The sequence below is a fragment of the Rhododendron vialii genome, chromosome 6a (assembly GCF_030253575.1).
Source record: "Rhododendron vialii isolate Sample 1 chromosome 6a, ASM3025357v1".
Lineage (NCBI taxonomy): Eukaryota > Viridiplantae > Streptophyta > Magnoliopsida > Ericales > Ericaceae > Rhododendron > Rhododendron vialii.
The window spans coordinates 16,909,751-16,981,839 of record NC_080562.1 but is presented as its reverse complement, the minus strand read 5'-3'; positions in this window follow the sequence as shown (position 1 = coordinate 16,981,839).

The following is a 72,089-nucleotide window of genomic DNA, read 5'->3' as shown; positions in this document are numbered from 1 at the left end:
TTACCGTATGGATGTACTCGTACGGTATTGTACCGTTGTGGTGTGGTTTAGTACCGTAACGAAGTACTCGTACGGTATTGCACCGTTTTTGTGTGGTTTGGTACCGTACGGATGTACTCGTACAGTTTTACACTGTTTTGGTGTTGTTTGGTTTTTGTATGGATGTACTCGTACAGTATTGCACCGTTTTGGTGTGGTTTGGTTCGGTACCGTTTGGATGTACTCGCACGGTATTGCACCGTTTTCGTGTGCTTTAGTGCCGTATGGATGTACTCGTACGGTATTGCACCGTTTTGGTGTGGTTTGGTACCATATGGATGTACTCGTACGGTATTGTACCGTTTTGGTGTGGTTTGGTACCGTATGGATGTACTCGTACGGTATTGCACTGTTTTGGTGTGATTTGGTACCGTAACGAAGTACTCGTACGGTATTGTACCGTTTTGGTGTGGTTTGGTACCGTAGGGAAGTACTCGTACGATATTGCACCGTTTTTGTGTTGTTTGGTACCGTAAGGATGTACTCGTACGGTATTGCATTGTTTTGGTGTGGTTTTGTACCGTACGGATGTACCCGTACGGTTTTGCACCGTTTTGGTGTGGTTTGGTACTGTATGGATGTACTCGTACGGTATTGCATCGTTTTGATGTGGTTTGGTTTGGTACCGTTTGGATGTACTCGTACGGTATTGCACCGTTTTGGTGTGGTTTAGTACCGTATGGATGTACTCGTACGGTATTGCATCGTTTTGGTGTGGTTTGGTACCGTATGGATGTACTCGTACGGTGTTGCATTGTTTTGGTGTGGTTTTGTTTGGTACCGTATGGATGTACTCGTAAGGTATTGTACCGTTGTGGTGTGGTTTGGTACCGTAACGAAGTACTCGTACGGTATTGTACCCTTTTGGTGTGGTTTGGTACCGTAACGAAGTACTCGTACGGTATTGCACCGTTTTGGTGTGGTTTGGTACCGTATGGATGTACTCGTACGGTATTGCACCGTTTTGGTGTGGTTTGGTACCGTAACGAAGTACTCGTATGGTATTGCACCGTTTTGGTGTGGTTTGGTACCGTATGGATGTACTCGTACGGTTTTGCACCGTTTTGGTGTGGTTTGGTACCGTATGGATGTACTCGTACGGTTTTGCACCGTTTTAGAGTGGTTTGGTACCGTATGGATATACTCGTACGGTATTGGACCGTTTTTGTGTGATTTGGTACCGTATGGATGTACTCGTACGGTATTGCACCATTTTTGTTTGGTTTGGTACCGTAACGAAGTACTCGTACGGTATTGTACCCTTTTGGTGTGGTTTGGTACCATAACGAAGTACTCGTACAGTATTGTACGGTTTTGTTGTGGTTTGGTACGGTATGGATGTACTCGTACGGTATTGCACCGTTTTGGTGTGGTTTGGTACCGTATGGATGTACTCGTACGGTTTTGCACCGTTTTGGTGTGGTTTGGTACCGTTTGGATATACTCGTACGGTTTTGCACCGTTTTGGTGTGGTTTGGTACCGTATGGATGTACTCGTACGGTATTGGACCGTTTTTGTGTGATTTGGTACCGTATGGATGTACTCGTACGGTATTGCACCGTTTTGGTTTGGTTCGGTACCGTAACGAAGTACTCGTACGGTATTGTACCCTTTTGTTGTGGTTTGGTACCGTAACGAAGTACCCGTACGGTATTGTACCGTTTTGTTGTGGTTTGGTACTGTATGGATGTACTCGTACGGTATTGCACCATTTTGGTGTTGTTTGGTACCGTATGGATGTACTCGTACGGTATTGTACCGTTTTGGTGTGGTTTCGTACCGTAACGAAGTACTCGTACGGTGTTGCACCGTTTTGGTGTGGTTTGGTACCGTATGGATGTACTCGTAAGGTATTGTACCATTGTGCTGTGGTTTGGTACCGTAACGAAGTACTCGTACGGTTTTGTACCCTTTTGGTATGGTTTGGTACCGTAACGAAGTACTCGTACGGTATTGTACCGTTTTGGTGTGGTTTGGTACCGTAGGGATGTACTCGTACGGTATAGCACCGTTTTGCTGTGGTTCGGTACCGTAACGAAGTACTCGTACGGTATTGTACCCTTTTGTTGTGGTTTGGTACCGTAACGAGGTACTCGTACGGTATTGTACCGTTTTGTTGTGGTTTGGTACTGTATGGATGTACTCGTACGGTATTGCACCATTTTGGTGTGGTTTGGTACCGTATGGATGTACTCGTACGGTATTGTACCGTTTTGGTGTGGTTTCGTACCGTAACGAAGTACTCGTACGGTGTTGCACCGTTTTGGTGTGGTTTGGTACCGTATGGATGTACTCGTAAGGTATTGTACCATTGTGCTGTGGTTTGGTACCGTAACGAAGTACTCGTACGGTTTTGTACCCTTTTGGTATGGTTTGGTACCGTAACGAAGTACTCGTACGGTATTGCACCGTTTTGGTGTGGTTTGGTACCGTAACGAAGTACTTGTACGGTATTGCACCGTTTTGGTGTGGTTTGGTACCGTATGGATGTACTCGTACGGTATTTCACCGTTTTGGTGTGGTTTGGTACCATAACGAAGTACTCGTACGGTATTGCACCGTTTTCGTGTGGTTTGGTACCGTATGGATGTACTCGTACGGTATTGCACTTTTTGGTGTAGTTTCGTACCGTAACGAATTACACGTACGGTATTGTACCGTTTTGGTGTGGTTTGGTACCGTATGGATGTACTCGTACGGTATTGCACCGTTTTTGTGTGGTTTGGTACCGTAAGGATGTACTCGTACGGTATTGCACCATTTTGGTGTGGTTTTGTACCACACGGATGTACTTGTACGGTTTTGCACCGTTTTGGTGTGGTTTGGTACTGTATGGATGTACTCGTACGGTATTGCACCATTTTGGTGTGCTTTGGTTTGGTACCGTTTGGATGTACTCGTACGGTATTGCACCGTTTTGGTGTGGTTTGGTACCATATGGATGTACTCGTACGGTATTGTACCGTTTTGGTGTGGTTTGGTACCGTATGGATGTACTCGTACGGTATTGCACTGTTTTGGTGTGATTTGGTACCGTAACGAAGTACTCGTACGGTATTGTACCGTTTTGGTGTGGTTTGGTACCGTAGGGAAGTACTCGTACGGTATTGCACCGTTTTTGTGTTGTTTGGTACCGTAAGGATGTACTCGTACGGTATTGCATTGTTTTGGTGTGGTTTTGTACCGTACGGATGTACCCGTACGGTTTTGCACCGTTTTGGTGTGGTTTGGTACTGTATGGATGTACTCGTACGGTATTGCATCGTTTTGATGTGGTTTGGTTTGGTACCGTTTGGATGTACTCGTACGGTATTGCACCGTTTTGGTGTGGTTTAGTACCTTATGGATGTACTCGTACGGTATTGCATCGTTTTGGTGTGGTTTGGTACCGTATGGATGTACTCGTACGGTGTTGCATTGTTTTGGTGTGGTTTTGTTTGGTACCGTATGGATGTACTCGTAAGGTATTGTACCGTTGTGGTGTGGTTTGGTACCGTAACGAAGTACTCGTACGGTATTGTACCCTTTTGGTGTGGTTTGGTACCGTAACGAAGTACTCGTACGGTATTGCACCGTTTTGGTGTGGTTTGGTACCGTATGGATGTACTCATACGGTATTGCACCGTTTTGGTGTGGTTTGGTACCGTAACGAAGTACTCGTATGGTATTGCACCGTTTTGGTGTGGTTTGGTACCGTATGGATGTACTCGTACGGTTTTGCACCGTTTTGGTGTGGTTTGGTACCGTATGGATGTACTCGTACGGTTTTGCACCGTTTTAGTGTGGTTTGGTACCGTATGGATGTACTCGTACGGTATTGGACCGTTTTTGTGTGATTTGGTACCGTATGGATGTACTCGTACGGTATTGCACCATTTTTGTTTGGTTTGGTACCGTAACGAAGTACTCGTACGGTATTGTACCCTTTTGGTGTGGTTTGGTACCATAACGAAGTACTCGTACAGTATTGTACGGTTTTGTTGTGGTTTGGTACGGTATGGATGTACTCGTACGGTATTGCACCGTTTTGGTGTGGTTTGGTACCGTATGGATGTACTCGTACGGTTTTGCACCGTTTTGGTGTGGTTTGGTACCGTATGGATATACTCGTACGGTTTTGCACCGTTTTGGTGTGGTTTGGTACCGTATGGATGTACTCGTACGGTATTGGACCGTTTTTGTGTGATTTGGTACCGTATGGATGTACTCGTACGGTATTGCACCGTTTTGGTTTGGTTCGGTACCGTAACGAAGTACTCGTTCGGTATTGTACCCTTTTGTTGTGGTTTGGTACCGTAACGAAGTACTCGTACGGTATTGTACCGTTTTGTTGTGGTTTGGTACTGTATGGATGTACTCGTACGGTATTGCACCATTTTGGTGTGGTTTGGTACCGTATGGATGTACTCGTACGGTATTGTACCGTTTTGGTGTGGTTTCGTACCGTAACGAAGTACTCGTACGGTGTTGCACCGTTTTGGTGTGGTTTGGTACCGTATGGATGTACTCGTAAGGTATTGTACCATTGTGCTGTGGTTTGGTACCGTAACGAAGTACTCGTACGGTTTTGTACCCTTTTGGTATGGTTTGGTACCGTAACGAAGTACTCGTACGGTATTGTACCGTTTTGGTGTGGTTTGGTACCGTAGGGATGTACTCGTACGGTATAGCACCGTTTTGCTGTGGTTTGGTACCGTACGGATGTACTCGTACGGTTTTACACCGTTTTGGTGTGGTTTGGAACTGTATGGATGTACTCGTACGGTATTGCACCGTTTTGGTTTGGTTTGGTACCGTAACGAAGTACTCGTACGGTATTGTTCCCTTTTGTTGTGGTTTGGTAACGTAACGAAGTACTCGTTCGGTATTGCACCGTTTTGTTGTGGTTTGGTACTGTATGGATGTACTCGTACGGTATTGCACCATTTTTCTGTGGTTTTGTACCGTAACGAAGTACTCGTACGGTATTGCACCGTTTTATTGTGCTTTGGTACCGTATGGATGTACTCGTACGGTTTTGCACCGTTTTAGTGTGGTTTGGTACCGTATGGATGTACTCGTACGGTTTTGCACCGTTTTTGTGTGGTTTGGTACCGTATGGATGTACACGTACGGTATTGCACCGTTTTTGTGTGGTTTGGTACCGTATGGATGTACTCGTACGGTATTGCACCGTTTTCGTGTGGTTTGGTACCGTATGGATGTACTCATACGGTATTGCACCGTTTTTTTGTGGTTTGGTACCGTATGGATGTACTCGTACGGTATTGCACCGTTTTGGTTTGGTTTGGTACCGTAACGAAGTACTCGTACGGTATTGTACCCTTTTGGTGTGGTTTGGTACCGTAACGAAGTACTCGTACGGTATTGTACCATTTTGGTGTGGTTTGGTACTGTATGGATGTACTAGTACGAAATTACACTGTTTTGGTGTTGTTTGGTACCGTATGGATGTACTCGTACGGTTTTCCACCGTTTCGGTGTGGTTTGGTACCGTATGGATGTACTCGTACGGTTTTGCACCGTTTTGGTGTGGTTTGGTACCGTATGGATGAACTCGTACGGTATTGGACCGTTTTTGTGTGATTTGGTACCGTATGGATGTACTCGTACGGTATTGCACCGTTTTGGTTTGGTTTGGAACCGTAACGAAGTACTCGTACGGTATTGTACCCTTTTGGTATGGTTCCCTTTTTGTATGGTTTGGTACCGTAACGAAGTACTCGTACGGTATTGTACCGTTTTGGTGTGGTTTGGTACCGTAGGGATGTACTCGTACGGTATTGCACCGTTTTGGTGTGGTTTGGTACCGTACGGATGTACTCGTACGGTTTTACACCGTTTTGGTGTGGTTTGGTACTGTATGGATGTACTCGTACGGTATTGCACCGTTTTGGTTTGGTTTGGTTTTGTACCGTTTTGATATAATCGTACGGTATTGCACCGTTTTAGTGTGGTTTAGTACCGTATGGATGTACTCGTACGGTATTGCACCGTTTTGGTGTAGTTTGGTACCGTATGGATGTACTCGTACGGTATTGCACCGTTTCGGTGTGGTTTGGTACCGTAACGAAGTACTCGTACGGTATTGCACCGTTTTGGTGTGGTTTGGTACCGTATGGATGTACTCGTACGGTATTGCACCGTTTTGGTGTGGTTTGGTACCGTATGGATGTACTCGTACGGTTTTGCACCGTTTTGGTATGGTTTGGTACCGTGTGGATGTACTCGTACGGTATTGCACCGTTTTGGTGTGGTTTGGGTTCTTATGGATGTACTCGTACGGTATTGCACCGTTTTGGTGTGGTTTGGTACCGTATGGATGTACTCGTACGGTATTGCACTGTTTTGGTGTGGTTTGGTACCGTATGGATGTACTCTTATGGTATTGTACCGTTTTGGTGTGGTTTGGTACCGTAACGAAGTACTCGTACGGTATTTCACCGTTTTGGTGTGGTTTCGTAGGGTATTGCACCGTTTTGGTGTGTTTTGGTACCGTAACGAAGTACTCGTACGGTATTGCACCGTTTTGGTGAGGTTTGGTACCGTAACGAAGTACTCAGACGGTATTGCACCATTTTAGTGTGGTTTGGTACGGTATTGATGTACTCGTACGGTATTGCCCCGTTTTGGTGTGGTTTGGTAGCGTAACGAAGAACTCGTACGGTATTGTACCATTTTGGTGTGGTTTGGTACCGTAACGAAGTACTCGTACGGTTTTGCACCGTTTTGGTGTGGTTTGGTACCGTATGGATGTACTCGTACGGTATTGCACCGTTTTGGTGTTGCACCGTTTTTGTGTGGTTTGGTACCGTTTGGATGTACTCGTACGGTATTGCACCATTTTGGTGTTGTTTGGTACCGTAACGATGTACTCGTACTGTATTGCACCGTTTTGGTGTGGTTTCGTACGGTATTGCACCAATTTGGTGTGGTTTGGATTGGTACCGTTTGGATGTACTCGTACGGTATTGCACCGTTTTGGTGTGCTTTAGTACCGTATGGATGTACTCGTACGGTATTGCTCTTTGTTTGGTGTGGTTTGGTACCGTATGGATGTACTCGTACGGTATTGTACCGTTTTGGTGTGGTTTGGAACCGTAACGAAGTACTCGTACGGTATTGTACCCATTTGGTGTGGTTTGGTTCCGTATGGATATACTCGTACGGTATTGCACCGTTTGGGTTTGGTTTGGTACCGTAACGAAGTACTCATACGGTATTGCAACGTTTTGGTGTGGTTTCGTACGGTAATGCACCGTTTTGGTGTGGTTTGGTAGCGTAACGAAGTACTCGTACGGTATTGCACCGTTTTGGTGAGGTTTCGTCCCGTAACGAAGTACTCGTACGGTATTGCACCGTTTTAGTGTGGATTGGTACCGTATGGATGTACTCGTACGGTATTGCACCGTTTTGGTGTGGTTTGGTACCGTAACGAAGTACTCGTACGGTATTGCGCCGTTTTGGTGTGGTTTGGTACTGTATGGATGTACTCGAACGGTATTGCACCGTTTTTGTGTGGTTTGGTACCATATGGATGTACTCGTACGGTATTGCACCGTTTTGGTGTGGTTTGGTACCGTAACGAAGTACTCGTACGGTATTGCGCCGTTTTGGTGTGGTTTGGTACTGTATGGATGTACTCGAACGGTATTGCACCGTTTTGGTGTGGTTTGGTACCATATGGATGTACTCGTACGGTATTGTACCGTTTTGGTGTGGTTTGGTATCGTAACGAAGTACTCGTACGGTATTGCACCGTTTTGGTGTGGTTTGGAACAATAACGATGTACTCGTACGGTATTGCACCGTTTTGGTGTGGTTTCTTACGGTATTGCACCAATTTGGTGTGGTTGTGTTTGGTACCGTTTGGATGTACTCGTACGGTAGTGCACCGTTTTGGTGTTGTTTAGTACCGTATGGATGTACTCGTACGGTATTGCACCGTGTTTGGTGTGGTTTGGTACTGTATGGATGTACTCGTACGGTAATTTACCGTTTTGGTGTGGTTTGGAACCGTAACGAAGTACTCGTACGGTATCGTACCCGTTTGGTGTGGTTTGGTACCGTAACGAAGTACTCGTACGGTATTGCACCAATTTGTTGTGGTTTGGTACCGTATGGATGTACTCGTACGGTATTGCACCGTTTTGGTTTGGTTTGGTAGCGTAACGCAGTACTCGTACGGTATTGTACCGTTTTGGTGTGGTTTGGCACCGCAACGATGTACTCGTACGGTATTGCACCATTTTGGTGTGGTTTGGTACCGTACGGATGTACTCGTACGGTTTTGCACCGTTTTGGTGTGGTTTGGTACCGTGTGGAAGTACTCGTACGGTATTGCACCGTTTTGGTGTGGTTTCGTACGGTATTGCACCAATTTGTTGTGGTTTGGTTTGGTACCGTTTGGATGTACTCGTACGGTATTGCACCGAGTTTGGTGTGGTTTGGTACCGTATGGATGTACTCGTACGCTATTGTACCGTTTTGGTGTGGTTTGGAACCGTAACGAAGTACTCGTACGGTATTGTACCCTTTTGGTGTGGTTTGGTACCGTAACGAAGTACTCGTATGGTATTGCACCATTTTGGTGTGGTTTGGTACCGTATGGATGTACTCGTACGGTATTGCTCCGTTTTGGTTTGGTTTGGTAGCGTAAAAAAGTACTCGTACGGTATTGTACTGTTTTGGTGTGGTTTGGTACCGTAACGAAGTACTCGTACGGTATTGCACCATTTTGGTGTGGTTTGTTACCGTATAGATGTACTCGTACGGTATTGCACCGTTTTGGTGTGGTTTGTTACCGTATGGATACACTCATACGGTTTTGCACCGTTTTGGTGTGGTTTCGTACCGTGTGGATGTACTCGTACGGTATTGTACCGTTTTGGTGCGGTTTGGAACCGTAACGAAGTACTCGTACGGTATTGTACCCTTTTGGTGTGGTTTGGTACCGTAACGAAGTACTCGTATGGTATTGCACCAATTTGGTGTGGTTTGGTACCGTATGGATGTACTCGTACGGTATTGCTCCGTTTTGGTTTGGTTTGGTAGCGTAACAAAGTACTCGTACGGTATTGTACCGTTTTGTTTTGGTTTGGTACCGTAACGAAGTACTCGTACGGTATTGCACCGTTTTGGTGTGGTTTGTTACCGTATGGATGTACTCGTACTGTATTGCACCATTTTGGTGTGGTTTGTTACCGTATGAATGCACTCGTACGGTTTTGCACCGTTTTGGTGTGGTTTGGTACCGTGTGGATGTACTCGTACGGTATTGCACCGTTTTGGTGTGGTTTGGGTTCGTATGGATGAACTCGTACGGTATTGCACCAATTTGGTGTGGTTTGGTACCGTATGGATGTACTCGTACGGTATTGGACCGTTTTTGTGTGATTTGGTACCGTATGGATGTACTCGTACGGTATTGCACCGTTTTGGTTTGGTTTGATACCGTAACGAAGTACTCGTACGGTATTGTACCCTTTTGGTGTGGTTTGGTACCGCAACGAAATACTCGTACGGTATTGTACCGTTTTGTTGTGGTTTGGTACTGTATGGATGTACTCGTACGGTATTGCACCATTTTGGTGTGGTTTCGTACCGTAACGAAGTACTCGTACGGTATTGCACCGTTTTATTGTGCTTTGGTACCGTATGGATGTACTCGTACGGTTTTGCACCGTTTTTGTGTGGTTTGGTACCGTATGGATGTACTCGTACGGTTTTGCACCGTTTTGGTGTGGTTTGGTACCGTATGGATGTACACGTACGGTATTGCACCGTTTTTGTGTGGTTTGGTGCCGTATGGATGTACTCGTACGGTATCGCACCGTTTTCGTGTGGTTTGGTACCGTATGGATGTACTCGTACGGTATTGGACCGTTTTTGTGTGATTTGGTACCGTATGGATGTACTCGTACGGTATTGCACCGTTTTGGTTTGGTTTGGTGCCGTAACGAAGTACTCGTACGGTATTGTACCCTTTTGGTGTGGTTTGGTACCGTAACGAAGTACTCGTACGGTATTGTACCGTTTTCTTGTGGTTTGGTACTGTATGGATGTACTCGTACGGTATTGCACCATTTTGGTGTGGTTTGGTACCGTAACGAAGTACTCGTACGGTATTGCACCGTTTTATTGTGCTTTGGTACCGTATGGATGTACTCGTACGGTTTTGCACCGTTTTAGTGTGGTTTGGTACCGTATGGATGTACACGTACGGTATTGCACCGTTTTTGTGTGGTTTGGTGCCGTATGGATGTACTCGTACGGTATCGCACCGTTTTCGTGTGGTTTCGTACCGTATGGATGTACTCGTACGGTATTGGACCATTTTTGTGTGATTTGGTACCGTATGGATGTACTCATACGGTATTGCACCGTTTTGTTTGGTTTGGTACCGTAACGAAGTACTCGTACGGTATTGTACCCTTTTGGTGTGGTTTGGTACCGTAACGAAGTACTCGTACGGTATTGTACCATTTTGGTGTGGTTTGGTACCGTATGGATGTACTCGTACGGTATTGCACCGTTTTGGTGTGGTTTGGTACCGTACGGATGTACTCGTACGGTTTTTCACCGTTTTGGTGTTGTTTGGTACTGTATGGATGTACTCGTACGGTATTGCACCGTTTTGGTTTGGCTTGGTTTTGTACCGTTTTGATATAATCGTACGGTATTGCACCGTTTTGGTGTGGTTTAGTACCGTATGGATGTACTCGTACGGTATTGCACCGTTTTTGTGTGGTTTGGTACCGTATGGATGTACTCGTACGGTTTTGCACCGTTTTGGTGTGGTTTGGTACCGTAGGATGTACTCGTACGGTATTGGACCGTTTTTGTGTGATTTGGTACCGTATGGATATACTCGTACGCTATTGCATCATTTTGGTTTGGTTTGGTACCGTAACGAAGTACTCGTACGGTATTGCACCGTTTCATTGTGCTTTGGTACCGTATGGATGTACTCGTACGGTTTTGCACCGTTTTAGTGTGGTTTGGTACCGTATGGATGTGATCGTACGGTTTTGCACCGTTTTGGTGTGGTTATGTACCGTATGGATGTACACGTACGGTATTGCACCGTTTTTGTGTGGTTTGGTGCCGTATGGATGTACTCGTACGGTATCCCACCGTTTTCGTGTGGTTTAGTACCGTATGGATGTACTCGTACGGTGTTGGACCGTTTTTGTGTGATTTGGTACCGTATGGATGTACTCGTACGGTATTGCACCGTTTTGGTTTGGTTTGGTATCGTAACGAAGTACTCGTACGGTATTGTACCCTTTTGGTGTGGTTTGGTACCGTAACGAAGTACTCGTACGGTATTGTACCGTTTTGGTGTGGTTTGGTACCGTATGGATGTACTCGTACGGTATTGCACCGTTTTGTTGTGGTTTGGTACCGTACGGATGTACTCGTACGGTTTTTCACCGTTTTGGTGTTGTTTGGTACTGTATGGATGTACTCGTACGGTATTGCACCGTTTTGGTTTGGTTTGGTTTTGTACCGTTTTGATGTAATCGTACGGTATTGCACCGTTTTTGTGTGGTTTAGTACCGTATGGATGTACTCGTACGGTATTGCACCGTTTTGGTGTGGTTTGGTACCGTATGGATGTACTCGTACGGTTTTGCACCGTTTTGGTGTGGTTTGGTACCGTATGGATGTACTCGTACGGTATTGTACCGTTCTGGTGCGGTTTGGTACCGTAACGAAGTACTCGTATGGTATTGTACCCTTTTGGTGCGGTTTGGTACCGTAAAGAAGTACTCGTACGGTATTGTACCCTTTTGGTGTGGTTTGAGACCGTAACGAAGTACTCGTACGGTATTTTACCGTTTTGGTGTGGTTTGGTACTGTATGTATGTACTCGTACGGTATTGCACCGTTTCGGTGTGGTTTGGTACCGTATGGATGTACTCGTACGGTTTTGCACCGTTTTTGTACCGTATGGATGTACTCGTACGGTATTATTCCGTTTTGGTGTGGTTTGGTACCGTAACGAAGTACTCGTACGGTATTGCACCGTTTTGGTGCGGTTTGTTACCGTATGGATGTACTCGTACGGTATTGGACCGTTGTGGTGTGGTTTGGTACCGTAACGAAGTACTCGTATGTTATTGTACCCTGTTGGTGTGGTTTGGTTTCGTAACGAAGTACTCGTACGGTATTGAACCGTTTTGGTGTGGTTTGGTGCCCTATGGATGTACTCGTACGGTTTTGCACCGTTTTGTTGTGGTTTGGTACCGTATGGATATACTCGTACGGTTTTGCACCGTTTTGGTGTGGTTTGGTACCGTATGGATGTACTCGTACGGTATTGGACCGTTTTTGTGTGATTTGGTACCGTATGGATGTACTCATACGGTATTGCACTGTTTTGGTTTGGTTAGGTTTGGTACCGTAACGAAGTACTCGTACGGTATTGTACCCTTTTGGTGTGGTTTGGTACCGTAACGAAGTACTCGTACGGTATTGTACCATTTTGGTGTGGTTTGGTACCGTATGGATGTACTCGTACGGTATTGCACCGTTTTGGTGTGGTTTGGTACCGTACGGATGTACTCGTACGGTTTTTCACCGTTTTGGTGTTTTTTGGTACTGTATGGATGTACTCGTACGGTATTGCACCGTTTTGGTTTGGTTTGGTTTTGTACCGTTTTGATATAATCGTACGGTATTGCACCGTTTTGGTGTGGTTTAGTACCGTATGGATGTACTCGTACGGTATTGCACCGTTTTGGTGTGGTTTGGTACCGTATGGATGTACTCGTACGGTTTTGCACCGTTTTGGTGTGGTTTGGTACCGTAGGATGTACTCGTACGGTATTGGACCGTTTTTGTGTGATTTGGTACCGTATGGATATACTCGTACGCTATTGCATCATTTTGGTTTGGTTTGGTACCGTAACGAAGTACTCGTACGGTATTGCACCGTTTCATTGTGCTTTGGTACCGTATGGATGTACTCGTACGGTTTTGCACCGTTTTAGTGTGGTTTGGTACCGTATGGATGTGATCGTACGGTTTTTCACCGTTTTGGTGTGGTTATGTACCGTATGGATGTACACGTACGGTATTGCACCGTTTTTGTGTGGTTTGGTGCCGTATGGATGTACTCGTACGGTATCCCACCGTTTTCGTGTGGTTTGGTACCGTATGGATGTACTCGTACGGTGTTGGACCGTTTTTGTGTGATTTGGTACCGTATGGATGTACTCGTACGGTATTGCACCGTTTTGGTTTGGTTTGGTATCGTAACGAAGTACTCGTACGGTATTGTACCCTTTTGGTGTGGTTTGGTACCGTAACGAAGTACTCGTACGGTATTGTACCGTTTTGGTGTGGTTTGGTACCGTATGGATGTACTCGTACGGTATTGCACCGTTTTGGTGTGGTTTGGTACCGTACGGATGTACTCGTACGGTTTTTCACCGTTTTGGTGTTGTTTGGTACTGTATGGATGTACTCGTACGGTATTGCACCGTTTTGGTTTGGTTTGGTTTTGTACCGTTTTGATGTAATCGTACGGTATTGCACCGTTTTGGTGTGGTTTAGTACCGTATGGATGTACTCGTACGGTATTGCACCGTTTTGGTGTGGTTTGGTACCGTATGGATGTACTCGTACGGTTTTGCACCATTTTGGTGTGGTTTGGTACCGTATGGATGTACTCGTACGGTTTTGCACCGTTTTGGTGTGGTTTGGTACCGTATGGATGTACTCGTACGGTTTTGCACCGTTTTGGTGTGGTTTGGTACCGTATGGATGTACTCGTACGGTATTGTACCGTTCTGGTGTGGTTTGGTACCGTAACGAAGTACTCGTATGGTATTGTACCCTTTTGGTGCGGTTTGGTACCGTAAAGAAGTACTCGTACGGTATTGTACCCTTTTGGTGTGGTTTGAGACCGTAACGAAGTACTCGTACGGTATTTTACCGTTTTGGTGTGGTTTGGTACTGTATGGATGTACTCGTACGGTATTGCACCGTTTCGGTGTGGTTTGGTACCGTATGGATGTACTCGTACGGTTTTGCACCGTTTTTGTACCGTATGGATGTACTCGTACGGTATTATTCCGTTTTGGTGTGGTTTGGTACCGTAACGAAGTACTCGTACGGTATTGCACCGTTTTGGTGCGGTTTGTTACCGTATGGATGTACTCGTACGGTATTGGACCGTTGTGGTGTGGTTTGGTACCGTAACGAAGTACTCGTATGTTATTGTACCCTGTTGGTGTGGTTTGGTTTCGTAACGAAGTACTCGTACGGTATTGAACCGTTTTGGTGTGGTTTGGTGCCGTATGGATGTACTCGTACGGTTTTGCACCGTTTTGTTGTGGTTTGGTACCGTATGGATATACTCGTACGGTTTTGCACCGTTTTGGTGTGGTTTGGTACCGTATGGATGTACTCGTACGGTATTGGACCGTTTTTGTGTGATTTGGTACCGTATGGATGTACTCATACGGTATTGCACTGTTTTGGTTTGGTTAGGTTTGGTACCGTAACGAAGTACTCGTACGGTATTGTTCCCTTTTGGTGTGGTTTGGTACTGTAACGAAGTACTCGTACGGTATTGTACCGTTTTGTTGTGGTTTGGTACTGTATGGATGTACTCGTACGGTATTACACCATTTTGGTGTGATTTGGTACCGTAACGAAGTACTCGTACGGTATTGCACCGGTTTATTGTGGTTTGGTACCGTATGGATGTACTCGTACGGTTTTGCACCGTTTTGGTGTGGTTTGGTACCGTATGGATGTACTCGTACGGTTTTGCACCGTTTTGGTGTGGTTTGGTACCGTATGGATGTACTCGTACGGTATTGCACCGTTTTTGTGTGGTTAGGTACCGTATTGATATACTCGTACGGTATTGCACCGTTTTTTTTGTGGTTTGGTACCGTATGGATGTACTCGTACGGTATTGCACCGTTTTGGTTTGGTTTGGTACCGTAACGAAGTACTCGTACGGTATTGTACCCTTTTGGTGTGGTTTTGTACCGTAACGAAGTACTCGTACGGTTTTGCACCGTTTTGGTGTGGTTTGGTACCGTATGGATGTACTCGTACGGTTTTGCACCGTTTTGGTGTGGTTTGGTACCGTATGGATGTACTCGTACGGTTTTGCACCGTTTTGGTGTTGTTTGGTACCGTATGGATGTACTCGTACGGTTTTGCACCGTTTTGGTGGGGTTTGGTACCGTATAGATGTACTCGTAGGGTATTGCACCGTTTTTGTGTGGTTTGGTACCGTATGGATGTACTCGTACGGTATTGCACCATTTTGGTGCGGTTTGGTACCGTATGGATGTATTCGTACGGTATTGCACCGTTTTTGTGTGGTTTGGTACCGTATGGATGTACTCGTACGGTATTGCACCGTTTTGGTGTGGTTTGGTACCGTATGGATGTACTCGTACGGTATTGTACCGTTCTGGTGTGGTTTGGTACCGTAACGAAGTACTCGTATGGTATTGTACCCTTTTGGTGTGGTTTGGTACCGTAAAGAAGTACTCGTACGGTATTGTACCCTTTTGGTGTGGTTTGGGACCTTAACGAAGTACTCGTACGGTATTTTACCGTTTTGGTGTGGTTTGGTACTGTATGGATGTACTCGTACGGTATTGCACCGTTTTGGTGTGGTTTGGTACCGTATGGACATACTCATACGGTTTTGCACCGTTTTGATGTGGTTTGGTACCGTATGGATGTACTCGTACGGTATTGCACCGTTTTTGTGTGGTTTGGTACCGTATGGATGTACTCGTACGGTATTGCACCGTTTTGGTGTGGTTCGTACCGTATGGATGTATTCGTACGGTATTGCACCGTTTTTTTGTGGTTTGGTACCGTATGGATGTACTCGTACGGTATTGCACCGTTTTTGTTTGGTTTGGTACCGTAACGAAGTACTCGTACGGTATTGTACCCTTTTGGTGTGGTTTGGTACCGTAACGAAGTACTCGTACGGTATTGTACCGTTTTGGTGTGGTTTCGTACGGTATGGATGTATTTGTACGGTATTGCACCGTTTTGGTGTTGTTTGGTACCGTATGGATGTACTCGTACGGTTTTGCACCGTTTTGGTGTGGTTTGGTACTGTACGGATGTACTCGTACGGTATTGCACCGTTTTGGTGTGGTTTCGTACCGTATGGATGTACTCGTACGGTTTTGCACCGTTTTGGTGTGGTTTGGTACCGTATGGATGTACTCGTACGGTATTGGACCGTTTTTGTGTGATTTGGTACCGTATGGATGTACTCGTACGGTATTGCACCGTTTTGGTTTGGTTTGGTACCGTAACGAAGTACTCGTACGGTATTGTACCCTTTTGGTGTGGTTTGGTACTGTAACGAAGTACTCGTACGGTATTGTACCATTTTGTTGTGGTTTGGTACTGTATGGATGTACTCGTACGGTATAGCACCATTTTGGTGTGGTTTGATACCGTAACGAAGTACTCGTACGGTGTTGCACCGTTTTATTGTGCTTTGGTACCGTATGGATGTACTCGTACGGTTTTGCACCGTTTTAGTGTGGTTTGGTACCGTATGGATGTACTAGTACGATTTTGCACCGTTTTCGTGTGGTTTGGTACCGTATGGATGTACACATACGGTATTGCACCGTTTTTGTGTGGTTTGTTACCATATGGATTTACTCGTACGGTATTGCACCGTTTTGGTGTGGTTTGGTACCGTATGGATGTACTCGTACGGTATTGCACCGTTTTTTTGTGGTGTGGTACCGTATGGATGTACTCGTACGGTATTGCACCGTTTTGGTTTGGTTTGGTACCGTAACGAAGTACTCGTACGGTATTGTACCCTTTTGGTGTGGTTTGGTACCGTAACGAATACTCGGAGGGTATTGTAACGTTTTGGAGTGGTTTGGTACTGTATGGATGTACTAGTACGGTATTACACTGTTTTGGTGTGGTTTGGTACCGTATGGATGTACTCGTCCGGTTTTGCACCGTTTTGGTGTGGTTTGGTACCGTATGGATGTACTCGTACGGTTTTGCACCGTTTTGGTGTGGTTTGGTACGGTATGGATGTACTCGTACGGTATTGCACCGTTTTTGTGTGGTTTGGTACCGTTTTGGTGTGGTTTGGTACCGTATGGATGTACTCGTACGGAATTGCACCGTTTTTGTGTGGTTTGGTACCGTATGGATGTAATCGTACGGTATTGCACCGTTTTGGTGTGGTTTGGTACCGTATGGATGTACTCGTACGGTATTGTACCGTTCTGGTGTGGTTTGGTACCGTAACGAAGTACTCGTACGGTATTGTACCCTTTTGGTGTGGTTTGGTACCGTAAAGAAGTACTCGTACGGTATTGTACCCTTTTGGTGTGGTTTGGGACCGTAACGAAGTACTCGTACGGTATTTTACCGTTTTGGTGTGGTTTGGTACTGTATGGATGTACTCGTACGGTGTTGCACCGTTTTGGTGTGGTTTGGTACCGTATGGACATACTCATACGGTTTTGCACCGTTTTGATGTGGTTTGGTACCGTATGGATGTACTCGTACGGTATTGCACCGTTTTTGTGTGGTTTGGTACCGTATGGATGTACTCGTACGGTATTGCACCGTTTTGGCGTGGTTCGTACCGTATGGATGTATTCGTACGGTATTGCACCGTTTTTTTGTGGTTTGGTACCGTATGGATGTACTCGTACGGTATTGCACCGTTTTGGTTTGGTTTTGGTACCGTAACGAAGTACTCGTACGGTATTGTACCCTTTTGGTGTGGTTTGGTACCGTAACGAAGTACTCGTACGGTATTGTACCGTTTTGGTGTGGTTTGGTACGGTATGGATGTATTTGTACGGTATTGCACCGTTTTGGTGTGGTTTGGTACCGTATGTATGTACTCGTACGGTATTGTACCGTTTTGGTGTGGTTTGGTACCGTAACGAAGTACTCGTACAGTATTGCACCGTTTTGGTGTGGTTTGGTACCGTATGGATGTACTCGTAAGGTATTGTACCATTGTGGTGGGGTTTGGTACCGTAACGAAGTACTCGTACGGTATTGTACCCTTTTGGTGTGGTTTGGTACCGTAAGGATGTAATCGTACGGTATTGCACCGTTTTAGTGTGGTTTGGTACCGTAAGGATGTACTCGTACGGTTTTGCACCGTTTTGGTGTGGTTTGGTACTGTATGGATGTACTCGTACGGTATTGCACCGTTTTGGTTTGGTTTGGTTTTGTACCGTTTTCATGTAATCGTACGGTATTGCACCGTTTTGGTGTGGTTTCGTACCGTATGGATGTACTCGTACGGTTTTGCACCGTTTTGGTGTGGTTTGGTACCGTATGGATGTACTCGTACGGTATTGGACCGTTTTTGTGTGATTTGGTACCGTATGGATGTACTCGTACGGTATTGCACCGTTTTGGTTTGGTTTGGTACCGTAACGAAGTACTCGTACGATATTGTACCCTTTTGTTGTGGTTTGGTACCGTAACGAAGTACTCGTACGGTATTGTACCGTTTTGTTGTGGTTTGGTACTGTATGGATGTACTCGTACGGTATAGCACCATTTTGGTGTGGTTTGATACCGTAACGAAGTACTCGTACGGTGTTGCACCGTTTTATTGTGCTTTGGTACCGTATGGATGTACTCGTACGGTATTACACCGTTTTGGTGTGGTTTGGTACCGTATGGATGTACTCGTACGGTATTGTACCGTTCTGGTGTGGTTTGGTACCGTAACGAAGTACTCGTACGGTATTGTACCCTTTTGGTGTGGTTTGGTACCGTAAAGAAGTACTCGTACGGTATTGTACCCTTTTGGTGTGGTTTGGGACCGTAACGAAGTACTCGTACGGTATTTTACCGTTTTGGTGTGGTTTGGTACTGTATGGATGTACTCGTACGGTATTGCCCCGTTTTGGTGTGGTTTGGTACCGTATGGATGTACTCGTACGGTTTTGCACCGTTTTGGTACCGTATGGATGTACTCGTACGGTATTATTCTGTTTTGGTGTGGTTTGGTACCGTAACGAAGTACTCGTACGGTATTGCACCATTTTGGTGTGGTTTGGTACCGTATGGATGTACTCGTACGGTATTGGACCGTTGTGGTGTGGTTTGGTACCGTAACGAAGTACTCATATGTTATTGTACCCTGTTGGTGTGGTTTGGTTTCGTAACGAAGTACTCGTACGGTATTGCACCGTTTTGGTGTGGTTTGGTGCCGTATGGATGTACTCGTACGGTTTTGCACCGTTTTGGTGTGGTTTGGTACCGTATGGATGTACTCGTACGGTTTTGCACCGTTTTGGTGTGGTTTGGTACGGTATGGATGTACTCGTACGGTATTGCACCGTTTTTGTGTGGTTTGGTACCGTTTTGGTGTGGTTTGGTACCGTATGGATGTACTCGTACGGAATTGCACCGTTTTTGTGTGGTTTGGTACCGTATGGATGTAATCGTACGGTATTGCACCGTTTTGGTGTGGTTTGGTACCGTATGGATGTACTCGTACGGTATTGTACCGTTCTGGTGTGGTTTGGTACCGTAACGAAGTACTCGTACGGTATTGTACCCTTTTGGTGTGGTTTGGTACCGTAAAGAAGTACTCGTACGGTATTGTACCCTTTTGGTGTGGTTTGGGACCGTAACGAAGTACTCGTACGGTATTTTACCGTTTTGGTGTGGTTTGGTACTGTATGGATGTACTCGTACGGTGTTGCACCGTTTTGGTGTGGTTTGGTACCGTATGGACATACTCATACGGTTTTGCACCGTTTTGATGTGGTTTGGTACCGTATGGATGTACTCGTACGGTATTGCACCGTTTTTGTGTGGTTTGGTACCGTATGGATGTACTCGTACGGTATTGCACCGTTTTGGCGTGGTTCGTACCGTATGGATGTATTCGTACGGTATTGCACCGTTTTTTTGTGGTTTGGTACCGTATGGATGTACTCGTACGGTATTGCACCGTTTTGGTTTGGTTTTGGTACCGTAACGAAGTACTCGTACGGTATTGTACCCTTTTGGTGTGGTTTGGTACCGTAACGAAGTACTCGTACGGTATTGTACCGTTTTGGTGTGGTTTGGTACGGTATGGATGTATTTGTACGGTATTGCACCGTTTTGGTGTGGTTTGGTACCGTATGTATGTACTCGTACGGTATTGTACCGTTTTGGTGTGGTTTGGTACCGTAACGAAGTACTCGTACAGTATTGCACCGTTTTGGTGTGGTTTGGTACCGTATGGATGTACTCGTAAGGTATTGTACCATTGTGGTGGGGTTTGGTACCGTAACGAAGTACTCGTACGGTATTGTACCCTTTTGGTGTGGTTTGGTACCGTAAGGATGTAATCGTACGGTATTGCACCGTTTTAGTGTGGTTTGGTACCGTAAGGATGTACTCGTACGGTTTTGCACCGTTTTGGTGTGGTTTGGTACTGTATGGATGTACTCGTACGGTATTGCACCGTTTTGGTTTGGTTTGGTTTTGTACCGTTTTCATGTAATCGTACGGTATTGCACCGTTTTGGTGTGGTTTCGTACCGTATGGATGTACTCGTACGGTTTTGCACCGTTTTGGTGTGGTTTGGTACCGTATGGATGTACTCGTACGGTATTGGACCGTTTTTGTGTGATTTGGTACCGTATGGATGTACTCGTACGGTATTGCACCGTTTTGGTTTGGTTTGGTACCGTAACGAAGTACTCGTACGATATTGTACCCTTTTGTTGTGGTTTGGTACCGTAACGAAGTACTCGTACGGTATTGTACCGTTTTGTTGTGGTTTGGTACTGTATGGATGTACTCGTACGGTATAGCACCATTTTGGTGTGGTTTGATACCGTAACGAAGTACTCGTACGGTGTTGCACCGTTTTATTGTGCTTTGGTACCGTATGGATGTACTCGTACGGTATTACACCGTTTTGGTGTGGTTTGGTACCGTATGGATGTACTCGTACGGTATTGTACCGTTCTGGTGTGGTTTGGTACCGTAACGAAGTACTCGTACGGTATTGTACCCTTTTGGTGTGGTTTGGTACCGTAAAGAAGTACTCGTACGGTATTGTACCCTTTTGGTGTGGTTTGGGACCGTAACGAAGTACTCGTACGGTATTTTACCGTTTTGGTGTGGTTTGGTACTGTATGGATGTACTCGTACGGTATTGCCCCGTTTTGGTGTGGTTTGGTACCGTATGGATGTACTCGTACGGTTTTGCACCGTTTTGGTACCGTATGGATGTACTCGTACGGTATTATTCTGTTTTGGTGTGGTTTGGTACCGTAACGAAGTACTCGTACGGTATTGCACCATTTTGGTGTGGTTTGGTACCGTATGGATGTACTCGTACGGTATTGGACCGTTGTGGTGTGGTTTGGTACCGTAACGAAGTACTCATATGTTATTGTACCCTGTTGGTGTGGTTTGGTTTCGTAACGAAGTACTCGTACGGTATTGCACCGTTTTGGTGTGGTTTGGTGCCGTATGGATGTACTCGTACGGTTTTGCACCGTTTTGGTGTGGTTTGGTACCGTATGGATATACTCGTACGGTTTTGCACCGTTTTGGTGTGGTTTGGTACGGTATGGATGTACTCGTACGGTATTGCACCGTTTTTGTGTGATTTGGTACCGTATGGATGTACTCGTACGGTATTGCACCGTTTTGGTTTGGTTAGGTTTGGTACCGTAACGAAGTACTCGTGCAGTATTGTTCCCTTTTGGTGTGGTTTGGTACCGTAACGAAGTACTCGTACGGTATTTTACCGTTTTGTTGTGGTTTGGTACTGTATGGATGTACTCGTACGGTATTATACCATTTTCGTGTGATTTGGTACCGTAACGAAATACTCGTACGGTATTGCACCGTTTTATTGTGGTTTGGTACCGTATGGATGTACTCGTACAGTTTTGCACCGTTTTGGTGTGGTTTGGTACCGTATGGATGTACTCGTACGGTTTTGCACCGTTTTGGTGTGGTTTGGTACCGTATGGATGTTCTCGTACGGTATTGCACCGTTTTTGTGTGGTTAGGTACCGTATTGATGTACTCGTACGGTATTGCACCGTTTTTTTGTGGTTTGGTACCGTATGGATGTACTCGTACGGTATTGCACCGTTTTGGTTTGGTTTGGTACCGTAACGAAGTACTCGTACGGTATTGTACCCTTTTGGTGTGGTTTAGTACCGTAACGAAGTACTCGTACGGTATTGCACCGTTTTGGTGTGGTTTGGTACCGTAACGAAGTACTCGTACGGTATTGCACCGTTTTGGGGTGGTTTGGTACCATATGGATGTACTCGTACGGTTTTGCACCGTTTTGGTGTTGTTTGGTACCGTATGGATGTACTCGTACGGTTTTGCACCGTTTTCGTGTGGTTTGGTACCGTATGGATGTACTCGTACGGTTTTGCAACGTTTTGGTGTGGTTTGGTACGGTATAGATGTACTCGTACGGTATTGCACCGTTTTTGTGTTGTTTGGTACCGTATGGATGTAATCGTACGGTATTGCACCGTTTTGATGTGGTTTGGTACCGTATGGATGTACTCGTACGGTATTGTACCTTTCTGTGTGGTTTGGTACCATAACGAAGTACTCGTATGGTATTGTACCTTTTTGGTGTAGTTTGGTACCGTAACGAAGTACTCGCACGGTATTGTACCCTTTTGGTGTGGTTTGGGACCGTAACGAAGTGCTCGTACGGTATTGTACCTTTTTGGTGTGGTTTGGTACCGTAACGAAGTACTCGCACGGTATTGTACCCTTTCGGTGTGGTTTGGTACTGTATGGATGTACTTCTACGGTATTGTACCGTTTTGGTGTGGTTTGGTACTGTATGGATGTACTCGTACTATATTGCACCAATTTGGTGTGGTTTGGTTTGGTACCGTTTGGATGTACTCGTACGGTATTGCACCGTTTTGGTGTGGTTTAGTACCGTATGGATGTACTCGTACGGTATTGCACCGTTTTGTTGTGGTTTGGTACCGTATGGATGTACTCGTACGGTATTGTACCGTTTTTGTGTGATTTGGTACCGTATGGATGTACTCGTACGGTATTGCACCGTTTTGATGTGGTTTGTACCATATAACTCCAAAACGGTACAATACCGTACGAGAGTTTCTGTACGGTACCATACCACACCAAAACGGTACAATACCATACGAGTACATCCATACTATACCAAACCACTCCAAATTTGTACAAAACCGTACGAGCACTTTTGTACTTCACCATACTAAACCAAAAAGGTAAAATACCGTACCAGGTCATCCATACGGTACCATACAACTCCAAAACGGTACAATACCGTACGAGTACTACCCTTCGGTACCATACCAAACCAAAACGGTACAATACCGTACGAGTACATCCATATTGTACCAAAACGGTACAATACCGTACGAGAGTTTCTGTACGGAACCATACCACACCAAAACGGAACAATACCATACGAGTACATCGATACTGTACGAAACCACTCGAAAGTGGTACAAAACCGTACGAGTACTTCCGTATGGCACCATACTACACCAAAAAGGTAAAATACCGTAACGCACATCCATACGGTACCATAACACTCCAAAACGGTACAATACCGTACGAGTACTATCCTACGATACCACACCAAACCAAAACAGTACAATAACATACTAGTACATCCATACGGTACCATACCACACCAAAACGGTACAAATACCGTACGAGTACTTCCGTACGGCACCATACTAAACCAAAAAGGCAAAATACCGTACCAGCACATTCATATGGTACCATACCACACCAAAATGGTACAATTCCGTACGAGTACTACCTTACGGTACCATACCAAACCCAATCGGTACAATACCGTACGAGTACATCCCTACGGTACCCTACCACACCAAAATAGTACGAATAGCGGACGAGTACTTCCGTACGGCACCATACTAAACTAAAAAGGTAAAATACCGTACCAGCACATCCATATGGTACCATACAACTCCAAAACGGTACAATACGATACGAGAGTTTCTGTACGGTGCCATACCACACCAAAACGGTACAATACCATACGAGTACATCCATACTATACTAAACCACTCCAAATTTGTACAAAACCGTACGAGCACTTTCTTAGGGCACCATGCAAGACCAAAAAGGTAAAATACCGTACCAGCACATCCAAACGGTACCATACAACTCCAAAACGGTACAATACCGTACGAGTACTACCCTTCGCTACCGTACGAGTACTTCCGTACGGCACCATACTAAACTAAAATGGTAAAATACCGTACCAACACATCCATACGGTACCATACAACTCCAAAACGGTACAATACCATACGAGAGTTTCTGTACGGTACCATACAACACCAAAACGGTACAATACCATACGAGTACATCCATACTATACGAAACCTCTCCAAATTTGTATAAAACCGTACGAGCACTTCCGTACGGCACCATACTATACCAAAAAGTTAAAATACCATACCAGCTCATCCATACGGTACCATACAACTCCAAATTGGTACAATACCGTACGAGTACTACCCTTCGGTACCATACCACACCAAAACGGTATAATACCGTACGAGTACATCCATATTGTACCAAACCACACCAAAATTGTACAATTCCGTAGGAGAGTTTCTGTACGGTATCATACCACACTAAAACAATACAATACCATACGAGTACATCCATACTGTACCAAACCACTCCAAATTGGTACAAAATCGTACGAGTACTTTCGTACGGCACAATACTACACCAAAAAGGTAAAATATCGTACCCGTACATCATACGGTACCATAACACATCAAAACGGTACGATACCGTACGAGTACTACCCTACGATACCACACCAAACCAAAACGGTAAAATAACATACGAGTACATCCCTACGGTACCATACCACACCAAAACGGTACAAATACAGTACGAGTACTTCCATACGGCACCATACTAAACCAAAATGGTAAATTACCGTACCAGCATATTCATATGGTACCATACCACACCACAACGATACAATTTCTTACGAGTAATTTCGTACGGCACCATACTAAACTAAAAAGGTAAAATACCGTACAACCACATCCATACTGTACCATAAAATTCCAAAACGATATAATACCATTCGAGAGTTTCTGTACGGTTCCATACCACACCAAAACGGTACAATACCATACGAGTACATACATACTGTACCAAACCACCCCAAATTGGTACAAAACCGTACGAGTACTTCCGTACAGCACCATACTACACCAAAAAGGTAAAATACCGTACCCGCGCATCCATACGGTACCCTACCACTCCAAAACGGTACAATACCATACGAGAGTTTCTGTACGGTACCATACCACACCAAAACGGAACAATACCATACGAGTACATCTGTACTATACTAAATCACTCCAAATTTGTACAAAACCGTACGAGCACTTCCGTACGGCACCATACAAAACCAAAAGGTTAAAATACCGTACCAGCTCATCCATACGGTACTATACAACTCGAAAACGGTACAATACCGTACGAGTACTACCCTTCGGTACCGTACCACACCAAAACGGTACAATACCGTACAAGTACATCCATATTGTACCAAACTACACCAAAACCGTACAATATCGTAGGAGAGTTTCTGTACGGTACCATACCACACCAAAACGGTACAATACCTTATGAGTACTACCCTTCGGTACCATAACACACCAAAACGGTACAATACAGTACGAGTACATCCATATTGTACCAAACCAGACCAAAACAGTACATTACCGTACGAGAGTTTCTGTACGGTACCATACCACACCAAAACGGTACAATACCATACGAGTACATCCATACTGTACCAAACCACTCCAAATTGGTACAAAACCGTACGAGTACTTCCGCACGGCACCATACTACACCAAAAAGGTAAAATACTGTACCCGCACATCCATACGGTACCATAACACACCAAAACGGTACAATACCGTACGAGTACTACCCTACGATACCACACCAAACCAAAACGGTACAATAACGTACGAGTACATCCCTACGGTACCAAACCACCCCAAAAGGGTACAAATACCGTACGAGTACTTCTGTACGGCACCATACTAAACCGAAAAGGTAAAATACCGTACCAGCACATTCATATGGTACCATACCACACTAAAACGGTACAATTCCGTACGAGTACTACCCTACAGTACCATACCAAACCCAAAAGGTACAATACCGTACGAGTACATCCCTACGGTACCATACCACACCAAAACGGTACGAATACCGTACGAGTACTTTCGTACGGCACCATACTAAACTAAAAAGGTAAAATACCGTATAAGCACATCCATACTGTACCATATAACTCCAATACGGTATAATACCGTACGAGTACTACCCATCGGTACCATACCACACCAAAACGGTACAATACCGTACGAGTACATAAATATTGTACTAAACCACACGAAAATTGTACAATTTCGTACGAGAGTTTCTGTACGGTACCATGCCACACCAAAACGGTACAATACCATACGAGTACATCCATACTGTACCAAACCACTCCAAATTGGTACAAAACCGTATGAGCACTTCCGTACGGCACCATACTAAACCAAAAAGGTAAAATACCGTACCAGTACATCCATACGGTACCATACAACTCCAAAATGGTACAATACCGTACGGGTACTACCTGTAGGTGGACAAATTCAAGTAGTGCTTTTGAACAGCACTGGAATGCTACGGCTTCACGTGCCTCTTGAACGTAACCTTAATTTGTCAATGGAACCCCTGTCCTACAAAACAGACAAGGAGTGAGTGCACCTTTGCCTCTCGTGGCAAAGGCCCTCCGATGCCTTTGTTAGTATCACGTACTAGCAATCAAACCCTAATTATCAGTAGGAAAGCAATAGAATGCAGTGTATTGCGTACCTTTTTTCCTCTAAGTTTACCTCATATTTATAGATTTTTCGTATGCTTGCTGGCCAAGCATCCCTGTTGCCCTAGGATTCCTAACTCGTATAGGAAACCTAGGATATCAAGGATTCTCGTTTCCTTTATCAGTTTATGGAAAAGAGTCCTTTTAGGATTCTTTTCCTTTAAGAGCCGAACATCCCATATTCGTTAGGTATCTTTCTCAGATCCTATATTCTTGGGATCTTTATCCCTTTATGGGACATGACTACTCTGGAATCTTCCAGAGTATTCCCTCTGCTACTACTCTCGATCAGAGCTCCTTCCTTGTTCGGCTGTCTCATAGCCGAACAGACTACCTGAACCAAGGACTTCGGATGTAACTTGGTTCAAATGTAATCAAAATGTCTCCTATCTGCCGAACAGATAGTTTACTCCAGTGACTTGTCGTGTCATTGACCTTTATTCAGCCGAACAGATTGCATGGACCAAGGACTTCACATGTCATTGTTCCATATCGCTGTTCTTCATACTTGCCTGGTGATAAGTCCAGTCGTATTTACCACGTGTTCCCAAACATCACGTGTTTGGTAACGAAATGTATCTGCTCGGGAATACCTCCCTACAATTGCTCCCCAGCTTCATGTATTTACCACTGTTCGGGGGAAATATATGATGCTTAGAAACAGAGTTCTATCTAGACCAAACTCTTTTGATCCCGTGCAGTCTATAATTTCAATATCTCATTGATGCCTTTTGGCGCCTCTATCGTTATACCATCTCGAGGTAATGACTCCACGTGGCACGTTTCATATGCCTAGCATTAACTTCGAACTGACGTTCTATGAAACGGCGTCAGAACGGTTTCTGCTTTCCGTTACTTTTTCCTGTAACGGCGTGAGAGGAGACGTTTCGTCTCTGTCTCTCACCTTTAAACCGCTGAAAGGGCTCTTTTTGGTTTTTTATCCAAAACATTCGAACTTTCAGTCCTAAGCTTTCCGCCATCGCTGCCATCTGCAAATTCGATTGCTCTCCAAGAAATCATCACGGTATCGTTGTAAGACTCTCGTTCTAACTCCATTTCTTCTGCTTAGGTTTTCATCTGAGATTTCATTCTCAGATTGTGGTCATTTCTAGGGTTTCAATCACGCCCATTCTTTCATTTACGTTTTCTTCGAGTATATCCATGGCGGATGAACATGACACCCCTCCTAGATCCAGTAAGTTTAGGAAATTCTGTGATACTCCCGCCGCAATGGCGACGTTTAGGACGGATTACAATGTTCCTGATAACGTAGGTCTCGAACTTGCCCCTCTAGGAGCAGATAGGGATAGTGGCTCATGGGACAGAATGTGTATCCCTATCGTAGCAATTGTCGAAGGAGGAGTCCGTTTTCCCCTACATCCACTCCTACGTCAGATCCTAAATTGGTACCGCCTTACTCCTATGCAAGTATCAACAAATGTTTTTAGGCTGATAAATGGAGTAATTGCTTTAAATAGAATTCTAGGGACCCAGCTAGGGATCTGGGACATTCAGTGGTGGTACAGTATTGTACTAAACCCTGAATATAACACCTTTTATTTCAAAGTAAGAAGGGCAGAAAAGCGTCTCGTGCTCAACCTGCCGGATTCTGCTCGGGATCATGAGATTGACTTCTTATACGTTACTGGAGCTTTCGAGCCATTAGGAGAGGATGGTCAAGTGGTGGGACTCCACTGCCCCCACATATGGGGATACCCACGTAATACTCCTCTTTCAATAAGTTTGTAATATTTTCGTTTACCGCTTTCTCATAGCCTTTACATGTGTCTAACCTTGCTGTTACAATTGTGATCTGACAGCTGAAAACGCTAACTATCGTCCCAGACGCGTTCCGAGCAACATCCGAACAGAGGACATCAACAAGGTTCTAAAATATACAGGCGAACCTGGCACTTCTACAGCTGGTCGGGGTCGCAACGCAGAAGTTCTTCTGGGATACGACCCTTCATATAGAGGGGTTATAGACAGAAGGCTCGCTCACCCCAGCACCAGTACCGCTTCCACCTCCACTGCTTCCCAGCTTAGGAGTACCAGAGCTAACATTGGAGTGACAGTAGCCGGCCAACCGGGTGAAGTCCCAATTTCCGAGGGAATTCCGTTACCACGAATAAGAGTTCGAAGATCCTCACGGAGTCAGGCCTCCTCTCTACCATTACCCGAACAGCCAGCTCCCATCTCTGTAACCAGCCAATCCTCATCCTCAGGTTATTCTCTATCTCCTCCTATCTCGAGCACTATGACACGCCAGCCCATAAATCTCAGCTCCCTCGTCACCGTCTCTTCTCGGGGACGTGGGACTGGGCGGGTGGCCTCAACTGGAGCCCCTCCCCCACGATCTCGTCGTAACAGGGGGGGATCCGCACGGTCATCATCTTCGCCTCGAGAAGTGGACACCACCACAGAGGCTGCTGACCTTCATAGAGACAAACGCCCAAGGGTAGATGATCAAGATGGTACTGCTTCTCAAGCAGATACCGAAACCCATCATCCCATCTCACCAACCACTCAAGTCCTCCCTCAGACGTGGACTCCTCCTTTCACTAGGGGGGACCGTCCCGTTCACGTCGGGGATAGTGCTGGTTCATCTGAAACCGCACTTGCTCTAGCTCAAGGATTGCTGCTCCCAGTAGATATGCAAAAAGAAAATGCATCTGTACCTGATCGGCTCGTTTCTACTGGACTTGTCAGCGGCATCAAGGTATTTGGTACTTGTTTTTTTTCCTTGTAAGGTCGATATGTGTATTTGCTATCGAACTTGTATTGTTACAACTGTTTCTGACTATTTAAATCTTTTGTCAGTTTATTCAAAAGATGGTTACTCTGGGTAAGAAATACCAAGAAGCTGATGCTGAAAGAGTCAGGCTGATGAATGACAACACCCGAATGCTCAGAACAATCGCCAGGTTGGAAAGAGAAAGAGACAAAGCCAAGTCTGATTTCAACCAAACCAAAGAAAAACTTGAGGTTGCCGAAGAGAGCCTCAACCATGCTCTATCAGAAATTGACAATGCCAAGAAAGCTGCATATGAAGAAGGGTACCAGAAGGGATTCCATACCACAACTGCTAACTATGTTGAACAGATTCCTGCTATCCAAGATCAGATTTGGATTGCTTGCTAGGAAACTTGTTTAACGAAAGTTGGCGTTTCTGAGGACTCTCCTCTCTGGATTGACAATGAACTACCGAGCAGCCGTGCTGCAGCTTCCCAAGAGCAAGAAGTTCCTCTGGAAGATGATGTTGAACAACAAATTGAAGACTTTACTGGAATAGAAGAAGATATTCCCTCTGGATCTCAGACTGTCCAGTCTCCTGTTCGAGATTCAAATCCTGAACCTATCAACTTGGAGGAGAATGTGACTGTAGGAGATGTCACGACTGAAGAACCTGTCAGGGCAAACTCAGATGTCCAAAACCTAGACTAAACCTTTGGTAAGTTTTGAAAAAAGACTTTCTTTGAAACAGTTGAGCTGGTCCTGCGTGACCGTAGCTTTTAAACCCTGCGTGGTACCAGTACGTTTTTTCGGTAATGCTTTGGATAATATAGGTTTTTGGCCCTTCGTGGCATAACCTTAATGTTTTGCTCGGCTTCCCTGTTTGCTGCATCTGTTCGGATGCAATTAAGTATTTCGTACTGTTAACCATCATTCGTTTGCATAAGTATTTCGTACTTACACATGTTTTCCTGTTTTAAGTGTCAGTCACGTACTTTAAAAACATTTGTTTCCCAGTATCTCGTACTGTTGTTTAGTACATACAAGTGTTTCATACTTGTTAAGTATCACGTACTCACATAAAAACGCCTAAGTATCACGTACTTAGAACATCACACAAGTGTTTGTGTTTAAGTTTCACATACTTAAAATAAATGTGGCTTACATTTAAAACAAGCCAATATAGTTTCTCAAGTATCACGTTCTTAAAATACCATATAAGTATCTCGTACTTTTGAACGTCCACACAAGTATTTTCATACTTGCTAAGTATCACGTACTTTTAAGAAAATACATACAAGTGTCTTCATACTTGCGTTCAAATGTATACCCAGGTGTCACATACGTGGGATTCTATACAAGTGTTTCGTACTTGTATTCGTTAAGTGTCACGTACTTAAAAATGTATAAAACTTTTAAGTTTCACATACTCAAAAGGTATACCCTGCTCCCCAATACGAATAAGGAGAACCAAACTCGTAGTTCGTATTTAAATACCACAACAGTTATTCGAAAGAAGTGATTGTATTCATAATCTGTAAAACGCAAGAGGGCGTTACTCGTACCCTTTGCAAAAACAATCAAAACTAGAACAAAGGAATTATATTCGTAATTCCCACACAATCACGTAGTGTAAATCCAAAACAGAATTTAATACTTCTAAACAAAGAACTTTCGTAAATTATGAACATTCCAAGGCCTCGGAATTGGATCACCATCCAGATCTGCCAGTCTATAGGCTCCAATGCCCACAATCTCAGTTACTCTATACGGGCCTTCCCAGTTGGCCCCCAGCTTGCCTTCATTTGCCACCTTGGTGTTGCCGAGCACTTTTCGTAGCACAAGGTCCCCAACACCAAATTCTCTAGGATGAACATGTTTGTTGTAGCTTTTCATCAGCTGTTCTTGGTAAGAAGCAAGATGTACCAAGGCCTTTTCTCTCTTCTCCTCGGCAAGATCAAGCTCGATTTCAAGGGCCCTATCATTGCCTCCACTTTCAACCAAAGCTGTCCTGTTGGTCGGCAGACCCACTTCCAGAGGTATGACAGCCTCTGTTCCAAATGCCAACGAATAGGGGGTCTCTCCCGTAGACCTCCTGGGCGTTGTTCGGTGAGCCCACAAAACTAACGGTAACTCATCAGGCCATTTTCCCTTTGCTTTGTCCAACCTCTTCTTTATCCCATCTAGGATAGTTTTATTGGATGCCTCTGCTTGCCCATTACTCTGTGGGGAGGCTGGGGTGGAATAAAAATTTCTTATTCCATATTGGGCACAAAAAGCCTTGAATTTCTTTTGGAATTGGGATCCATTGTCTGTGATCAATGAATAAGGGACCCCAAAACGAGTGATGATGCTTTTCCACACGAACCTTTCTATCATAGGCTCAGTGATTTTGGCCAGTGGTTCTGCCTCAATCCACTTTGTAAAATAGTCAGTTGCAACAAGCAGGAACTTTCGATTCCCAGTTGCTTTGTGCAATGGACCCACGATATCCATCCCCCATTGAGCAAAAGGCCAGGGACTTGTCAATGGCACCAGATCTTCGGCGGGCGTTCGAATCATTGGTGAGAACTTTTGACACTTCTCACAAATCTTTACATACACCTTTGCATCTTCTTGCATGTGTGGCCACCAATAGCCTTGCGTAATTGCTCGGTGGGCAATAGATCTGCCTCCAGCATGGCTCCCACACGTTCCCTCGTGGATTTCATGAAGGAACTTCTGTACCATCTCAGGATGTACGCATAGCAAATAGGGACCCGTAAAGGATTTCCTATACAACTTACCCTCTGGGGACAGCCAAAACCTAGCAGATTTGACCCTTATCTTGTGGGCCTCCTTTTTATCAGAAGGGAGTATCTCGTCTCGTAAGAACTCCATGATTGGGTCCATCCAACTTGGTCCTTGGTTCACGTCCAAGACCAAATCTACACTCTTCCCAATGCTAGGCTCAGCCAAATACTCTACGGCTATTTTTCTTTTAAACTCAGATGGCACAGCTGCGGCTAACCATGCCAATGAATCTGCATGAGCATTCTTCCCAGAACTTATCTGTTCAATATACACCCTTTCGAAGGTATCAAGTAGATCTCTGGTCACCTGTACATATGCCGCCATCTTCTCGCTCCGGGTTTCATATTGCCCGGATAGTTGATGGACCACGAGCTGTGAATCAGAATACACCCTAACTCGTTCAGCTTTTAGGGTTTTTGCACTTCTCAAACCAGCTAAGAGTGCCTCATACTCTGCCACATTATTTGATGCATTGAACCCTAGCCGAACAGATAATTCTAACACTGACCCTTCAGGGGGAAAAAGCACAACTCCAATACCTGAACCGGTGTTGCAAGCTGACCCATCAACAAACAGCTTCCATTCCAGGGGATCTTGTTCGGCTAACGCCTGTTTCTTCGTTACAGGAGACTTTGCTTCACACTCCTTTCTCGTAGGAGGCAGAGGTGCAACCGTAGGTGAGAACTCTGCCACAAAATTTGCCAACACCTGGCCTTTGATTGCTGTGCGCGGCTGATAGTCGATTTCATATTGGCTCAACTCAACGGACCAAGTTGAGATCCTTCCCGAGAAATCTGCCTTTCGGAGCAGTGATTTTAATGGGAACTCGGTGTAGACCACAACTTTATGGCTCTGGAAATAATGTGGCAATTTTCTAGTTGCTGTCCTTAGTGCTAGGACCAATTTCTCGAGGGGCAAATACCTTGTTTCGGCATCTAACAAAGTTTTGCTCACATAATAAACTGGGATTTGCTTGGACCCCTTATCCCTTAAAAGTACTGCACTTACAGCATGCTCAGAAACAGCTAGATATAAAATCAGAGACTCACCTGTTTCTGGAGTCGAAAGAAGGGGAGGAGAGGCCAAATATCCCTTTAGATCCTGAAAGGCTTGTTTACATTCTGCTCCCCATTCGAACCCTTCCCTTTTCTTTAATAGCTGAAAGAAAGGTCTGCACTTGTCACTTGATCGGCTAATAAATCGATTAAGAGCTGCTGCCATCCCAGTTAATCGTTGGACTTCTTTCGTTGTCCGAGGACTTTCCAGATTTTGTAAGGCCTTTATCTGGTCGGGATTTGCCTCTATTCCCCTTAGAGTTACAAGATGGCCCAAAAACTTTCCAGAGCCGACTCCAAACGCACACTTCGAGGCGTTGAGTTTCAACTTGTACTTCCTCAAAATCTCGAAAGCTTCTCTTAAATCTGCAATATGGCCTTGCCCAGATTTACTCTTTACCACCATGTCATCTATGTAGACCTCCATAGTTTTGCCGAGCAATTTTCTAAACATGATGGTCGCCAGTCTCTGAAGCAATCTCACCTCATTTCTCGTATAAGGTTCGGCCAATCCATGTATCATATGGATTATCCCTTTTGGATTTTGTTCGTAATCCAATTCCATTGCCTTGTCTTTATCCTTGGAATCCTCTTGGATAAATTCTTTGAGGTAACCTCGTGAGACCAAATCATCAAGATGTCGTTTAAACATCTCACAGTCCTCTGTCATGTGACCCCAATCCTTATGGTAACTGCAGTGTTGGTTCGTAGCACGTTTTGCATCTTTATTCCCACCAAGAGTTGGGGGCCATTTGAAGTATGGTTGATTCTTTATTCGATAAAGAATCCTGTAAATGGGCTCTTTCCAAACCGTGTTTATTGAAAAGAATGACTTGGGATCCGGGGCTTGTTTATCCTTGTACTGCTCTTTCTTCGCCTGCCCATAATCTTTCCTTTCATGATAGGTTTTGGGCTCTGGCTTGTCAGCTTTCTTTGTAGGCCCCTTTACTTGCTCGGCGGCCAACTTTCCATCCTCTCGTAGGATGTCATCCTCGTTCCTGGCATGCTGCTCAATCCTCTCCATTAATTTTGCCAATGTCTGCACGGGACTCATGTTTAGAGACTTACGCAGTTCCCCCCGAACAGGTAAACCCGTTTTGAACGTGGCTATTGCGTACTCTTCACTACATCCTTCAATTTCGTTGAAGGTTTCCCAGTACTTCTTTGCATAAGTCCTGATCGGTTCGTCCTCTCCTTGTTTCATAAAAGAAAGACTCTCAAAGGTTTTGGGAGCTTTCCTGCTCGTCAAGAACCGTGCAGTGAATTCCTCGGCCAATTGCACCCATGTTCGGATGGAGCGCGAGCCCAGTTTGTGGAACCAGGACAGAGCAACCTTCCCCAAACTCGACGGGAACATCTTGCACATGATTGCATCATCCCCTTCATGCATAAACATCGCTTGCTGGTAATGCTGTATATGGGCCACGGGATCAGCATCTGTCTCGTAGAGGATGAATGTCCCGTGCTTTACCCTGGTCGGCAATCTAGCCTCCTGTAACTTTCTTGCAAAAAGGGGAAGATGCTATATTCTGCAGTGCTTTCCGTGCTGCTTCCCGTGCAGTCATGGCTTCATCCTCTGGTCCTTTCTTGGACCTAATTCGTTCCCAATCGGAATCAGGTCTCTCGTACCTGTCCCTATGATGTTTTCTACTCCCTTCTTCTTCGGGGGTAGAACTCCGACCTCTGCTTCTCCTCTTTCTTGGAGATACCCTCCTTCGCTCGGGTGTTCGGATCCTGCTCCTCCCTTTTCGTGGAGAAGTTTTACGTCGCCTCGGGGTCAGACTTCTGCTTCTGCTCCTTCTTCCTCGTGAAGGAGCCTTTTGGTACTGTACCAAAGCGTATTCACTGCCTCTAGAATTTCTTCGAGATAGTCCAGAGTCCTCCGGATGTTCTCTGATTCTCTCTAGTTCTCTGATTTCATGTTCTCGTTTTTTGATCAAACGAGCATACTCCTCGATCTCTTGTCTCTTCTTATCAAGAACGTCTTCGCTACGGTATATACTCCTGGAGTGTGCAATCGATTCATCCCCTCGATGGGATTTAGTCCTTCTCGTGGACTTCGATGCCGTCTCTCCATCTCTATTTCTGGAGTTGCCATGGATAGTAAGGGGGTGGCCCTTACTCGTGGTCCTTCTGTGTCCTCCTTCGGGCTTTCTCGGAGCCCCGGGTGGAGACTTATCCCCTCCTCCAATTAGCACATCCTTCGGGTCGTGTGGCGTTACTGGCTCTACTTCCACCATGGTCGTATTTCAAAGGGAACTCTTTCGTTTCCCACAGACGGCGCCAATTGTAGGTGGACAAATTCAAGTAGTGCTTTTGAACAGCACTGGAATGCTACGGCTTCACGTGCCTCTTGAACGTAACCTTAATTTGTCAATGGAACCCCTGTCCTGCAAAACAGACAAGGAGTGAGTGCACCTTTGCCTCTCGTGGCAAAGGCCCTCCGATGCCTTTGTTAGTATCACGTACTAGCAATCAAACCCTAATTATCAGTAAGAAAGCAATAGAATGCAGTGTATTGCGTACCTTTTTTCCTCTAAGTTTACCTCATATTTATAGATTTTTCGTATGCTTGCTGGCCAAGCATCCCTGTTGCCCTAGGATTCCTAACTCGTATAGGAAACCTAGGATATCAAGGATTCTCGTTTCCTTTATCAGTTTATGGAAAAGAGTCCTTTTAGGATTCTTTTCCTTTAAGAGCCGAACATCCCATATTCGTTAGGTATCTTTCTCAGATCCTATATTCTTGGGATCTTTATCCCTTTATGGGACATGACTACTCTGGAATCTTCCAGAGTATTCCCTCTGCTTCTACTCTCGATCAGAGCTCCTTCCTTGTTCGGCTGTCTCATAGCCGAACAGACTACCTGAACCAAGGACTTCGGATGTAACTTGGTTCAAATGTAATCAAAATGTCTCCTATCTGCCGAACAGATAGTTTACTCCAGTGACTTGTCGTGTCATTGACCTTTATTCAGCCGAACAGATTGCATGGACCAAGGACTTCACATGTCATTGTTCCATATCGCTGTTCTTCATACTTGCCTGGTGATAAGTCCAGTCGTATTTACCACGTGTTTCCAAACATCACGTGTTTGGTAACGAAATGTATCTGCTCGGGAATACCTTCCTACACTACCCATCGGTTCCATACCACACCAAAACTGTACAATACCGTACGAGTACATCCATATTGTACCAAACCATACCAAAACGGTACAATACCGTACGTGTATTTCTGTACGGTACCATACCACACCAAAATGGTACAATACCATACGGGTACATCCATAGTGTACAAAACAACTCCAAACTGGAACAAAATCGTAGGAGCACTTCCGTACGGCACCATACTAAACCAAAAAGGTAAAATACCGTACCAGCACATCCATATGGTACCATACCACACCAAAACGGTATAATTCCATACGAGTACTACCCTACAGTACCATACCAAACCCAAATGGTACAATACCGTAAGAGTACATCCCTACGGTACCATACCACATTAAAATGGTACGAACACCGTACCACACCAAAACGGTACAATACCATACGAGAGTTTCTGTACGGTACCATACCACACCAAAACGGTACAATACCATACGAGTACATCCATACTGTACCAAACCACTCCGAATTGGTATAAAACCGTAAGAGCACTTTCGTACGGCACCATACTAAACCAAAAAGGTAAAATATCGTACCAGCACATCCATACGGTACCATACGATACGAGTACATCCAGACTGTACCAAACCACTCCAAATTGGTACAAAATCGTACGAGCAGTTCCGTACGGCACCATACTAAACCAAAAAGGTAAAATACCGTACCAGGAAATCCATATGGTACCATACCACACCAAAACGGTACAATTCCGTACAAGTACTACCCTACAGTACCATAGCAAACCCAAACGGCACAATACTGTTCGAGTACATCCCTACGGAACCATACCACACCAAAATGGTACGAATACCGTACGAGTACTTCCGTACGGCACCATACTAAACTAAAAAGGTAAAATACCGTACCAGCACATCTATATTGTACCATAAAACTCCAAAACGGTACAATACCACTCGAGAGTTTCTGTACAGTACCATACCACACAAAAACGGTACAATACCATACGATTACATCCATACTATACAAAACCACACCAAATTGGTACAAAACCATACGAGCACTACCGTACGGCTCCATACTAAACAAAAAAAGTAAAATACCGTACCAGCACATCCATACAGTACCATATAACTCCAATACGGTATAATACCGTACGAGTACTACCCTTCGGTACCATACCACACCAAAACGGTACAATACCTTACGAGTACATCCATATTGTACCAAAACACACCAAAATGGAACAATACCGTACGAGAGTTTCTGTACGGTACCATGCCACACCAAAACGGTACAATACCATACGAGTACATCCATACTGTACCAAACCACTCCAAATTGGTACAAAACCATATGAGCACTTCCGTACAGCACCATACAAAACCAAAAAGGTAAAATACCGTACCAGTACATCCATACGGTACCATACAACTCCAAAACGGTACAATACCGTACGGGTACTACCCATCGGTTCCATACCACACCAAAACGGTACAATACCGTACGAGTACATCTATATTGTACCAAACCATACCAAAATGGTACAATATCGTACGTGTATTTCTGTACGGTACCATACCACACCAAAATGATACAATACCATACGGGTACATCCATACTGTACCAAACAACTCCAAATTGGTACAAAATCGTAGGAGCACTTCCGTACGGCACCATACTAAACCAAAAAGGTAAAATACCGTACCAGCATATCCATATGATACCATACCACACCAAAACGGTATAATTCCGTACGAGTACTACCCTACAGTACAATACCAAACCCATAAGAGTATATCCCTACGGTACCATACCACATTAAAATGGTACGAAAACCGTACGAATACTTCCGTACGGCACCATACTAAACTAAAAAGGTAAAATACCGTACCAGCACATCCAGATGGTACCATACCACTCCAAAACGGTACATTACCATACGAGAGTTTCTGTACGGTACCATACTACACCAAAACGGTACAATACCATACGAGTACATCCATACTGTACCAAACCACTCCGAATTGGTAGAAAACCGTAAGAGCACTTTCGTACGGCACCTTACTAAACCAAAAAGGTAAAATATCGTACCAGCACATCCATACGGTACCATACAACTCCAAAACGGTACAATACCGTACGAGTACTCATACCACACCAAAACGGTACAATACCGTACGAGTACATCCATATTGTACCAAACCACACCAAAACGGTACATTACGTACTTGTATTTCTGTACAGTACCATACCACACCAAAACGGTACAATACCATACGAGTACATCCATACTGTACCAAACCACTCCAAATTTACAAAATCGTACGAGCACTTCCGTACGGCACCATACTAAACCAAAAAGGTAAAATACCGTACCAGCACATCCATATGGTACCATACCACACCAAAACGGTACAATTCCGTACGAGTACTACCCTACAGTACCATACAAAACCCAAATGGTACAATACCATACGAGTACATCCCTACGATACCATACCACTCCAAAACAGTACGAATACCGTACGAGTACTTCCGTACGGCACCTTACTAAACTAAAAAGGTAAAATACGGTACCAGCACATCCATACTGTACCATAAAACTCCAAAACGGTACAATACCATTCGAGAGTTTCTGTACGATACCATACAACACCAAAACGGTACAATACCATACGATTACATCCATACTGTACCAAACCACTCCAAATTGGAACAAAACCGTACGAGCACTTCCGTACGGCACCATACTAAATAAAAAAGGTAAAATACTGTACCCGCACATCCATACGGTACCATACCACACCAAAATGGTACAATACCGTACGAGTACTACCCTTCGGTACCATACAACTCCAAAACGGTATAATACCGTACGAGTACTACCCTTCGGTACCATACCACACCAAAACGGTACAATACCTTACGAGTACATCCATATTGTACCAAAACACACCAAAATGGAACAATACCGTACGAGAGTTTCTGTACGGTACCATGCCACACCAAAACGGTACAATACCATACGAGTACATCCATACTGTACCAAACCACTCCAAATTGGTACAAAACCATATGAGCACTTCCGTACAGCACCATACAAAACCAAAAAGGTAAAATACCGTACCAGTACATCCATACGGTACCATACAACTCCAAAACGGTACAATACCGTACGGGTACTACCCATCGGTTCCATACCACACCAAAACGGTACAATACCGTACGAGTACATCTATATTGTACCAAACCATACCAAAATGGTACAATATCGTACGTGTATTTCTGTACGGTACCATACCACACCAAAATGATACAATACCATACGGGTACATCCATACTGTACCAAACAACTCCAAATTGGTACAAAATCGTAGGAGCACTTCCGTACGGCACCATACTAAACCAAAAAGGTAAAATACCGTACCAGCATATCCATATGATACCATACCACACCAAAACGGTATAATTCCGTACGAGTACTACCCTACAGTACAATACCAAACCCATAAGAGTATATCCCTACGGTACCATACCACATTAAAATGGTACGAAAACCGTACGAATACTTCCGTACGGCACCATACTAAACTAAAAAGGTAAAATACCGTACCAGCACATCCAGATGGTACCATACCACTCCAAAACGGTACATTACCATACGAGAGTTTCTGTACGGTACCATACTACACCAAAACGGTACAATACCATACGATTACATCCATACTGTACCAAACCACTCCGAATTGGTAGAAAACCGTAAGAGCACTTTCGTACGGCACCTTACTAAACCAAAAAGGTAAAATATCGTACCAGCACATCCATACGGTACCATACAACTCCAAAACGGTACAATACCGTACGAGTACTCATACCACACCAAAACGGTACAATACCGTACGAGTACATCCATATTGTACCAAACCACACCAAAACGGTACATTACGTACTTGTATTTCTGTACAGTACCATACCACACCAAAACGGTACAATACCATACGAGTACATCCATACTGTACCAAACCACTCCAAATTTACAAAATCGTACGAGCACTTCCGTACGGCACCATACTAAACCAAAAAGGTAAAATACCGTACCAGCACATCCATATGGTACCATACCACACCAAAACGGTACAATTCCGTACGAGTACTACCCTACAGTACCATACAAAACCCAAATGGTACAATACCATACGAGTACATCCCTACGATACCATACCACTCCAAAACAGTACGAATACCGTACGAGTACTTCCGTACGGCACCTTACTAAACTAAAAAGGTAAAATACGGTACCAGCACATCCATACTGTACCATAAAACTCCAAAACGGTACAATACCATTCGAGAGTTTCTGTACGATACCATACAACACCAAAACGGTACAATACCATACGATTACATCCATACTGTACCAAACCACTCCAAATTGGAACAAAACCGTACGAGCACTTCCGTACGGCACCATACTAAATAAAAAAGGTAAAATACTGTACCCGCACATCCATACGGTACCATACCACACCAAAATGGTACAATACCGTACGAGTACTACCCTTCGGTACCATACAACTCCAAAACGGTATAATACCGTACGAGTACTACCCTTCGGTACCATACCACACCAAAACGGTACAATACCGTATGAGTACATCCATATTGCACCAAACCACACCAAAATGGTACAATACAGTACTAGAGTTTCTGAACGGTACCATACCACACCAAAATGGTACAATACCATACGAGTACATCCATACTGTACCAAACCACTCCAAATTAGAACAAAACCGTACGAGTACTTCCGTACGGCACCATACTATACCAAAAAGGTAAAATATTGTGCCCGCACATCCATACGGTACCATACCACACCAAAATGGTACAATACCGTACGAGTACTACCCTCCAGTACCATTCCACAACCAAATTGTACAATACCGTACAATTATGTTCCTACGGTTCCAAAACACACCAAAACGGTACGAATACCATACGAGTACTTCCGTACGGCACCATACTGAACTAAAAAGGTAAAATACCGTACCCGGACATCCATACGGTACCATACAACTCCAAAATGGTACAATACCATTCGAGAGTTTCTGAACGGTACCATACCAAACCAAAACAGTACAATACCATACGAGTACATCCATACTGTAACAAACCACTCCAAATATGTACAAAACCGTACGAGCACTTCCGTACGGCACCATACTTAACCAAAAAGGTAAAATACCATACCAGTACATCCATATGGAACCATACAACTCAAAAATGGTACAATACCGTACGAGTACTACCCTTCGGTACCATACCACATCAAAACGGTACAATACCGTACGAGTACATTTATATTCTACCAAACTACACCAAAATGGTACAATACCGTACGAGTACATCCATACTGTACCAAACCACTCCAAATTGGTACAAAACCGTACGAGTACTTTCGTACGGCACCATACTACACCAAAAAGGTAATATACCGTACCCGCACATCCATACGGTACCATAACACACCAAAACGGTACAATACCGTACGAGTACTACCCTACGATACCACACCAAACCAAAACAGTACAATAACATACGTGTACATCCCTACGGTACCATACCACACCAAAACGGTACGAATACCATACGAGTACTTTCGTACGGCACCATACTAAACCAAAAAGGTAAAATACCGTACCAGCACATCCATATGGTACCATACCAAACCAAAATGGTACAATTCCGTACGAGTACTACCCTACGGTACCATACCAAACCCAATCGGTACAATACCGTACGAGTACATCCCTACGGTACTATACCACACCAAAATAGTACAAATACCATACGAGTACTTCCGTACGGCACCATACTAAACTAAAAAGGTAAAATACCGTACCAGCACATCCATACGGTACCATACCACTCCAAAATGGTACAATACCATACGAGAGTTTCTGTTCGGTACCATACAAAACCAAAACGGTACATTACCATACGAGTACATCCATACTGTACCAAACCACTCCAAATTGGTACAAAACCTTACGAGCACTTCCGTACGGCACCATACTTAACCAAAAAGGTAAAATACCCTACCAGTACATCCATATGGTACCATACTTCTCCAAAATGGTACAATACCGTACGAGTACTACCCTTCGGTACCATACTACACCAAAACGGTACAATACCGTACGAGTACATCCATATTGTACCAAACCACACCAGATCGGTACAATACTGTACATGTATTTATGTACGGTACCATACAACACCAAAACGGTACAATACCATACGAGTACATCCATACTGTACCAAACCACTCCAAATTGGTACAAAACCGTACGAGCACTTCCGTACGGCACGATACTAAACCAAAAAGGTAAAATACCGTACCAGCACATCCATATGGTATCATACCACAGCAAAACGGTACAATTCCGTACGAGTACTACCCTACAGTACCATACAAAACCCAAACGGTACAATACCGTACGAGTACATCCCTACGGTACCATACCACACCAAAACAGTACGAATACCGTACGAGTACTTCCGTACGGCACCTTACTAAACTAAAAAGGTAAAATACCGTACCAGCACATCCATACTGTAGCATAAAACTCCAAAAAGGTACAATACCATTCGAGAGTTTCTGTACGATACCATACCACACCAAAACGGTACAATACCATACGATTACATCCATACTGTACGAAACCACTCCAAATTGGAACAAAACCGTACGAGCACTTCCGTACGGCACCATACTAAACAAAAAAGGTAAAATACTGTACCCGCACATCCATACGGTACCATAGCACACCAAAATGGTACAATACCGTACTAGTACTACCCTTCGGTACCATACAACTCCAAAACGGTATAATACCATATGAGTACTACCCTTCGGTACCATACAACTCCAAAACGGTACAATACCGTACGAGTACTACCCTTCGGTACCATACCACACCAACATGGTACAATACCGTACGAGTACATCCATATTGTACCAAACCACACCAAAATGGTACAATACAGTACTAGAGTTTCTGTACGGTACCATACCACACCAAAATGGTACAATACCATACGAGTACATCCATACTGTACCAAACCACTCCAAATTAGAACAAAACCGTACGAGTACTTCCGTACGGCACCATACTATACCATAAAGGTAAAATACTGTACCCGCACATCCATACGGTACCATACCACACCAAAATGGTACAATACCGTACGAGTACTACCCTCCGGTACCATTCCACAACGAAACTGTACAATACCATACGATTATGTCCCTACGGTTCCAAAACACACCAAAACGGTACGAATACCATACGACTACTTCGTACGGCACCATACTGAACTAAAAAGGTAAAATACCGTACCTGGACATCCATACGGTACCATACAACTCCAAAATGGTACAATACCATTCGAGAGTTTCTGAACGGTACCATACCACACCAAAACGGTACAATACTATACGAGTACATCCATACTGTACCAAACCACTCCAAATATGTACAAAACCGTACGAGCACTTCCGTACGGCACCATACTAAACCAAAAAGGTAAAATACCGTACCAGCTCATCCATACGGTACCATACAACTCCAAAATGGTACAATACCGTACGAGTACTACCCTTCAGAACCATACCACACCAAAACGGTACAATACCGTACGAGTACATTTATATTGTACCAAACCACACCAAAATGTTACAATACCGTACGAGAGTTTCTATACGGTACCATACCAAACCAAAACGGTACAATACCATACGAGTACATCCATACTGTACCAAACCACTCCAAATTGGTACAAAACCGTACGAGTACTTTCGTACGGCACTATACTACACCAAAAAGGTAAAATACCGTACCCGCACATCCATACGGTACCATAACACACCAAAACGGTACAATACCGTACGAGTACTACCCTACGATATTACACCAAACCAAAATGGTACAATAACGTACGTGTACATCCCTACGGTACCATACCACACCAAAACGGTACGAATACCGTACGAGTACTTTCGTACGGCACCATACTAAACCAAAAAGGTAAAATACCGTACCAGCACATCCATATGGTACCATACCACACAAAAATGGTACAATTCCGTACGAGTACTACCCTACGGTACCATACCAAACTCACTCGGTACAATACCGTATGAGTACATCCCTACGGTACCATACCCCACCATAATAGTACAAATACCGTACGGGCACTTCCTCACGGCACCATACTAACCTAAAAAGGTAAAATACCGTACCAGCACATCCATACTGTACCATAAAACTCAAAAATGGTACAATACCGTTCAAGAGTTTCTGTACGGTACCATACCACACCAAACCGGTACAATACCATACGATTACATCCATACTGTACCAAACCACTCCAAATTGGTAAAAAACAGTACGAGCACTTCCGTACGGCACCATACCAAACAAAAAAGGTAAAATACCGTACCAGCACATCCATACAGTACCATACATCTCCAAAACGGTACAATACCGTACGAATACTACCCTTCGGTACCATACCACATCAAAATGGTACAATACCGTACGAGTACATCCATATTGTACCAAACCACACCAAAATGGTACAATACAGTACTAGAGTTTCTGTACGATACCATACCACACCAAAATGGTACAATACCATACGAGTACATCCATACTGTACCAAACCACTCCAAATTAGAACAAAACCGTACGAGTACTTCCGTACGGCACCATACTATACCATAAAGGTAAAATACTGTACCCGCACATCCATACGGTACCATATCACACTAAAATGGTACAATACCGTACGAGTACTACCCTCCGGTACCATTCCACAACCAAACTGTACAATACCGTACGATTATGTCCCTATGGTTCCAAAACACACCAAAACGGTACGAATACCATACGAGTACTTCCATACGGCACCATACTGAACTAAAAAGGTAAAATACCGTACCTGGACATCCATACGGTACCATACAACTCCAAAATGGTACAATACCATTCGAGAATTTCTGAACGGTACCATACCACACCAAAACGGTACAATACCATACGAGTACATCCATACTGTACCAAACCACTCCAAATATGTACAAAACCGTACGAGCACTTCCGTACGGCACCATACTTAACCAAAAAGGTAAAATACCGTACCAGCTCATCCATACGGTACCATACAACTCCAAAATGGTACAATACCGTACGAGTACTACCCTTCAGAACCATACCACACCAAAACGGTACAATACCGTACGAGTACATTTATATTGTACCAAACCACACCAAAATGGTACAATACCGTACGAGAGTTTCTGTATGGTACCATACCAAACCAAAACGGTACAATACCATACGAGTACATCCATATTGTACCAAACCACTCCAAATTGGTACAAAACCGTACGAGTACTTTCGTACGGCACTATACTACACCAAAAAGGTAAAATACCGTACCCGCACATCCATACGGTACCATAACACACCAAAACGGTACAATACCGTACGAGTACTACCCTACGATACCACACCAAACCAAAACGGTACAATAACGTACGTGTACATCCCTACGGTACCATACCATACCAAAACGGTACGAATACCGTACGAGTACTTTCGTACGGCACCATACTAAACCAAAAAGGTAAAATATCGTACCAGCACATCCATATGGTACCATACCACACAAAAATGGTACAATTCCGTACGAGTACTACCCTACGGTACCATACTAAACCCACTCGGTACAATACCGTACGAGTACATCCCTACGGTACCATACCCCACCATAATAGTACAAATACCGTACGGGCACTTCCTTACGGCACCATACTAACCTAAAAAGGTAAAATACCGTACCAGCACATCCATACTGTATCATAAAACTCAAAAACGGTACAATACCATTCAAGAGTTTCTGTACGGTACCATACCACACCAAAACGGTACAATACCATACGATTACATCCATACTGTACCAAACCACTCCAAATTGGTACAAAACAATACGAGCACTTCCGTACGGCACCATACCAAACAAAAAAGGTAAAATACCGTACCAGCACATCCATACAGTTCCATACAACTCCAAAACGGTATAATACCGTACGAGTACTACCCTTCGGTACCATACCACACCAAAACGGTACAATACCGTACGAGTACATCCATATTGTACCAAACCACACCAAAATGGTACAATACCGTACTAGAGTTTTTGTACGGTCCCATAACACACCAAAATGGTACAATACCATACGAGTACATCCATACTGTACCAAACCACTCCAAATTGGTACAAAACCGTACGAGTACTTTTGTACGGCACCATACTACACCAAAAAGGTAAAATACTATACCCGCATATCCATACGGTACCATACCACACCAAAATGGTACAATACCGTACGAGTACTACCCTCCGGTACCATACCACAACCAAACGGTACAATACCGTACGATTATATCCCTACGGTTCCATACCACACCAAAACGGTAGGAATACCATATGAGTATTTCCGTACGGCACCATACTAAACTAAAAAGGTAAAATACCGTACTTGCACATCCATACGGTACCATTTGTAGACACCCCGATCTGACTTCCCGATCGTTTTACTTTGTTCTTTGGTTTCTTGATTCCCCGATGATGAATCAGGTCGAAAACAGTCTCGAGAACTTAGAATGGCTTGAGTCTGGCATGTGAGGAACCCATTCTTAGCCCTTAAACCCTTGAATCAGAACCTGGACCTTGGGTTTGAATGTCGCGCGACACACTGGGATGCTCGCGCGATGGTCCATTTGCCAGGTGGTGGTCAAAGTCAAAGCTTTGACCATTGACCCTCGCGGGGTTGGCTAGACCCTCGCGCGATGCTCTCACTTCATCGCGCGATGGTCAACACCTGTCATTTTCACCCAGATTGCATGGTGGTCAGGGAGCTACAGGCCTATGTGACCCCATTTTCTCGGCTGAACAGCGTTCTGGGGGGGCTCCCCTTGCACCACCTCACCCCCCATTCTCCCATCACCTTTGCCACCCTACTCCTCCACCAAGCAATTGTAACCAGCATTGTTGGCTGGTTACAAGGCCTTGGCTAGCCACCAACTAACCCCTTTTTCTATAAATACCCCCCCCCATGCTTCCTTGCAAAGGGTTACCAATCTCTCTCTAAGAAAGAAGAAGGCAAACTCAAGCACAAACATCTCACACCCCACTCACTCCCACATAATCACCCTCCAAATCTCACCATCTCATCATTCAAGCCATCTCCAAGACACTCAAGCAAAGGTATAATATCTTTCTGCTCACTATTCGAACCCCTGAGGGGGGCTGGCAGGGCCAAGGCTGGTAATCGATACTAGTTCTGGCCCTAAAGCTAGCAGGGTTTCAAGAGCTGTTACCTGGGAAACCCTCACGCGATGGTCCCATATACTCGCGCGACAATTCTGTCTGCGTGAGATTGGACCACGTGGGGAAGGGACCCTGGTCTTTAAGTTTATTATTGTGTTTGTAGTCTTTTTAAAGTCTTTTAAGGAGCTTTAGCTCACTGCTTTGCTGTTTTGCATGTTGAAAATCATTGTTTAGCTTAGTTTATAACACCTCTTGGTTTGGAATGCTCTTGGGATGCTCCTGAACATGTCTCAGAGCCCTAAGTATGCAAAGCAATTCCTGGAAGTCCAGTCTGAACAATCGCGCGCCTGTGTCACTCTGTCGCGCGATGGTTCTTTGTCTTCCAGGGACTGCCCTTGCATGAGCAGTTTGGCCTTGGCCTCTGTTTAGACACCCCCACTGTTTAGGGGTTGCATTTTTATAATATTTCCATCTGTTTGTTGTAATACTGTTTACTTTCAAGTACCTATAAACTGCTTGGTTTGCACCTGGGTGAGCACTGGTCCTTCCAGAGCCCAGAAGGGGGTGAAATTCAAACCATTGGTGAAGCGTCAATACTCACGCGAGTATATGGTTATGTCGCGCGATGGTTTGCTTGCATGCGGATGAACTCACGCATGCAAGCTGGCTGTTTGTTTGTGCCAAAATCATACACAGCGCTGTCTTGATGTATGATCGACGTTTTGAACTTCATTCCATTTATTACTTGTCATCTCACTCATCCATCCTATCTATCACATCTTGCAAACTGTTACAGTTTTAATCCCTTAAACTGTTCCCCCGCCCTAAATGGCTAAAGAATTGACTAATCAAACAGAATCGCAAACAAACATTTTTCGCAAATGCCTAAGTAGAGACCGATCTCCGGATTGGGCGAGAGGGGTGCCATAAAACCCTTCCCCTCTCGTAACCTGGCTCCCGAACCCAGATATGGTTATGACGGACTGGTTCCTTAACTTTTTCAAATCAAACAGCGCAGCAAGTGCTTCGAAATACGGTTCCTTGGGTGTCGGACCTTCAAACCCGAGTGGCGACTCTGTATTTTTGGCGAGCGCTTGCTTCCCCGCTCGCGCTCCCTCGACCCGGGCATCTCACGTCTCGGAATTCAAAAATTCTGAAGGGCACGCTGCCCACAGTGGCGACTCTGCTGGGGATCGAACCAATATTTGTCTATGTTTAGATTTCAATACACTTGAAGAACGATCCCACAAAAGTTTGTCAAAACGGTGAGCTTTGCGCTGCCGAAGGTTGGAGTGGTGATTTAACGGGACCTTGTGTCCGGCCAAATCAATCTGGAACTTTTCCGTTTGTTCTCTTGTGTAGTTTCTTCTAAGCATTGACTAAATAAAGTGAGCCGAATTTGAAAAGGGCATTTGCGAATTTGCGATTCTATTTTCATTAATCAACTTCTTTAGCATCTTCATTTGCATCGATGTGGGATAAAGCCTCGTTGGATCGTTTTGGCAATCCGGCACGGTTTACCGGAGCTCGGGGACCCCAAATGACCAACAACCTTCGACGATGATAAGTCATTCTACCGTTTGACTGTTGCTCTGCGATTACGCGGGCAGCGGGAGGTATATCTTGGCTCTAGTCCGAGGAACCCGTTACAAACCAAAACCAGCCTTTGCATATACAAAGCATTAGAACTCTCCAAACTAGGACAGGTATCTACAGGTTAAGATCTACTTGCATCTAACCCCCATATATACTGTCTACGTGTTACTGCTTTCCCTATCGCATGCACTGTACATACATACCGCTTTGCGTAGGGGCATGTTTAGGGTGGCTTCTAGGTTGTCTCTCTTTCGAGTCTGTTTTATGTTTATTAGGACGCTGCTAGGTCCGATGAAGAGTCATGCATCTTCGCGGTGCATGTTGTCAGATTTTCAAAAGTCCTAGGATCAACAAGACTTTGGGAAATCAAAACTTTCTAAGTCCTTGTCTATATCCCGATTGAAGTCTCAAACAAAAAACAAGGAACGACGAAGAGAATGCCGTGATGCTCACACCACCCTGGTTATCGTGCGCAGCACGTACACCGCTCAGGCTATGGCACTGTGTTGCCTACGTCGCCCCGGTTAAGGTATCACGTCATCCACCCCGAGTTATTCCAAGTTCAAAGTTGAAACTTCAAGAACGGAAAAGTCAAAGGCTTAGACTATTTTTGACATCTCTTAGTATTATTCGATTCAAACGAGGATACACTCTCGAAAAGAAATCCGAGGATTTTGGCAGCGTCCGAACATCATGAGACAGACTCGTCTGTAGTCTTAGAGTCTAAGGGCGACCCTGACGACGATGGCTGCATTATCACTTTAAAGTCTTTTGTTTAGAGTAAGGTTGCTGCAGGGCCCTTATCGAACCTTTTCTTACAGCAAAGCAAAGCAGAATTCTGAACCATTGCGCCGCCAAGGAAAGTATCGAGGCAGAAAGCCAAACCCACTTGGGAACGTCTGCATCAGAATTCCGTTCAAAGGCTAGTCAGGTTGCAAGCTCAGTCAGTCACAACGGAAGACTCTCCGGGCTCCCTTTTGGCCGCTTTACGATCAGGATCACCGTCAGTCATCCAGGAAATTGAGTCTCCGGCATCGCCAACCTCCTCGTCCTCGTCAAGTTCATCCGGAACCTCCATTATGGCAGATCATCCGCAACCACCGAGTCTCGAAACCATACTCATGAACATCCAGAACAGCATCGCCACCATGCAGCAAAGGGGTGCTCAGACTGATGCGAATCTCACTAGGCTCAATGACCTTATCAACACTCGTCTTCCGCCAGCTGCAGAAGTGGGAGGCGAGGTCGATGAGGATGACCATGCGGAACCAATCTTTGTTGAAAACCCTAACCATGCAGGGCGGATCATAATTCAGCCTAACCCGAGAGAGGCTCACCTGGAGGTAGCGAATCTGAATCTCGCTGTGGCAAGACCCGTTCTGGATCCTAACATGACTGCTCTCAAGGCGAAGATTGTCAAGCTGGAGGAATCTGTGTCCAAGTCTGAAAAGATCAGCGCCGGGGGAATTGACTTAGATCGCCTTTGCTTGTATCCCAATGCTAAGCTCCCCGACAAGTTCAAAATGCCTGATCTCGCCAAGTTTGATGGGAGTGGCGACCCGAAGACTCATCTCTATGGCTACCATGCCGCCATGAAACTCTTGGCTGTTGAACCCGAGGCCATGTCCCAGCTGTTCCCTCAGACTCTCTCAGGACCCGCTTTTCACTGGTTTTTGTCGCTCGACATCGCTAAAAGGAGGACGTGGGAGGATATCGGTGCTGCGTTTATTTCGCAGTATAGTTACAACTCCCAGCTCAAGATGACAACCCGAGAGCTTGAGTCCACGAAAATGGAAGCTAAGGAATCCTTCGCGGATTTTGTCAAAAGATGGAGAACGAAGGCTGCTCAGATGACCGATCGCCCGAGTGAGAGAGATCAGCTCCGAATCATCTCTCGCAATCTTCAACCTGATTACGCTAGGCATTTGGTTCTTGTCCAAGCTTACTCCAACTTCGATACTTTCTTCGAATCTGGGTTGGCCATCGAGGATGCGCTACAAAGCGGGATTCTGTCAAGAGGGGAGTCTTCTAACCCTTCGAAACCAAAGCCTCGGGTCTACTCAGGAAACACCAATGCGTTGTTTGGCAATGGGACATCTTCCAACACAGCAACTAGCGGCACTAATGCTTCCTCTTCCAATACAACCAATCGCGTCGCTGAGATTAACCAGGTGCAAACCCCAAAAAATAACCGGCCCCGCGGTCAGTCCCGCAGTTTCTCTGCGTTTGAAGCTCCACTGTCATCTGTCATGGAGAAGTTAATCCAGTCAGGGCATCTGAAACCCCTTGACCCGACTCCTCTGTCTAAGAACCCTTCACCCAACTTCAAAGCTAACCTTTATTGTGCCTACCACCAAGGGGCTGGTCATCTTACGGACTCCTGTTTTCGTCTCCGACATGCGATCCAGGATCTCATAGATGAAGGAACTCTCCACGCTCCACCTCCACCAACCCAAAAACCAAACATCCTCTCCAACTCCCTGCCAAAGCACAATGCTGCTCCCCGCATCAACCAAATATCCATCAGCTCCACTTATATCAACCCTAGCTCCACTATATTCAACCCCACTGACCATATAACCTCAACAAACCAAACCAGGCCGGTCGTGCCCATCCCTTCTCAGCCCGAAGCCGAGATTTTCTACATCCATCTTGAAGAAGGACAGTCGTCCAATCCCGATGTGCCTCTCGCACGCCTGCAGAATGGAACGTTTGTGTTCAATGCCTCCATCAGCGACCTGTTTCATCGGTCCATCCCCTCCGTGCAGCTCAACTCTGCTTCTTCCTTGGACAGCCCGTATTTTGACGTGACGGATCCAAACTCCTCTCTGAATTTGATAAGCCGCTTTAGGTCTGCTGCCCCTTTTCTACCAGAACGGCAGGTTGATATGCAAGCGGTAGGATGGGCTATCGCCGATAATGATGATTATGCAGCCCCCATAATCAATGAATGGACGGAGCTAGAGTTAGACGGTTTCCCCCAGAACCCCGAATATGTCCCATTTAACCATGCTTGGTATGACGCCTGGATGGCTAATTATGAGGCAGACATGCTTGACCCTTTGGATGGATTCTCTTTGAACATGCTTTTTCAACAGCCTGAACCCGTTCTGCCTGAGGAGGAGTACTATTGGGATCCCGAGCCCGCGTGGCAGTTTCCATTGGAGTTTGACCTCAATCCTCTTCAAGGATACGCTCTGCCCAGTCATGAGATTCAATTCCTGGAAGAGAGTCTCGTTCAGGAGGAAACTCGCGTCTTGGGGGAATGCTTTCTCCCTTCTACTCTTGACAGGTTGGTTGACTCTGTGACTAACACTGAGTACGACCCTACATTCTATATCATTAGCGAGGAACTCTCGCGCCCCGCACTGCCGTGTCCGACCGAGGAAGATCGCAGCATTATGGTTACAGACCTTGTTCCGCCGGCCGACCTCTGGGACGTTGATGATGTGGTTAACATCCAAGTTGGGTCCGAGGTTTGGACTGTCAACCACTCTCTTGCCGATGGAGGACTCTGGGATGTCCCGTTTATTGCTAACACGGAGCCTGTTGAGGAGGCTGTAGCTGTTGAGGATCCAGATTTCTGGGAGTCGCTGCTGTGGAACGATTTAGCTGAAGACCTCGATCTAAGCATGGAAGCACCTATAGTCCCACCACCAGCTGACAAAGGGAAACGCAAATTGGGGGAAGTCCCTGCTGATCTTTGGGATGACCGTCAAGACCTTCAAGCGGTACCCTCTTTAGAGAACGTTCTCAACGTTACGAGGAGTGGACGAATTTTTCAGCCTTCCAATCTTCAGGCTGGGAGCTCGTCCAACTCTTCTAACAAAAGGAACGAACCTTCTGCATTCTCAAGGTCTGCGTTGTTTGAGGTACCTTCTAGCCCCCCGAATGAGGACATGATTCAGAGGCAACTGGAGCGGATTCCTGCTGCTATATCACTCTGGGGACTAATCTGTTCCTCCCGCGAACATCGTCAGAAGTTCTGCCTCACTCTCTCTCGCCTTGAGATCCAACCGGATGTCACGCCTGAAGCAATGATATCTATAATTCTCCCACCTACTTCTAGGCACACCGTGGTCTTCACCGACAAGGATCTACCGATCGAAGGGGTTGATCGCAATCGCCCCTTGCACATCACTGTTAAGTGTAAAGGACTCTGGATTCCCACTGTTCTGATCGACAACGGATCGGCAATCAATGTTTGCCCGTTGAGAGTGGCTTACCGTTTGGGACTGGCCAAGAAAGACCAATCTGGCTGTTAAGGCATACGACAGCACTCGTCGCGTGGTCGAGGGCACGCTCGTGCTCAAACTTGACGCTGAGGGATTTGAGATGGATGTTGAATTCCATGTGGTCGACATCCCCGCCACCTTTAATCTTCTGCTGGGAAGGCCGTGGCTTCACAGATCTGACATCATGGCTGTACCATCTACTCTTCATCAGAAAGTTATGTTGGGACTCCCTACCGGTACTTTGACTATCTGCGGGGACTCGAGCATTCGCCCGCTTAAGGAAGATGGCACACCTGTTTTGGGGATTGCACACGGCGAGGAAGACGTTGATCTCGGGGGTTTTTCTTTCGACACTTCCGGTTCGGTTTTGGCTATCAACGTGGATGGGGACTTCATCATAAGCTCTGTTGCCTTAGACATCATGAGGAGGATGTCCTATTTACCTGGTCTTGGTCTTGGGATTCACCAACAAGGGATCCCGGAGTTCCCTGCCTTTCCTTCCTGCGAGGGCCGCTTTGGTTTGGGGTACTCCTCCTCTACCAAGGATGCCAAAAGAAGGAAATGCACAGGAAAACCTCGATCTCTTTATGGTGAGCCCGACAGCTACTTTGTGCGCGAAGTCGGGAATGACGTCTACACCGGGCAGCCTGAGCCTTTTATCGATTCAGTCACTGGGGAATTGCTGCCAGGATTCGAGGTTTTCGCTGATGACACTTGGTCCTCTAGTGATGAGGAACCAGCCAGGATGAAGTTCAAAAGGAAGCTCAGCCAGCCTAAACTGAAGACTGATTGGCTGATGTCTTTTGATCAAGGGAGCTTGGAGCAGCTGTTTTATGAGTTCTCCCAGGTGGGTTTGGCCAAGGAAGCTGAAGAGGCCGAAGTGTTCATGCTCGGTTCCGACGATCTCAATGATCCCCTCTCCCTCATCACAGAAGCAAAGGGTAGCCTTAAAAATTGCATTTTCAAACCGCGCCTTACTTGCATTGATGATGTATCAGAGTCTGACACTGAGTCTGTTGAGTTGTCTGAGTCTAAGTCTAGCTCTGAGTCGGAGTTTGTACCGCTTGGCCCTCCACGTCATGGCTTTTATTTTGAGTTTGATTCCCTTGTACTTGGCGACCCTGCAGGGTCTTATGAAATGAAGGAATCCTCTTCTGGCTACTTGAATGATCTTTATATAAACTGTGTCGACCCCGACGATGAGGGGATAGATTTCGATGGGGATATTCCCAAGGAAATCCGTGCCCTCATCGAAAGGGAAGACGAAAGGCATGCTCAGCCGTTAAAAGAAGAAATAGTTTTAATAAACTTGAAAGATGAGAATGATCCCCGAATGGTTCAGGTGGGCTCCACTTTATCTCCAGAGGAACATCACGATTTCAAAGAGCTGCTCTCAGAATTCAGTGACATCTTCGCGTGGTCTCATCAAGACATGCCCGGCATCGACCCAGAAATAGTGGAGCATCGGATCCCCTTGCTACCAAATGCCAAACCTGTGAAGCAGAAGTTGAGGCGGATGAGGCCAGATTGGGTGCAGAGGATCAAGGAAGAGGTCACTAAGCAGATCGACGCCGGTTTTCTCATGGTTTCTCAATACCCTACATGGGTTGCCAACATTGTTCCAGTTCCTAAAAAGAATGGGCAAATTCGAGTGTGCGTGGATTTCAGGGATTTGAATACGGTAAGCCCCAAGGACGATTTTCCCCTGCCACATATCGATGTACTGGTTGATAATACGGCGGGCCATGCCCTGGTTTCATTCATGGATGGTTTCTCCGGATATAACCAGATTCTTATGGCGCCAGAAGACCGTGAGAAGACGACTTTCATCACTGAATGGGGGACTTATTGTTACTTGGTCATGCCGTTTGGTTTGAAAAATGCTGGTCCAACCTACCAGAGAGCCGCTACGACCATTCTGCACGACATGATGCACAAAGAGGTTGAGGTCTACGTAGACGACATGATTGCTAAGTCAAAAACTCGGGAAGGGCATGTTCCTGTACTGAGGAAGTTTTTCGAGAGGCTCCGAAAGTTCCGCATGCGTCTCAATCCACAGAAATGCACCTTTGGGGTCACAGCGGGTAAGATGCTCGGTTTCATGATCACTTCGCGTGGGATTGAGGTCGATCTGTCCAAGATCAAAGCGGTGCTTGAAATGAAGCCACCAGAGACTGAAAAGGGAGTGCGAAGCTTTTTGGGAAAAGTTCAGTTCATCAGCAGATTCATCGCCAAGTTAACCTTAACTTGCGAGCCGATGTTTCGTCTACTCAAGAAGGACACCCCGTTTGTATGGTCGGACAGATGTCAGGCGGCCTTTATGTCCATTCAGAGCTATCTGCAAAACCCGCCTGTCTTGATGCCACCAGTGCCCGGAAAGCCCTTGATTCTATACTTATATGTGAGTTCAACATCCATGGGATGCTTGCTAGCTCAAGAGGGTGACCAGGGAGTGGAGAAGGCCGTTTACTACTTAAGTAAGAAAATGGTTGGGTCCGAAGAACGCTACACCGCCTTGGAAAAAACGTGTTGGGCTTCGGTTTGGGCTTCTAAGAAGTTGAGACACTACATGCTGGCTTACCCAGTGAAGTTGATTTCTCGAATGGATCCACTCAAGTATCTATTTGAGAAACCGGCTCTCACTGGTAAGTTAGCACGCTGGTTGCTCCTCTTGGCAGAATTCGATCTCGAATACGTCACGAGAAAGTCGGTAAAGGGGCGGGCCATCGCTGAGTTTTTGGCTGATCACCCTGTGGATGGACCGGAAGATGCAGATTTCGTGTTCCCAGATGAGGAGGTGCTAACAGTTGTCGAGGACGTCTGGACTCTGTACTTCGATGGGGCGGCCAATCAGAAAGGATTTGGGATCGGGGTTTTGCTAGTCGCCCCCGATGGTTCTCATATTCCGCTTGCATTCAAGCTTAACTTCGATGTTACAAACAACCAGGCTGAATATGAGGCCTGTATTGTGGGTATGGAGGCTGCACTCACACTCGGCGTTGAACGACTCGAAGTCATCGGAGACTCCAATCTTGTTGTATCTCAGGCCAATAGGGACTGGAAAGTACGTGAAGAGGGGTTGAAACCTTATCATCAGGATTTGGAGGGGCTAATTCCTCGCTTTAACAAAGTGACTTTCACCCACGTCACTCGTTTGAAGAACCGATTTGCCGATGCACTCGCAACTTTGGCTTCCATGGTCGAATTACCTTTGGGAGTCAAACTCCGCCCAGTCTTAATCGAACAGCGGGACCGCCCCGCTTATCAATACGTCAACGCCATCGATGATGTCGATGATGGCCTACCCTGGTACCATGACATATGGAATTTCGTCGAGAATGGCACGTATCCGGCTGAGGCCTCCAAGAAGGATCAGACTGCATTGCGAAGGATAGCCGCCCAGTACATCATTTGTGGGGGAAAGTTATATAGGAGGTCTCATTGCGGAATGCACAAGCTCTGTGTCAACGGGACCGAGGCCGTCAGAATCATGAAAGAGATCCACGAGGGGGTCTGTGGTCCCCATATGAGCGGCGTCATGCTGGCCAGGAAAATCTTGCGTCAAGGTTATTTCTGGTCTACTATGGAATCTCAGTGCGTGGATTATGTGCGGCGATGTCACAAATGCCAAATTCATGCTAATCTAATGCATGTTCCACCCTCTAACCTGTTTGGCATGGCTTCGCCTTGGCCTTTCTCTGTATGGGGCATCGATGTCATCGGCATGGTCAGACCATCCGCATCAAATGGTCATAGGTTCATCCTCGTGGCCATAGATTATTTTACCAAATGGGTGGAGGCCGAATCTTATAAAACCCTAACGGCGGTTCAAGTCGCTCACTTCATCAGGAAAAACATCATCTACCGATATGGGGTTCCGCAAGCGTTTGAATCAGACAATGGGAGTCATTTCAAAGGCAGGGTCCTGGAGCTCTTCGAAGAATTCAAGATCCAAGTCCATCACTCAACGGTCTATCGTCCCCAAACAAATGGTGCGGTTGAAGCGGCCAACAAGAATGTCGAGACAACCATCAAAAAATCTGCGGAGTCCGCCAGGGACTGGCACGAGCAACTGCCATTAGCTCTTTGGGGTTATCGAACGTCGATTCGAACATCAACGGGGGCAGCCCCATATTCCTTGGTCTACGGGATGGAAGCAGTTCTCCCCATAGAGCTTGAGGTGCCATCTTTGAGGATCATGGTAGAATCGGAACTCTCGGAATCTGAATGGCTCAGTGGGAGATTCGTTGAACTCATGCTTTTTGATGAGAGGAGGCTCCGGGCTTTATATCACGTTCAGGGGTATCAGCGGAGAATCGCCCGGGCGTTCAACAAAAAAGTGAAGTCTAGAGACTTGGTCGAAGGAGACATGGTTACAAAAGAGATTCGGGCACCAGTTTTTGACCCCCGTGGCAAGTTTCGACCCAAGCGTTCTGGACCTTACATCATCAAGACCATCCTTTCTGGGGGAGCGGCTCAGCTCATCGATCTTGACGGCAACGAATTCAGCTCTCTGGTTAACCTGGATCAACTCAAACGATACTATCCCTGAGAGAAGCTCGTTGGGCCGAAAACCACAAGGGTGGGCGGTTCCAAGCAAAAATTAGAGCAAGCCTGCTAGACCGAAAACCTGAGAAGGCGGTTTAGGCAAAAATAAATAGGCATCAATCAAAGCTCGCTAGGCTAAAAACCCGAAGTGGCAGCACTAGGCAAAATTTAGAGCGTAAAAGGAGAGCTAAAATACTCGAGTGAACCCTAGCCTGAACTACGTGCTGACCTGATTCTCTGAAAAGGGATACGTAGGCAATCTCTCTGTGAGATTCGGTCACAATCCATCAACTTGATCCACGGTTTCCCATTACCCGGGGGTTGGCTCGATACTTGGTTGACACGGCGGTTCAACACTTGGATCAAAAGGGGAAAACTCTCGGAACTTTCATTTTTATTCAGATTATAGCTTCTATTACATAGGCTGAGCAGTCTTAAAAAGAGTAAGCATAAAAACAGAATAAAGTGCTCGAGGCCTTAGCAGGCTCACGGTTTATTCTAGATCATCAAGGTCCGTCAGGAGTCAGTCGTTGTTTTGCCTGCTTGCGATTTCCCTTCTTAGCCATGTTTGATATCGATGCGTAAGTTCCGTACTGAAGTCTGGGTCAGCTCCTCCGAGTTGCCGCAGGCCCCAGTCGTGCTCATACCCCCTCAGATTCTGGGCAGTGAAAGCAGGGACTTGGAAATCTTCGATCCCAACTCGGTGGAGTCCTTGGCTCATCCCTAGTTGACGAAGGATACGTCCAGGGATGTAGAACGTGAAAGCGGACAGCCCAGCTATCACTACTCTCTCGAAACCTGCAGAACTCAAGGTCATGTCTGGAATGTTTAAAACTTCATGTCGCCATATGATCTCGTTCGGTAGCATTTCTCTCATAAATGCACCCCATTGATGCACAGTCATTTCCGGATAGATCATACCCCGCTGATGCATTCGACCGGGCAGATGACGCCAATTTGCTTCCGGTGCTGTGAGCAATCCCAATTTGTCAGATAACCAGAGCTGCATGAGTGGAAAAACAAGTGAGAAGTTACATAAAGCTTGAGAGAAAAGACAAGTAAGAAGCTTCGATATAGCCTTAGCCGAGAGATGAGGTAAAAACAGAACGTGCGAAATCCGGAAAAAGGTGAGCTAAGTGAGAACTAAGCTAACCTGCAGTAGTAGTGGACTACCGCCGAACACGTCTGTTTGGCCGGAAGAAACCAAATCCAAACCTATGAGTGTCTCTGCCAGAACTAGTGGTACCACATTTCTCCGGGCGCCCATTTGAGCGGCGATGCTCACCAGCATGGGGTTGACTTGCCCATTTGGAGATACCAGTAAATAAGCAGCCAACACACTGATCGCCAGGGCAAATCGACGTCGAGCCTGTACGGCTATATTCTCTACGTCCCCTTCTGGCCCATACCACTCCATCAGGCGCATGATGTTGATTTGCTCTCCAGTTAGCAAACTTTCGGCCGCTCCTCTAGTAATATCAAGACTTGACTGTAACAGCTTTGGCATGCTCTTCCTATAAGGCGGCATGACAATCACGCTCGAGGCAACTCCTTGGAGGTATGCTTGGAATTCCTCCACGGTTGGGCAAAGCTCGTTAATCCCAAACCTGAATACGTGAACCTCTGGATCCCAGAATTGTAGGGCTGCCCTCAGAAACTCGGGACGGACCCTCACATTGCGAAGGAAACGGAATGCGGCCAGCCCGTGAAACCGGAATGACAGCCAATCTCCAGCAACAAAGGCCATGAGCCAGGGGCTAATTAAGGCAGGAAGATTATTTGCCATTCTGCTTCCTCGTGGGACTTTCAAACTATGGGAGGAATGCCTTTCATTTGCAGAATATTGGCCTCCTTATAGGCAGAATGCATAGAGTGTCGTCCCTTCCCAGTACAAACATCCATGCCATGTGGCGTTTTCTTCTCCAAAGTGAGGGCATCTCTGCACTCCCCCCCCCCCCCCCCCCCCCTGAAGTACTCTGAGCAGTTAAAGGTTGATGACGAGGCTTGGACGTCCAAAAATCTGAGATGGTCAAAATAAGGTGGCCTGACACGGCCCAACCATCGCGCAATGGTCTCAGTCCATCGCGCGAGTGAGAACCATCCACTCCATCGCGTGATATTCTCACTCCCTCGCGCGATGGTTCAGCCTGCATTTTGACAGATTGCACCAGCTACTGTCCAATTTTGGTCATTTCCTATTCCAAGGGTACTTTTGCAACTTTTATGGATCCAGCAAGTCACTATGAGCATATGCTACCATATCCAAGCATCGGATTCGAGATATCGCGTTTAACGAGGTTTTTGAACCCTCGGTGGCTCGTTTCAAGGCCAAATGTGTGTTTCGGAAGGTCGAAACTCGTTCCGGAGGGTCGTGTCCTTTTCTCTTAGGCTGTACAGGTCATGGTGACCTATTGTGACTGTACGGAGGTGTCGGTTTCAGTCCGGGACATAATAGAGTCGCGTTTTTCCATTTCGTGTCCCTTTTGTGTCCTTCGTAAGGATTTTGGACAATTTTGCGTTTCGGGAGGTATTCCTCGAGTCCGTCGGCTCTCTTGAGTCATTTTGTGTATTCATGACCTCACGAAAGCATCCCTTTTATCCAAGTTTGGGGTATTTCTTCGGTTTTGACTTGTGAATGTCCAATATTTCGTATCCTCGTATCCTGATCGTATCCCGGGGTACATTTCTGCTTTTCCACCGAGTCAATTATGTATGTGCGTATGTGTGCGTTTGTGAGTAGTCTCGGTACATTATCAATGCAAGCATGGTATTAGTGGCAGGCGTTTATTTATTCTAAGTTCATTGCAAGAGTAAAATGAATTGAAAATGCAAATTTTATAACTACTCCATATTCTATCCATGCCAAAACGAGGAATACTACTGTGCATGCGGCGCTTCGGCCGGTCAAAAGTCATCATGTCAGCTCGGGCACACTCGCCCATCAAATCAAAAAGGCACACAGGCCCCAAAAACATGTATCAAGTATCAACTAAGGCACTCCGGCCTTCCATCTATCTACGCGGGCGCGCAGGCCCAAAAGTAAAATCAAAAGATGTGGAAAGACAAGTGAGGCTTCTTAGTAGCCCTCACTCCTCTCCGAACCAATCACCATCTCTGTCGTCGTTGTCATCGTCGTCTCCCTCTCTAGGATCCTGTCTAAAACCAGGATCGTCGGCTGAGTCGTCCGAGCCGCTGCTGTCAGGCGCCTCCTCGTCCTCCTCTTCTTCTTCTCCCTCCTCTTCCTCTTCTTCCTCAGAATCCTCGGGCAGGATCAGCCGCTTCTTGCGGACCGGCTTGTCTTGCGAGGGCCTTTGGCGCATCTTCAAATGATATCTCTCCTCTGCGCGCGCCACGGCCTCTCGGGCCGCCTCCTCACTCGCAACGGGTGGCTGTACGCCCCGCGTCTGTGGTCTAGTAGTAGGTGGAGGAGCAGGAGTCCTGCTTGCTAGCTTCTTCTGTGGAGGCTCTCTCGCGCTCTTCCTCCTAGGAGCCGCCCGTCCCTGTGTCTGCATTGTAAAATTTTGCACATTTAGTATACATTCTATGTGTTGTATGTTTGCAAGCAGGTACAATCTATTTCAAAGTTGACGGCAATTAAAGTACACTATGTATCGAGCAAAGCATGCATATGTCAAGTATCGAATGCAGGAATGTATCGTTTCTCTGAAGGGTATATACCTGAGATCTCTGAGCTGCCGGTGGTGGGTAGCGCAAATCCAAAGGCAGGCCACTTACCGCCCGCCTTATCACGTTCTCCAATGCGAGCATACGCCGAACGGCTTCGTTCGCCCATTCATTGGGCACCTGCAAGGATAACTTGAACATAAGTAATGGAGCAATATTTCAAGACTTTATGGAAGTACAACAATGAAAGCTACAATGTCTTATCGGCACGGTGACAGGCGTTGGCTCAACTCTGGCAGGAACTAAGTGTAGCTCGGCCGGATTACCCTGAGAATCCGCCACGGCTATATGCCATGTCAACTCTGGTGGCCCACCCCTCACAAGTCCACTCGGACCCCGCCTCGCGCGATTCTCACCACTGCTCTGCCTCGCAGTGACGGCTCTCCTCTCCTCAGCAGCTCCGCGGGCCTGACTCCGGACCTCCCTGAACTCTCGTACTCTCAATGGCCCCGCCAGACGCTCCCTCTGGTAGACTGCATAGTCCATACCGGGACGCAGATAGCGTGTCAAGTCGGTGTCAGGCCGCGTGAAGATCTCTAGCTCGGCCAACGTGTACTCCCCTGTGTGTGAGGCCCGTGGTGGAAGCGGTCTGGGCACCTGGAACCCTGCATGGCCCAGTGATTGGCGTGTCACTCGGTCACCCAAGTACCACTGCCAACCAAAGGCCGACTCCAGCAGCACTCTGCTCGCCGTCACGGCCCTGCTCCTGGCCAAGTACTCAGGCTCTGACTCTGCCACTTTCCAAGGATCCCACTCTACCTGCGCAAGCAAGCAATGCAAACATCGGTCAGCGACAACATTAAAGCAATAAAAGGGACACATATTTATATTTGATGAAGTCATGTCATACCTGTGAGGGTCGGAGCTCGTCTAGGTATACCCTGAAGCCGTTCAGGTCGCCTCGCCCTCTTTTCTCTCCCATATTCTTCTTGCTCCAGATATGAGCACGTGGGAGGATCCCCAAGTCCAGGCTCTTTGTCACTGGACGGCACATGTTCAGAACTTCATAGGCCCAGAGCTGCACAGTGATCAAAGTTCAAATCATTGGTACAATGCAGGAACATATTTGAGCAGTTTATGTATTCAAACAAGATAAGTACATAATGGAAAATGTACTTTACTCTATTATGATCATACCTCCCAAATCCGCCAGTAGCCAGCAGTGCTCATCTCAGTCCTCGACGAGTCCCCCATGAAACCATAAGCCGCACCAAGCGCAGCTCCTCCCCAGTCAAAACGTGAGGCCGTCCTCAGATCCCTCAGTGCAGGCAAGTACGATAGGTGGACCTTACTACGCCTGTTCGGGTACAAGGTAGCACCAAAGAGATACAGCAAGTACGCCCGGGCCATCTGCTCCGTCTCTTGCTCAGTCGCCACCTCCTTTGCAAGGTATCTCGTGAACTGGCCATATCTCGCCATCCCTTCCTCAACCTTGGGCACCTCTCCCAAGAACCACTCCAGGGCCGCCTCGTCCTCCTGAATGCCCAAGTCAAAAGGGATAGGGTCGCCTCCAACCCTCAAACCAGTAATCGCCGCGAAGTCAGTAGGCGTCACTGTTATCTCCCCGAGCTGTAGGTGGAAAGTGTTGGTGGTATCCCTCCACCTCTCTGCGAGTGCAACCAAGACCGCGTGGTCATTCCTGGCCCGAGTCTTGGTCTGTATGAACTCCCCAAAACCTTCCATGTCCACCAACTGCCTCACCCCCTCCGGCAAACCCTGGTACAACGCCAAAGAGCTACAGGCGCCCCCGAAACCCCGGATGTCCCTTTGTCTCGCTCTCTCCTGCATTAGACACGGAAACAAGCAACAGGAGATATATCAGCATGTGAGGCTTTCATTCTCAAGTTCTAGGTAATCAATACAACTTGGCAGTAGATGGTTGGTTCAAGTTATTATGTCTCATGCATGGCATTCAACGTGAAACTATAGTGTCACTATTCGTATCTACTTCAAAGGATCATCCTGTGTTTTTCGGTACGTAAGCAGCATGCATTGTATTAAAATGGCAATCACAAAAGTAAATGAGGGATTATCAAAAATTTACCTCAGCCCAGCTGCTCGAAATGTGGGTATCGGGGTCTCTCAGAACAAGCTCGGGGTCGTACTCCGCTTGCCGTGGCCTGTATGCCGCAAAACCTGACGGTACAAACAGGTGTGGAACTGGTGGCCTGTATCCCACTGCTGAAAATGGAGCGCGAGTCAAGCCCTCCGCCTCTGACACTGCTGTCACTCTGGGTCCTTGCCCCCTCGCTCCAACCCGCTCCTCGGCCTCCGCGTCCCTCAAAGCCTCCTCCTCAGTGGCCCTCGCCCTCTCGGCCCTCGCCGTAGCCTCTGAAGCGGCTATCTCCCGCTCTCGCTCCTCTCGAGCCTCCAACACGGCAGCCCCAATCATGGGATCCTCTTCCAGAAGCCGGGCTAATCTCTCGTCACTCAGGAACTCCGCAAGATCCTGTCTCGTGATCGGCCTGTGGCCCGATGACGTGGCCCCCGGCCGAAACAGCACCTCCTCCTCAGAAACCCCCGTGGTCCCCTCCTCCTCGGCCGCCACACCCTTGCCCTTCGCCGGATCCCTCGGCGGGGTCTCGCTCGGCCCAATACCATCACCACTAATGCCGTCACCACTAGCGCCACTACTGCCGGCATCTCTGCCAGAACCACTACCAATCACCACCGAGCCTTCTACTGCCATGCTCGGATCCAATGGCTGAACGACGAGCCCCGTCGCCCCGGCCTCCATTGTCGCGCGATGATCTGACACCGTCGCGCGATGATCTCCTCCGCCACCCACCTCCTGCTCGTGGCCCAGAACGCCATCACCACCGCCTGCTACCGCAGCGCCGACACCCAGGGTGGGCTCCGCCGGCTCTTGAACCGCCGTTTCAACTTCCATTGGCCCTCTCACGTCCTCCGGACGATCAAGAACCTCTACTCTACCGCCACCATTGTCGTGTTCCGCCATGGACGTTCACGCATGTGTAGGTTTGTCGGCCTTGTGAAGGAAACGAGGTTTGGGTTGAGATTTGGAGAGTCTGAGAATTGAGAGGAGTTTTGAAGTTTCGAAAACCGCTGAATGTCAGTTTCTGTAACGTCCCCGGGAAGAAAAGAGAAGAAAATGGGTTCGGGCCGGACCTGGACTGGTTTCAGACCCAGGCCCTGCCGAAGAACCATCGCGCGATGATGTGAGTGCATCGCGCGATTTTCCTACTGGGCCGATCGCCAGGTTCAGCCCATGGATCAGGCCCAATCGTATGTGTTGCTTTAATGAAGTCCAAGAGTCTTACTCGGGCTTTGCGATTGCATCGATCAGCGACGATCCATCCGTCCAATTTCGATCAGCGACGATCCATTCGTCCAATTTCGATCAGCGACGATCCATCCGTCTGATTTCCATCGGCGACGATCCATTCGTCCGATTATCAATCAGCGACGATCCATCCGTCCAATTCCAATCAGCGACGATCCATCCGTCCAATTTCAATCAGCGACGATCGATCCGTCCAATTATCAATCAGCGACGATCCATCCGTCCAATTCCAATCAGCGACGATCCATCCGTCCAATTTCAATCAGCGACGATCCATCCGTCCAATTTCGATCAGCGACGATCCATCCGTCCAACATCGATCAGCGACGATCCATCCGTCCCAATTTCAATCAGCGACGATCCATCCATCCAATTATCAATCAGCAACGATCCATCCGTCCAATTATCAATCAGCGACGATCCATCCGTCCGATTATCAATCAGCGACGATCCATCCGTCCAATTCCAATCAGCGACGATCCATCTGTCCAATTTCGATCAGCGACGATCCATCCGTCCGATTATTAATCCGCGACGATCCATCCGTCCAATTATCAATCAACGACGATCTATCCGTCCAAATTCAGATCAGCAATCAATCTGCTCACCGATCCGTTGGTGCACGGTATTTGTATATACTTGCTAGCACTTTTCTTTTAAATCGGCTTTTGGGTGGATTGGATGGGTGTCTAGAAATCTTTGACGTTACCCGTACCAGCCAATGGTGCTCCGCGCGCCGTCAAAGAGGGACTACTGTAGACACCCCGATCTGACTTCCCGATCGTTTTACTTTGTTCTTCGGTTTCTTGATTCCCTGATGATGAATCAGCTCGAAAACAGTCTCGAGAACTTGGAATGGCTTGAGTCTGGCATGTGAGGAACCCATTCTTAGCCCTTAAACCCTTGAATCAGAACCTGGACCTTGGGTTTGAATGTCGCGCGACACACTGGGATCCTCGCGCGATGGTCCATTTGCCAGGTGGTGGTCAAAGTCAAAGCTTTGACCATTGACCCTCGCGGGGTTGGCTAGACCCTCGCGCGATGCTCTCACTTCATCGCGCGATGGTCAACACCTGTCATTTTCACCCAGATTGCGTGGTGGTCAGGGGGCTACAGGCCTATGTGACCCCGTTTTCTCGGCTGAACAGCGTTCTGGGGGGGCTCCCCTTGCACCACCTCACCCCCCATTCTCCCATCACCTTTGCCACCCTACTCCTCCACCAAGCAATTGTAACCAGCATTGTTGGCTGGTTACAAGGCCTTGGCTAGCCACCAACTAACCCCTTTTTCTATAAATACCCCCCCCCCCCCCCCCCATGCTTCCTTGCAAAGGGTTACCAATCTCTCTCCAAGAAAGAAGAAGGCAAACTCAAGCACAAACATCTCACACCCCACTCACTCCCACATAATCACCCTCCAAATCTCACCATCTCATCATTCAAGCCATCTCCAAGACACTCAAGCAAAGGTATAATATCTTTCTGCTCACTGTTCGAACCCCTGAGGGGGGCTGGCAGGGCCAAGGCTGGTAATCGATACCAGTTCTGGCCCTAAAGCTAGCAGGGTTTCAAGAGCTGTTACCTGGGAAACCCTCGCGCGATGGTCCCATATACTCGCGCGACAATTCTGTCTGCGTGAGATTGGACCACGTGGGGAAGGGACCCTGGTCTTTAAGTTTATTATTGTGTTTGTAGTCTTTTTAAAGTCTTTTAAGGAGCTTTAGCTCACTGCTTTGCTGTTTTGCATGTTGAAAATCATTGTTTAGCTTAGTTTATAACACCTCTTGGTTTGGAATGCTCTTGGGATGCTCCTGAACATGTCTCAGAGCCCTAAGTATGCAAAGCAATTCCTAGAAGTCCAGTCTGAACAATCGCGCGCCTGTGTCACTCTGTCGCGCGATGGTTCTTTGTCTTCCAGGGACTGCCCTTGCATGAGCAGTTTGGCCTTGGCCTCTGTTTAGACACCCCCACTGTTTAGGGGTTGCATTTTTATAATATTTCCATCTGCTTGTTGTAATACTCTTTACTTTCAAGTACCTATAAACTGCTTGGTTTGCACCTGGGTGAGCACTGGTCCTTCCAGAGCCCAGAAGGGGGTGAAATTCAAACCATTGGTGAAGCGTCAATACTCACGCGAGTATATGGTTATGTCGCGCGATGGTTTGCTTGCATGCGGATGAACTCACGCATGCAAGCTGGCTGTTTGTTTGTGCCAAAATCATACACAGCGCTGTCTTGATGTATGATCGACGTTTTGAACTTCATTCCATTTATTACTTGTCATCTCACTCATCCATCCTATCTATCACATCTTGCAAACTGTTACAGTTTTAATCCCTTAAACTGTTCCCCCGCCCTAAATGGCTAAAGAATTGACTAATCAAACAGAATCGCAAACAAACATTTTTCACAAATGCCTAAGTAGAGACCGATCTCCGGATTGGGCGAGAGTGGTGCCATAAAACCCTTCCCTTCTCGTAACCTGGCTCCCGAACCCAGATATGGTTATGACGGACTGGTTCCTTAACTTTTTCAAATCAAACAGCGCAGCAAGTGCTTCGAAATACGGTTCCTTGGGTGTCGGACCTTCAAACCCGAGTGGCGACTCTGTATTTTTGGCGAGCACTTGCTTCCCCGCTCGCGCTCCCTCGACCCGGGCATCTCGCGTCTCGGAATCCGAAAATTCCGAAGGGCACGCTGCCCACACCATTCAACTCCAAAATGGTACAATACCATTCGAGAGTTTCTGAACGGTACCATACCACACCAAAACGGTACAATACCATACGAGGACCTCCATACTGTACCAAACCACTCCAAATTTGTACAACACCGTACGAGCACTTCCGTACGGCACCATACTAAGCCAAAAAGGTAAAATACCGTACCACCTCATCTGTACGGTACCATACAACTCCCAACTGGTACAATACCGTACGAGTACTACCCTTCGGTACCATACCACACCAAAACGGTACAATACCGTACGAGTACATTTATATTGTACCAAACCACACCAAAACTGTACAACACCGTACGAAAGTTTCTGTACGGTACAATACCACACCAAAACGGTACAATACCATACGAGTACGTACATACTGTACCAAACCACTCCAAATTGGTACAAAACCGTACGAGTACTTTTGTACGGCACCATATTACACCAAAAAGGTAAAATACCATACCCGCACATCCATACGGTACCATAACACACCAAAACGGTACAATACCGTACGAGTACTACCCTACAGTACCATACCAAACCAAAACGGTACAATAACGTACGAGTACATCCCTACGGTACCATACCACACCAAAACGGTACGAATACCGTACGAGTACTTCCGTACGGCACCATACTAAACCAAAATGGTAAAATACCGTACCAGCACATCCATATGGTACCATACCACACCAAAATGGTACAATTCCGTACGAGTACTACCCTACGGTACCATAGCAAACCCAATCGGTACAATACCGTACGAGCACATCCCTACGGTACCATACCACACGAAAATAGTACGATTACCGTACGAGTACACCCGTACGGCACCATACTAAACTAAAAAGGTAAAACACCGTACCAGCACATCCATACGGTACCGTACCACTCCAAAATGGTACAATACCATACCAGAGTTTCTGTTCGGTACCATACAACACCAAAATGGTATAATACCATAGGAGTACATCCATACTGTACCAAACCACTCCAAATTGGTACGAAACCGTACGAGCACTTCCGTACGGCACCATACTAAACCAAAAAGGTAAAATACCGTACCAGCACATCCATATGGTACCATACCACACCAAATCGGTACAATTCCGTACGAGTACTACCCTACAGTACCATACAAAACCCAAACGGTACAAATACCGTACGAGTACATCCCTACGGTACCATACAACACCAAAACAGTATGAATACCGTACGAGTACTTCCATACAGCACCATACTACAATAAAAAGGTAAAATACCATACCAGCACATCCATACTGTACCATAAAACTCCAAAACGGTACAATACTATTCGAGAGTTTTTGTACGGTACCATACCACACCAAAACGGTACAATACTATACGATTACATCCATACTGTACCAAACCACTCCAAACTGGTACAAAACAGTACGAGCACTTCCGTACGGCACCATACCAAAAAAAAAAAGGAAAAATACCATAACAGCACATCCATACGGTACCATACAACTCCAAAACGGTACAATACGGTACGAGTACTACCCTTCGGTACCATACCACACCAAAACGGTACAATACCGTACGAGTACATCCATATTGTACCAAACCACACCAAAATGGTATAATACCGTACTATAGTTTCTGTACGGTTCCATACCACACCAAAACGGTTCAATACCAAACGAGTACTTCCGTACAGTACCCTACCACACCAAAATGGTACAATAACGTAGGAGTACTTCTATACTGTAGCATACCACACCCAAACGATACAATACCGTACGAGTACATCCCTGCTGAACTACTCCACACCAAAACGGTACAATACCGTACGTGTATTTCTGTACGGTACCATACCACACAAAAATGGTACGATACGATACGAGTACATCCATACCGTACCAATGCACTCCAAATTGGTACAAAACCGTACGAGCACTTCCGTACGGCAGCATACTAAACCAAAATGGTAAAATACCGTACCAGCACATCCATACGGTACCATACCACACCAAAATGGTACAATTCCGTACGAGTACATCCATAGTACACCAAAGCACTCCAAATTTGTAAAAACCCGTATGAGCACTTCCGTATGGCACCATACTACACCAAAAAGGTTGGATACCACACCCAAACGGTACAATACCGTACGAGTACATCCTTGCTGTACCAAACCATACCAAAATGGTACAATACCGTACATGTATTTCTGTATGGTACCAAACCACATGAAAATGGTACAATACGATACGAGTACATACATACTGGACTAAAGCACTCCAAATTGGTACAAAACCGTACGAGCACTTCCGTACGGCACCATACTAAACCAAAAAGGTAAAATACCATACAAGCACATCCATACGGTACCATACTACACCAAAATGGTACAATACCGTACGAGTATTACCCTACGATTCCATACCAAACCAAAACGGTACAATACCGGACGAGTACATCCCAACGGTACCATATCACACCAAAACGGAACAAATATCGTACGAGTACTTCCATACGGTACCATACCACACCAAAACAGTACAATACCGTACGAGTACATCTCTACGCTACAAAACCACACCAAATTGGTACAATACCGTACGAGTACTTCCGTACGGTACAATACCACACCAAAACGGTACAATGCCGTACGACAACACCCGTACGGTACCATACCACACGAAAACGGTACAACACCGTACGAGTACATCCCTACTGTACCAAACCACAAAAAAATGGAACAATACCGTATGAGTACTTTCTTACGATACCATACCATACCAAAATGGTACAATAACGTAGGAGTACTTCTGTACGGTAGCATACCAAACGAAAATGGTACAATACCGTACGAGTACATCCCTACTGTATCAAACCACACCAAATCGGTACAAAACCGTACGAGCACATCCGTACGGCAACATACCAAACCAAAAAGGTAAAATATCGTACCAGCACATCCATACGGTACCATACCAGACCAAAACGGTACAATACCGTACGAGTACTACCCTCCGGTACCAAACCACACCAAAATGGTACAAGACCATGCGGGTACGTCCATAATGTACCAAACCACACCAAAATGGTACAATACCGTACGAGAGTTTCTGTACGGTACAATACCACACCAAAATGGTATAATACCATACGAGTACATCCATACTGTACCAAACCACTCCAAATTAGTACAAAACCGTAAGAGTACTTCCGTACGGCACCATACTAAACCAAAAAGGTAAAATACCGTACGAGCACATCCATTTGGTACCATACCACACCAAAACGGTACAATACCGTACGAATACTACCCTCCGGTACCATACCACACTAAAGCGGTACAATACCGTACTAGTACATCCCAACGGTACCATACCACACTAAACCACACAAAAACGGTACAATACCGTACGTGTATTACTGTACGGTACCATACCACACCAAAATGGTACAATACCATTCGAGTACATCCATACTATACCAAACCACTCCAAATTAGTACAAAACCGTACGAGCACTTCCGTACGGCACCATACTAAACCAAAAAGGTAAAATACCGTACCAGCACATCATACGGTACCATACTTCACGAAAACGGTACAATTCCGTACGAGTACAACCCAACGGTACCATACCAAACCCAAACGGTACAATACCGTACGAGTACATCTGTACGGTACCATACCACAGAAAAACGGTACGAATACCATACTAGTACTTCCGTATGGCACCATAGTAAACTAAAAATGTAAAATACCGTACCAGCACATCCATACGGTTCCATACCACTCCAAAGTGGTACCATACCATACGAGAGTTTCTGTACGGTACCATACCACACCAAAACGGTACAATACCATACGAGTACATCCATAGTGTACCAAACTACTCGAAATTGGTACAA